Source organism: Manis javanica, chromosome 10, assembly GCF_040802235.1.
Source record: "Manis javanica isolate MJ-LG chromosome 10, MJ_LKY, whole genome shotgun sequence".
Classification (NCBI taxonomy): domain Eukaryota; kingdom Metazoa; phylum Chordata; class Mammalia; order Pholidota; family Manidae; genus Manis; species Manis javanica.
In genome coordinates this window covers 21,604,614-21,675,067 of record NC_133165.1, presented here as the reverse complement: position 1 = coordinate 21,675,067, position 70,454 = coordinate 21,604,614, and the positions used below count along the sequence as shown (strand labels likewise).

The following is a 70,454-nucleotide window of genomic DNA, read 5'->3' as shown; positions in this document are numbered from 1 at the left end:
CAACCAAAACTATCTCCAGACAGTGCCAAGTGTCCCCTGGGGGTTGGAATTACCCCCCGTGGAGATGCACTGTCCTATCTGATCATCACTTCCATTCCTAAAGCCACCAGCCTCACAGGCAGAGTCTGTACACGAATCCCCTCTGCAGGGAAGATTAAGGAGGAAATGCCACATAGAGGGAACTTTAGGGGCCTCTGCAGTGGGCATGGTTTCAGTAAAACAGGAAGTCAGGTATACCTACTGCAGTTCAACAAGGAGGCCAACTCCTGCTTTTGGGATGATTAGCCATCACTGTCCCCTTTGAAGATGTTAATGATCAGAGCACCTACCAGTTATTGATCATTTAATAAGCTGAGCACTCTTTGAATATGTTTATCCCATTTTCCTTATCAAGTTGTAGTTTCCATGATGTATCTTCAGTATCTTTCACATATTATAATCCTTACAATCCTATCAGATGGGTAGTAGTGTTTGCCCCATTTTACAGACGAGAACACTGAGGCATGGGTAGGTTAAATAACTTGCCCAAGTTCCCACGGCTTCTCTATGGAGGGATGTGCATAAGATCACAGCCGGTCTCCCTGGCAGAGCCGAAGAGCAGCAGCAAGCACAGCAACACCACAGCCGCCAGGGTTGCTGCAGATACTTGATGCAAGTATCACAAACTGAGCACCCAAGGGTTTCCTTTTTCTGAAAGCTGGAACCCTTTGAAGAGGAGTGATGAAAGCAAAGGACCTTCTCCCAGGAAATCCACATATGAGCACAAATACAATTTTGCACAGAATCGCAAGAGGCTTCTGAAGCTGTGAGTCAATGAATGAGCCTCTAAAAAAGCTCAGGCACAATTCACCTAGGCTCTGTGCTAAGCCCTTCAGATACACCATGAGAATCCTGCAGGCAGGTAATATTTCACCTCATTTCATGGACTGGGAAGCTGAGTTCAGAAAAGGTAAGTCACTTGCCCAAGGTCACAGACCGAACCCCAGTGTTCTTTCCACCCCAAAAGGCTGCCTCTCAACTCAATCCATGCATGGTCATCCACACCAGGGCACTCAAAAAATAAAGGATGCATAAAGTACAGACAGGATTTATACTTCTAATCTCCTAGCAGCGCTGATGAGAGAAACTTGGTGGTGACACTATAAGGGCTGCTGGCCACTAGTAAACCTGAAAGTGACATTTGCTTTTCACAAAGGAAGTCGATTCACCTTTACAAACTCCGTAAGACAGCATCTTTTCCTGGCAGCCCACAGGAGTCTGGGCGCTCACACAAATGCCATCCTGCCTCTTTCCAACCAGCCATGCTTCCTACATAGGCCAACACCTGGCCTAAGGTAGAAAAAGTTGTGGGCCAAATATCACGGTCAGGATGCTTATGGCTGCTAGCTCACCTAGCCAAAGGTCATTCAGGGTCAACTCCACAGCCCACACATTTGCAAAGAGCCAGTCAGCAAGGGGGAAACGAAGACACCTGCCTTTGACAGAACTCTGATGAGATCAACCAGGCAAGACACTAGAAACACCCAGACTTCCCCAACTTGGCTCTTTTCATTAATGTATTTTAACTGAAGGACAGTTGATACACAGTATTATATGTGTAGAGCATAGTGGTTCGACATTTACATATATTGCAAAATGCTCACCAGACAACTTAGCTCTTCAATGGTTGCCAAACAATGTGAGTATCATGACTCCTTTCTCGAAGCACAACAAACCCTTGAGGACAGCCTCCTTGCTTTACAGTGGGGGAAACCAAGGCACACAGAGGTCAGAGGACCCCCTCCATCAGAGCTGGAATCATGTCCTGCCGATGGGTTTCAGCCTAGGCAAGTTCACTATGGATTCAGTGTGACCAAAGAAATGACAGTAGAACGTTCTTGGGGTGAAAGGGTTTATACCCAACTTTATTTCCACGGCGGCAGGTCAATCACTAAAATCTCGCCCACTCAGAGCAAGTCTGCCTGCAGCAAGCCCGTCTCTGCCTCTGGGCCTCTCTGCCCGCACAGCCATCCTCTGGGCCTCTTGGCCCACACAGTCTCCTGCACAGCCATTCTCTGGGCCTCTGTCCTTGGCACTGTCACCACTGCAGCCTCTGCTCTCCTACAGCCATGCGACCATGTCACCCAGACCACTGAGCAGAGCTCTTTATATAGGGCCAATAGCAACATACTGCCCATGTGTGCAGTGAGCTAGCCAACCAGGGCCGGGTGAGAATCCTGGCTACAGGAACTTTCATTTTATCCACAAATCAGAACCAATTTTCCTAATGGCCCATCCAGTGCCCCATCTACCACCCCCAGCTGCCCCCTCCCTGATGGGTGGGGAGAGTGAGGGTCCACGCACTCGCAGTGCCACTCCTGGCACCAGGCTTACCCTGTGGGCCAAGCCAGACAGGCAATGCTCATTAACAGCTGTGCGCCAGCCCTTGGGAACCCGCTTTTAGGTCAGCCCTACAGAACACTTTTTTAATTTCTTGCATTTGTCAGAACTAGAAAAACTGTTAGTTCACTCATTCATTCCTTCATTCCTTCAACTAGGGTTTCTTAAGAAACGATTCTGTGGCAGGCGGGAGTTTAGGCACCGGGATGCGGCAGTGAGCAGGCAGGAAGAGTGCCTGTCCTCAAGGCGCTTACAGCCCAGGGCAGGTACAGAAGATAAACGCAGTCTATACCGGCCATGGGGGCTTCACAGCCCTGAAGTCCACGGACGTGAGAGGTCCGGGTGGGTGACATGACGAGACTGAGGGGCAGGCCGTTTCAATGGGCCATCGGAAGAAAGTCCTCCAAAGGTGGGCATTTCAACAGACCTGAGTGCTTCCATCTGATGGTGGGGCATCCCAGACACTGGGGGTCTCCAAGGACCATGAGGAGGGGGAGTGGGAGGACGGCCTGACCCAGCACGTCAGAGCCCTTGGGCCTTCCACAGCCTCTCTGGAAGTTCTGTCAACTCTAAAGGCCAAGAGTCCCATTTTGCAAGGATGGTGGGAGGATTAAATGACAATATAGATAAAGCCGATTCACAGTAGCAAAATAAAGGAGGAGATACCCACATTATTCATCTTCTCCAGGCACACCTTGAAGGAAAATCCAGAATTGCCCTAGAAATAGGTACAAACTTTCAGGATGGATGTTATACTGAAGACTGGCAGTGGTCACCTGGAAAGAACCAGCACTAGGGTGGAGAGCTTGAGCCCCTGGAGCTACTGAATGGGCTCAGAACGGAACCACAAAGAGGGTCTCCAGAAATGACATCAGAGAGAGGTGGCCTCGGAGCGATGCCACGGCCTGACACCCAAACACATGAGGACACTGGACCTCTGCGTGGATCCTCTCGCTGTCCTCGGCCTGGCCCTCAGCCTCCCTGGCATCGACCTGACCAGGAACCAAGCATGGCGATGCTAATACTCACCACCGTGGAAGCCCCTACACACCTGCTGTGACGCCTGGCTCGGTGCCGCGTCTTGTACCTTCACCTGCTGGTACCTTCAGCCCTCAGAACAGCCCTGAGGACCCAGCCCCACGGAGTCTGCGGATGTGGGGGGGGGGGGATGAAAAAGAACGAGAGAACCCCAGCGAGGAAGTAACAGAACCGGGGCCGGAGCCCAGGACGCTGGCTCCAGGCCGCCCCTGTGAGTCTGCCTCGCTCTGCTGGGGCCAGTGGCACTCAGCACATCACTGGATCACGGGGGCAGCGCACTGTGCTCAGGGCACCAGCTGGACACTGTCGGCAGCCTGAGGGTGTGGACGCCACATCAGCTCAGACATCCCCACCCTCAGGGGCACAGGGAGGCCTTGGAGAATCTCTGACATGAGGAACGGCCGTCAGGGCAGGGGGACTGAAAAGCCCGCCCTGTCTTTGCAAGACGATGCGGGTAAGTCACATCCCTCCTGCTTAAGCCCCTCCGCGGGCTTCCCACCACTCTTAGGATAAAATCCAAATGGACTGCCTGCTCCAGCATCCGCCTGCCTGGCTGTCCCCTCTCCCCTCCACCCAGCCACACTGCCATGGCCACCAAGCCACCCTGTCCCCTCATCCCGCAGGCCTCCACACAGGATGTCACCTGAGGCCTCCTGACAACCACCTTAGACTGGGCCCCCCAAACCCATGCTTCGCCCTGCCTGGCACTTGCTGAGACTCCCAGGGGCAAGTCCATGTGCCTGCTGATGCCCCTGCTGGGTCCTCTCCACTGGCCTGGCAACTCCTCAGGCAGGGTTCTGGCTTCTGGGTCACCAGTGTACAGGCCAGGGTCGGCACAGTGTCTCACGAGGTAAGCACGGGGCCCAAAGAGTTTTGAGTAGAAGAAAGGATCTGGCAAATAGTGAAAGAAAGAATGGGGGAGAAGAGAATAAAAAGAATGAAAGTGTACTTTTCTCTTCATCAAGAAAAGCACTCCCCCAAAATTTGCTGCAAGCGTAGATTGAATATTATGTGTTCTTATAAAGCACCCATCAATAAATAGTCTGGGAGGAAATTTTAGAGGTGCTGGGTGTGTTCAATATGGATTGTGGTGACAGCTTCATGGGGGTACTTAGCTCCAAACCCATCAAGTCACACACATTAAATAGGTGCAGCTTTTTGTATGTCAACCAAACCTCAATCGAGTGTTTATTTTTTTAAAAAAAATAACAGAAAAGAACTCCCCAGAGAACTGTAAATGCCACCCCTCTCTCTTCTGCTCTCATGGGTGACCAAACACCACACAGCCACAGTTCCTGCCATCTGAGAGCAGCATCCCTTACAAATGAGGGGGCTACAGAGGCTGACCATTGAAGTCCTTCCTAGGGTAGGACACGTGGGATAGCCTCCATGACTATCAAATAGCACAGGGCAGCACCCATGTCCTCCAAGCACACTGTGGGCCTCACAACGTGGTACCCCACAACATGGCATCACCCCCTGGCAACATGTAAACACTTTCCCTGATCAGTGACCGCAAACCCTGCCACCACTGCCCTGCTATGGCCCTTCTGTCCACACGTTCCTGGCTTACAAGCTTGACCTTCCTGGCTGAACTCAAAGGTGACACTGTTAAGTCTGCTGAGGAGGCTGAGCCAACGCCCTGCAGCCTAGGACGTCCACAGCAGACCCGCAGCTGGCACCTGCCCTTCCCAGTCACATGGCCTCAAGAGGCAAGCAAAGTAGAACCAGACAGGCCATGTTCACAGCAGCAAGGAGATGTGGGCCCTGCGTCACTGGTACCCACCAGCTCCTCCCCCAAAGTCACATTTCAGCAGCAGGGAGGCCAGAGTCAAGTTGCCAGATGAGCCTGTAAAAGGCAAACCCCCTTCTTCCCAACCACATCAACACCAGGAAAAAGAGGAGAGAGGCCAGAGGTGGACATGGGGCCACAGCCCCAGGAGTTCGGCTGCATGGCCTTGAGTACTGCACTCAATGATTTTCCCATCTGTGCAATGGGCCATTGGTGCCTGCACCTTGCAGGTCAATGTAAAGCAGGGACGACTCCAGGGAGGAATCAAGCACAGTGCCTGTTGCCTTACCATTTAATGAGTACTAATCACTGTCATAATTATTGCTGACCACCAGGAGCCCCTCCTATGCCATCCCCATGAACCACACTTGTCTACCGGTCTTCAACCTTAGTTACTTTGCTTGACATTAAAGCTTGGTGATCACATGGATGGGAAGAGTCCCCACCAAAGGCAGACATACTGGCTATTCCAAAAGGCCTCACAGCTCTGGGCCTGGGTCGGCCTCCACCACAAAGGCCCACATCACTCCTCTTGCACCCCAACCCCCATCTGTATCTTCTTGGACCCCACACTGGGACCCAAAGGACTATTTAATCCAAAACTTTGTGGAAACATTGTTGCCACAAATTCAGTTTCAAAGAATTCCAATAGTTAAATGAAATTAGAAAATGAAACTGTATTCATTATAAAACTTCCTGTTTGGAGTAAACCAGCTTAAAGAGCAAATGATGACAAGGTGGACAGTTATTCTGTGCCAATTTCAAATCAGTCTGAGAAGGACTTCTAGGTATGTTTAAAGGCACTAGAGGTTAATAACATGGATTTCTTATGTCTCGTTTCACATCAGAAATATATGACTTTATTTTAATACAATTCCAGTATATTAGGCAAATTCTTTTTCTATTTACCCACTTATTACTTTATGCAGGTATGAAAATGGTAATCTAGGGTGAAACTCCTAAAACCATCTATAATGAGAAACACATCCAAAGTTGTAATCATTGGGTGTTTTTAGTGGGGAGATGGCGGTGATGGAGAAAAGAACACACGTGGGCTAGTTCCTGGCCCATCCCCAGGTTAGGGGTAGTGGGGGACGGGAAGGCCGAGGGTCAGCACACGCCCACACTGGCTGGCGTGGCTGAGAGGTCAGCAGTTCCAGTGCTCATGGCCCCACCGATCCTCAGTGTCTCAGTCTGTTCAGGCTGCTCAACAAAATACCACAGACTGGGTAGCCTATACACAGCAGAAATGTCTTGCTCACAGTTCTGGAGGCTGGGAGTCTAAGATCAAGGTGCCAGTGTGTTCAGGGGAGAGCCCTCTTCAAGGGCAGGTGTCTCACTGTGTCCTCACGTGGTGGGAGGGGCAAGAGAGCTCTCAAGGGCCTCATTTATAAGGTCACTAATCAAATTTATAGCCTCAAGGCTAAGTACCTCCCAAAGCCCCACCTGCTAATGCCACCACATTGGCATTAGGATTTCAACATATGAATTTTGGGAGGGGACACACACACCCAGACCATAGCTGTCAGACCAAAAGTGCCCCAGAAAATAACTAAACAAGTTTGGTATGCTCATCCTGAAGACCTAGTATCCTCACTCAGGAACTGCTTGCTTTATTAAAAAGATAGTAATAAGTTTTAGGCTCTCAAACCTGGATGCCTACCATTATTAGCACAATGCTGCATGCCCTGCTAATGTAGAAGCATGAGGAACTGTGAAGGCTTTGGAGTCAGAAAACCCAGGTCCATCACCAGCCTCGCCACTTACTCTACCTAGGCACCATACAGGCACATAGTAGGTGCTCCATAAATATTTATTGAATGATATCCTCTTTGAGAGACCTTAGACACATTACCTAACCCCACTAAACCTCTATTTTCTTAAACCAAAACAGAGAATAATATTACCTGTACTTCAGAAGTTACTGGGGGATTAAATAGAAAAAATGTAAATTTAAAAGCTTAGGCATAATACTTGGCACATAGTAAGCTCTGCAAAGCAAATTGTTACTTTTCCTTGGTTATATTTTTACCCAATGTTATTGCCAAAACTGGAGTGATATGTAAACACACTGACTACAGAAAAAGGGTGGAGGTGAGATGGGGGGGTTCTCCCAGCAATAAATCCAGTGCTACCCTCCTCAGACCTGCTGTTTCTAAACACACCAGTTGAGTTCCAGAAGTTTCATTTCAGGGCTTGTCAGGAACTAGTGGTAAGAGCCCACAGAGAAGAGCTAGAAAAGGCAGAGGCCCCCACCCCACCTGGCCGGGTGAGCTCAGTGGGGACAGTAGACTCAGCCGCCCCCAGGATTGTAGGTGGCAGAACAGAGGGGCACACGAAGTGGAGAACTCTTTTCCACCAGCTCTCACGACCAAGGAAATGAAAGGGCAGACAAGAGAGTCCGGGGGACTCCCATGAAGATGAGGGTGCTGTCAGCGCCCCTTTGGGCCTCCTCCCCAAGCCACACAGCCTCAGGAGCAGCAAAGAGCCACCGCACTGGTCCCATCCCGCCTGTGCGCACTCCCTCTGCCCATCAGGCAGAACACCCGAGAGAGGGCAAAAGAGCCCAGAACAGAGGCTATGGGCAAGCACCTCACGGGCCGGGACGGGGGCACGTCAAACAGCATGAAGCGGGCCCACACCCTCCATGGAGGGCACAGCCACCCAGCCACAGGGCCATCTTCCAGCTCTTAACGTAGGAAAATGCATTCACTAACGCTGTGGCATGCAAAGAAGCTGTAGGGGGTCAGACTCCTGGCACACACCGACTCAGCACCGAAATATCTGCTCCCAACAAGCCTGTAGGGAATGGCCCAACCTCGGCCCCCAGATCCTCAATGAGGAATGTTACCACAAAGGACCTGTAAACAGTAATCGTGGCCAATATTCTTAGAATGCACTCTTGGCAGGCCCAGCACTTCATTTGTTGTTCACAAAGAATGAAAAAACTCACTGCAGGAACAGAAAACAAGATAACAAAAAACCTTTCTGGTGCCCCCCTCAACCTCTACAAAAAAAAAAAAAATCTAGTAAATTGTAATAACCCAAGCGATGGGAGAGTACACAGTCATTCCACAGGAGGCCTGGGGAGATGAAGAAAAGGACGACTACGAAATACGGTTACTGGAGCAGAACACAAATAGGCATGTTGATAATAGCTAATATGTATCGACTCTTCACTCTGATCTGAATACTTTGCCAAGCACGTCACAGTTCATCTTCACACCCACCATACAAGATGGGGTTCATCACATCCGCACGCTCAGAGAAGGAAACAGGCCCACAGAGGCTTGAGGCCACCAGCTGGAACGGCTTCCAAGCGTGCCCTCCAGGCTGGGTGAGCAGACTGCCCCCCAAAGCAACAGGCATGATGCAGTGACGGCCACAGACAGCTCTGCACACCCAAACACAAATTACAAACCTACCTGCAGAGACAGAAGCATGGGTGTTTGGGCTGCTGGAAACTGTCTTTACTACTTCACTAAATAAATCCATTTTTCATCACAGGCTTTGTGTTTTCTCCAGCACCAAAGGGCCTTGTGGAAAGAGAGGGCAGTAACATGGGTCTGGCTGCACCACCTTCTCTTGGGCACTAGATAAGGACAAGCACATATGCCCAAAAGGCCAGAACAAATCCCTTTGCCATGTCAGAGACTCTCCCAGAGGGGAAAGCTGCTTGCCAGAGGACTTGTCAGTTACCCCGAATACCAGGGATTTAGTGCATCACTCTAGCTCGACTGCAATGCCAGGGCGGCCACCTGTACCAAGTGTGAAATGAGCCAGGAAGCTGCCAGGGAGCCCTGGGGAGCACAGACTCAGGAGTCTCTTGCCAGACTCTTTCGGGGTTTCTGAGGGTCGAGCATCTCCCTTGGGGTGCTTCACGTGCTGAGACGCAATTCTCAATCAGAAGCTGGGTAGGCGTTGGGACACCATGTCTGAGATGCCCCATGTTATGAACTGAAGCGTGTGTGTCCCCCAAGTTCATGTTGAAGCCCTGACCCCCACCCAATGTGACTACATTTGAAGACAGGGCCTTTAAGGAGGTAATTGAGGTTAAAGGAAGTCCTAAGGGTGGGACACTAATCCAATAGGACTGGTGCCCATTTAAGAACAGGGATGTGTGACCAGAAAGACCGTCTGCAGCCCAGGAGGGAGGCCTCATCAGAAACCAGCCCTGTCAGCACCTTGACCTTGAACTTCCAGCCCCCACAATGGTGAGAACTAAGTGTCTGTTGCTTAAGTAACCCAGTCTGTGGTATTTTGTTACAGTGGCCCCAGCAAACAAATGCACCCTGGATACCCAGACAGACTTGCTCTTCTCATTTTTCTGTGATGATGCAGGAGATGGTACAGGATGAGGGGAGACACAAGTCAAAACTACCCTCCATTCAAAGCGTCTACGAATCCTGATCTCTCACCTAGAACACAAACAGGGTGGACCACAGTGCTGTCCCAAAGTCTCCCTGAAATTTACCGCCACCCCAGCCTGCACACAACCACCCCCCACAAACCACATTACTGCAAAGCAGCCAGGTTCACCACGTGCACATAGCGACCCATTTCCTCAGAGGTTCCAGGCGTAAACTCTGGATATACCCCTGCTTGCCAAAGACACCAAGTCATAAAACTGGATTTACATTTTCTGGGAAAGTGTATGAGTACAGCCAAGAAAACCAGTGCAAATCCCTGCCATGAGCATCACTCGAGGGTGTTCAGAGGGATGTCCTTAGTGAAAATGCCCAAGCAGAGCCAGCACCTTCCCCAGTGTCAGGAAACAGCGGAGGGACACAGCCAGGTCATGATCCCTGCAGACCCCCAGGGCAGCTGACAAAGCAAACCAGGTTTACCTGAGATGGGGACCCCATCCTGGGGTGCAGGAAATCCGCATGGAAGTACAATGCTGGCTACCCACCAGAGGGGGAAACGAAGATACCCAAACCGCACAAGGGTGCCCGTGGACGCAGGTGGGGCCTGCAAAGCATGGTATTCATGGCCACAGGCTCGGGGTCATTGTTTTTTATCCAATAAATGTAAATAAAGCAAAATTTGTACCAGTGTTCTTAAGGGGCAATACACCTAAGAGCAAATCTCATCACCCTGCATGAAGGTGTGGCCCACACAGAGAGAAGGCACGGCAGAGGCCGAGGGGCAAGGCATCCAGCAGGGACTCGGGACCTCGTTCCTCATCGCCTCTCCAATCCTGTTTCCCCCAGGAAACACTGGGAGTGTATCGCCAGAACACCCTCGACCTTCCCAAGGCTTCTCACTTCCCACTCTCTCTTCTCTAACAAGGAAGCAGGTCTCAGTCAGAAGCTGTGATGGGCAGCAACATCCAGGCCGACTGAATAACACTGTTTCCTTGTCATTGTCTTCATCTCACAGTCACCTGCTATTCATGTCCACTGAAAGTAGCTGTCCATCTACAGTAACCATATAAAGTTCCCTTTCTGAAGAAAGGAATTCAGATTTTTTTAAGTGCACCATTTTTTAAAATTGTAGTAATAGTACAGTGATAGATAACTGAAATTTGAAAACCAGCACCCTCAGGGTTCTCAGCCCATGAGTCCCCCAAAGCAGGTGACCTATAAATATCCGCACAGCTGAATTCACAGCTGGGAAGCACCGTACTGGGCCACACACTCCCACTGTACAAAGTGAGGCCCGTCCTTCCCACCATGCCAGCCTCACAGTGCCCACTCGTTTCCTCATTCATCCTTGAATCACAGGACACTGGTTGTCTCCCAAACTCTACTCTTCCTTCCTTAGCAATGAAAACCCCAATTTTTAGGGGGTTGGGGGGTACACTGCCTCCTTAGCAGTCAGGGGGAGGCCTCAGGACTGGTATTGGCCATATAAGTGGGATGCTGTGTGCACCCTCTAGGAAGGGTCCTTACAGCGTTGGGGACTGAGGGCAGTCCCCAAATTCACCTCTTCTATGCCATGGATCAATTCTTCAGCCTGGTGAAGCCCAGGGGCCACTTCTTGGAAAAATATTTTAAAACACAGAAAATAAAACATATGAGATTACAAAGGAAACTGATTATACTGAAACAGAGTCATCAAAATGTAAAAAACAAAAGTGACGTAGTAATATATGGGATTCTTTATCATCACATTAAAAAGCCACTCTATCTTCGAGTAGAAATGACTCTGAGATTCTTTTCATGTCATAGCTGTGACAGGCCCCCTGCTAACACCACTATGGTTTCTAGGGTTTGCTGTTACTTTTATAATTGAAGATAATGCTACAGTTCAGTCAGAGGCTAGAGAAAAAAGTTATAATTTCTTTCTCAATGCAAATTCAGATCCCTGAATCCTACCTACGGAAATGGAGGAAATCTCTCCTCTTTCCCCCTCCCCCTTCCTGATACCTGGGATGAGAATGGGATGGCTGGAGCTGAAATAGGCACTTTGGACAATGAGGCAAGGTAGGAGGAGTCCTGGTCTCTGATGATCACAGAGCCACGTACCAGCCCCAGCCTGTCTACCTCTGAACAGAGAGATGAATTTCTATCTTGTTAGGCCACAGTAGGTTTATTCTTGCTTATATAAAGCCACTCAAACCTGATCTTAACTGCCGTATCTCTAATACTGTTCCTGAGTGGTGAGGTTGCAAACAGCTTGAACCTGATCCTTAGCAACCTTCAGTCATCTCTAAGAAACAAACCCTGACTTAGAAAAATGGTTCCTCCACCGCTACTAAGGAAACCCACATAGAACAGTTCTTCTGTAGCCGACAGCCTTACAGGACACAAACCCCAAAACCTTGAACCACACAAGCTCCCCGTCTATCTCAAGGCCACTCCACCTCTGCAGTGCAGGCATGGGCCCAAGCACCACACGTTAACCACAGCTCAGGAAGCTTAAAACCAAGCACCACACTTCAAGGTGATGACCAGATGTGCACACATACGACTTCTCTCTGGCAAGTTCACAGTCATGTGGGAGCAAGTGCAAAGGCACCGGCATAATGTGCAGGCCCAAGAGTCAACCCAGTGTTGACAAATATGGCTCAGAAAGTACTTATTAATTGTCATCGACTCTGGCACTGAGGAAGAAGTTAACAGGCTGCTCAGAGGGCTTCCTTGGTCTGGAGGACTGGCTTCCACACTGGGGAAAGGCAGGCAGAAGGAAGTTACACTCAGCAACTTAAAATGCCACCTCACCATTCAAAAAGTTGCAGGTGCCAAGTTTACTCAGGTGCCTGCTACACGGAACAGAGGCCACCCTTTGAAGTTACAGTCAGTCCTCGCTATTTGCAGATCCCATATTTGCAAATTCACCTACTCAATAAGGTTTATTTGTAACCCAAGATCAAGACTCACGGCACTTCCCTGGTCATTCATGAACATATCCTGGGTGGCAAAAAACCTGAGTCACCGAAGCTCATGCTCCCACCTGACATCAAACAAGATGAGTTCTGCCTGCTCTAATGATCACACAGGGAACGTGTCCTTTGGGTGGGCTACTTAGTGCCATCCTGTGCTTTCTGTTAGTGATTCTGCTCTTGGACATGGCCCCCAGCATAGTGTCAGGTGCTGTCTGGTGCTCCTAAGCACAAGAAGACTGTGATATTCACTATGTGGAAAATGTGTATGTTAGGTAACCTTTACTCAAAGCCTAAGTTATAGTGCTGGGGGCCATGAGTTCAATGTCAGTGAATCAACAAAACGTGTTAAATAAGAAGTCTTTAAACAGGAATGGACAAAAACAAAGTTATGCGTTAATCAGTTGACCAAAAGTGTGACCAGATGTTCACAGGGACTAACCCTGTATTTCTCCTAAGGGTGATGATTCGGTCTTCACGGTGACTGCCGCAAACAATGAAGAATGACTGTATATTTACAAAGAAATTCCAACATGGAAAAATAATACTTCACATCTTTCATGAAAATAGTAGGGTCATAATATGGTTCATACACACACACACAACTAGGAAGAAAAGGGCCAGACCATCAATGAAACTGGGGGTTGAGAATAATATTTCTTCATTTACTGTTGCATTTTCCAAATGTTCTAAAGTAAACAGCAAAAAGGACTGCAAGGTAAACAGTGACTCCCATCCTGGGGCTCATTAAAAATGCAAATGTGACATATCCCTGGGACACCAAATTAAAACCATAAAGAGAAAGGAGGAGAAATGTATCAGAGTAACAGGGATTGTGGTGGCATCAGGGAGACCTGAGTGTCCGTCTCAGCCCTGCCACCTAATACACAATGACTTGGGGCAACTCGGTTTCCCTTTCAGAAACTTTTATTTGAAAAAAGAAACAACCCACAGAGTGCTTGCTGCTGTATGCCAGACTAAGCACTTCACAAATATACGGTATCTAAGCAGCTTACATAGTACACAATATTAAAATTGTTCAATATTATCACATATTAAAATCAAGCAAATAATTATAGAGGAGATACCCAGATATGGCCCAAAAGTGTAAAAAGTAAAGTGGTAGGCAAGTCAAGTGTGACCAACACTGCTTCTCAAGCTCTGAGATCCTTGGCAACTTTGTACATTATGTGATGTAAGACTACCCCAAACACGAACGGGAAGGAAAGCCTTGACTTTTAATCTCAGCAGGTGCCCCCCTATCCTTAAGAGAAAATAAAATGCAGAACAGTGAATAGAACAATTCAATTCCGAAGGCAACTTGGTTTCTGAATACTAACATATACAGAGAGTCTGTCTCTGGGAGAACGTGGTCCTCCGGGTCTGTCTGTTCTCCAGGCTTCCAAGGGGGGCATCTGTGCACAGAGGAATCACAGAGAAAAAGTCAAGTTTCTGTTTTCATCTCATTTTTCTCCATGAGACAAGGACACAGAACAGACATTGGCTTATCTGCTAAAGCAGCTGATTTACAGATCTTTCCACATCTGCACACTGGGTTTTAATCTGCTGCCTATTGCATTTTTTCAGCCATAGTCACAGATTTGGCATCAGTCACTGAGAGGAGGGCCCATAATCCGACTTAACCTTTTTTTTTTCTCGATCCACTTGAATTCATGCATGAAGTTCATATTGAGCACAAACCTCAGTCAGGAAATAGTAAATCAGCTGATAGACAAACTACTGCTGTAGTGGCTTGATATGGGCACAAGGGGGCAGGCATGTTCTAGCCGCTGACAGTCAGCTCACGTCCAAACTGAGGGACTGTGGCTTTCTAAAAGCCACTTGCCCTGCATTATGTGCCATTAAGTGAGAAAGGATTCATAAGTGAGAAAAGATTTGTGAGGCCATAAATAATCTCCAGAAACAACAGGCAAAAGGCACTGAAGACTTCCATAAATGTATTAGCTGCTGTTCACATCTCTTTCCAGGAAAAAGTGCAACTTCATGCCCCTTGGGCTGTACGGTGACATGAAGGCCAGTGTCCTCCGGAACACAGGCTCACTGGAGAAGCTTCTGACTCGCCGACACTACAGAATGAGGCCTGCACCGCGGACAGGGGACGCAGAGCCGGAGACTCGCCTCGTGGCCCTCAGCCCTCACAGCCTCCCCCTCACTCCTGTTTAACGCCTGGTTTCGTCCTGCTCAAGGCTCCCCAGCTCCTACAAGGCTGAACTGAGGGAACCCTAGGAGGAAAGGTTTCTCACCTTTTCTTCTGCCCGGCTGCCTCCATTAAGCTATTCCATCCACTCACTCCTGCCTCTTTTAAATAGTTCCAAAGGACTCTCCCGGGGGTGGCAGATGACAGGCCAAGCAAGCCCTCCTCCTGGAGCTCCTCTCCTGGCCTCCTAACGTAGTCTTCGCTTCCGCCCCACCCTCTTTTTCTCTGATTCCAGTACGAAGGTCCCCGAGGCACAGCCCCATGGCCTCTGCCCCCTTGGCAAACCCAGGGCTTGGCTCCAGTGCTCGCCTCTGTGCAGCTGATGCCACCCAAGCCCTCACCACAGCCGAGGGCCTCAGCCTCAATCCTACTCCCACATCTCTCTGGCAGAAAGCTCCCCTGGGGTACCCTCTGGGGCCTCCCAACTTACCATGACCTACAAAACCATTCCTGTCACCACTCCTGACTTGCGACCTCAGAAGAGTGCCCACACCACCCCGCTGGCCATCACAGAGCTACGTGGTATCCACGACCTCCCAGTTCCACCCAATTATCTCCCACCCTGGCTCACAAGCCATTTCCACGGCTACCCTAGTTGAAGGCTCAGTGCGTTCTTGGGGTCTAGTGCAGAGGTCCCCCCAGTTCCATCTCACCCTCTCTCATCTAACTCACACAAGGCTGCCTGATGCTGCTTCCTGAAGCGAAGACGGGATGCAACACACACAACGGAAACCCATGGCTGCATAAAGACCACCACTGTCAAGCACCACGGACACTACACCCACTTGGCCCAAGTAGGCTGCCCTTGATAATACACAACCATGGCCCAGGACAGCTGAAGCGGGCCTGAGGCACTGGGGCCACAGTGCAGTCGCAGAGACAGACTGCCTCACTCATCCTCAGGGCCCCCTCTGAGGTGGGTGCAACTGTTATCTTAACCTTACAGATGTGCAGTAGGGCCTCGTGGGTTCAAGTGACTTGTCCAAGACCACAGCGCCAATATGCGAGGGTTTGAACCCCTCTCTGCTCCATGGCAGAGCTGAGCCCTTATCATAGTTTCATTCAGCTGATCTGAGATATGTGCTTTTCTATCTACATGTCCCTGGAGTTCCCACCTCCACTCATTGGTGCACATTGTGTCTCCAACTGGACATCACTTTTCCAACTGCCAGATGTCCACTCCCTGCATGCCCCCAACCCTACCTATACCGCATCAATCCCCTCACCCACTCACCCACCCAGCAAAGGCTTCCTGAGCCACCACTGTGGGCCTGACACTGGCCAGGATCGGGGTCACACTGGAATCAAAACAGACATGGTCCTGTCTTCATGGACCTCCAAGACTAGCAGTGGGAAAAGGCATTAGCAAGTAATTATACAAATATACAATTACAAACTAAGGTCAGAGCAGTGGAAAACTGGAAATACACAAGGTTTATGACCAACAAGGCCTGGCCTGTCTGCAAGGAGCCAGAGAAGCCTCTGTGAGACAGCGACCCTAGGGCCACAACCTGAAGGATGGGCAGAGGGGGCAGATGCAGGAGAGGGGGCTGCAGACTCGGTTCCAGAAGCTGCATGCAGGCTAGTGTGGCCAGGGATACCAAGCAAAGGGAAATAAGAAGTGAGGCTGCGGGGTGGTCGGGAGCAGGGGTGGCCACAGTGAGGGTTCCGGGTTTTATCCCAAGTGGGGTGGAACAGTTTATGCAGGGTAATGATGCACTCTGATTCATGTTCTTATAAAACCACTCTGTTTGCTAAAAGAAGAAAGGACAGGGTAGCTGCAGGGTTGAAGCAGAGAGAACTATTGATGGATCTTCCCCTCCTTACATGCAAAACTCCAGGAGGGATACGCCTTTGGGTCCCCAGAGCTGGCATGGTGCTAGTGCATAACAGGATCGCCCAAGGATGGAGTAAAGAAAACTGTGCACACCAGTGGCCCGTGAGCCCCATCAGTGGGGCAGGAAAACAATGAACGCCCTGCAACCACCACCCAATCTAAGAGTCCAAACAGTAAAACTACCCTGGGGGAGCAATCAGCCACTTCAGAGGAGAGCAGGACTATAGCAGCAGCTCCTCCGCCTCAGCCAGCTGACAGACAGATGGGACCCTGGGAATCTGCAGAGACCCACCGCAGGATGAGGAGAAGCCCTGAATGGTAGACCCACCTGGAAGAGAAGGGGGTCAAGGTCACAGCTGGCCTTCAGAAACTGTGTGTTTACTAACCCAACACTAAGCGCAGGCCCTTCCACCGAGAGGCAATCAGGAACCGTCACATGTGCAGTAGGTAGAAATGGGTGCTTGTTCACCTCCTCCTGTTATTCTCAGCTGAGAGAAACTCTGGGGGATCGCCCTCCCTTGCAGCTTCAAAAGGATGCTAGTAAACATGTGTGGCTTCATTGTGAGTAAATGCAGGCCCAGAGGAACTGATGTATCCCTTCCTCCAACCCGCCTGTCAGGTCTCGTGTGATGCTGGAATGGGGTCTCCCTTGTGTGAGGCCCCCGAGCCCTAAAAATACAGCTCTGAAGTACAGACCACTAAACTGCAGAGCCCCCTCCTCTGAGATTCAGACACCCCTTCTCTGCTGCTTTCTCCCTGCCAAGACCTAGCTACCCAAGCCGTCCATCCTTCCCCACCATGTGCTCCCCTCCCACTTTATCCTCCTCTCTCGGTCTTTCTCTAAAAACCCCCACAGACAGTGGTAGTAGAGGCACCAACGTCTTCCAAGATGACGGGAGCGCCTCCTAAGGGACGAGTCCTCTGTGTGCAAAGTCATCAGTAGAGACACGCTATGGCTCCCAGGCCAGGATGGGGGAGAACAGGCTAGTGCTGCTCAAGGAGGAGGGTGTCAGCCAAAGGGACCCTGGTCAGAAACGGAGTAAAAGAAAAGGCATCTGGGAGGGGAGTGCAGGCAGGGCCCAGGGCAGGCAGGCCAGCCCAGCACCACCTGGCACACGTGCCTCCCCTGGAGATGGAGCACCAGGCCAGAAGGGAATCAACCCAACATGCATTCCAATCAGGTAACGGATTCCCCCCACTCGGATTCCAGTGTCTTCATGTGGCCCTAGAACACTGTGCCTTCCCATCTGATGTTCCCACCCAGGCGGGTTTGCCCCTCAGGCAGACACAGGCTTCCAAAACACCTGGCAGCTTTGTCACTGTAGCAAATTAAAAAGCTGGCAGACCAGCTCACACACACCATCTCTGGTGCACACAACCGAGATAAGCTGGGACTGAGAGTCCCATCAACAGTGACAAGATAGGGCCTCTGGGTCTGCGAGGCTGACAGCCAGATGGGACCCTGCGACTCTGCCGGGGGCGCCTTCCTGCTATGATTCTGGAGGCCTGCCAGAAGCCACTTTCCCTGGTGACAGTGGAGAGCCCAGCGAGGGAGAGAGAGTGCTGGGTTCTGTAAGGCTAACCGCAATGTGAACCACAAATAGCCATGTCCCAGGAGCAGGCAGCCAGCAGACCCCAGGGTCTACTAGTTTGGAAGAATCCAGTTAAGAAATGAAAGAACCACTTGAAACAGAACAGCCCAACAAAAAAGCCCCCTCGGTCAGGGGGTGACACAAGGTAATCAGCTGGAAGCCGTGAATAAACTCTGGGAACGTCAGGGGCCCTAAACACACCTCAGGACCACATGCTGTCTGCAGCCTGCCCCCTTCTCAGACATCCCACGGCTTGCACACCGGCACTGAAGGGGCGAGATAACCATCCCCGTCCTCGGCCGTCTGCACCAAGGACGCCACCTGAGTGGAAGGAGGGGCGTGCAGACCCAAGCAGGGCCCACCAGATGGCACCTCTGGGAGAGTCAGCTGAAACCCAGCACCTGCTCGCTGCTATGGAAGGCCGTGGCTGCGGCGATGGTCTGCACCTCAGCGGAGTACAGACAGCCTTGTGAGGGAGTGTGGGGGCTCAGAATGACCTGGCCAGGTGAGGAGCCCCTCCACTCCAAGTTCCCAGCTCCCAAGCCCACGGGTACCCACAAAATACCCTGTCATGTTGCACTGTGCCTCATCTCTTCCCACATTAACCTGGGGAACAGTGACCACAAATCTGGGAGGAAGGGGACACAGTGATAACCACCCCTGCCCCATGGGCTGTGGTCAGGGTGGGTGCGTGCATGTGGGCCACCTTACAGCCCTAGACCTACGTCGAGGGTTTGATGAGTGTTGGCTGTCACTCTCACCACCGACTGCACCTTCCAAAAGAGATGAGCCTATTAGATAACGCCACTCAGCCACCCCTCCCATCAGCCTGTTTCCACCAGGAATACTCACTGCTCTCAGAGGTCTCCCAGCCTAGCTCCCGCAACTGCCAGAGGGGGGCTGACCTGACCCCCACCGCAGACTGCTGCCTCTCCTTGTCCCCGCCCTGCCCCTGCGCTTGAGCTGCGTTGAGTGGGTTTCTGTTCCCCACACGGCAGCAAGAACAATAGTCCATCATCCGGTTCAGAATGTCAACATCTTCCTGAGCAGTTGGTGGGCCCCCATCACCGACAGCTTCCTAAAGCCGGCCCTGGGAAGATGAGCAGGGTGCCCACATACAGAGGTATCAGCACCAAGGCCTCACTCAGCCGGTGGTGCTGTGTGACAGTGTGCTGTGCAGTGTGACGTCCCAGTCCACAGTGACAGGCACCATACAGGCTATGCTCACACGCACCCCTGTGGGCGAGCCGGGCTCATCCACATCCTCACCACCACTCCCCACCCCAAACCTCGCTGCCCCTGTGACCTTCTCTAGCTAAAGAAAACAGTAAGGAACCACATAAAGCATACTCAATCCCATGGAATGGGAAAGAAATGCTTACCCAATCCAAAGGCAGGTTTCAAGCAAGCTAAGCCCTGATCCCCTAGACCTATGCTGCAGAGAGTGCCAAGACCTTCACAGCTACGGGTTCTGTGACCTCCCTTCTCCTAAGAAGGAAAAACAATGGTCATCATTTGCAGTCATCTTGTACATGAATGACCAAGATCAACAAATCACTGGAGAGAAAAAAAAATAGGATTGGGCCTCCTGGGTGACTCACTCACAAGAGCATCTAACAACACCCAGGTTCAGCAGGAAGAGAAGCCAGATCCTCTGTCACCTCTAATCTCAACCAGCCTCCCCCTCCCACTCCTACCTGCACAGGTAACCCAGACACTCCTGAGGCTCTTGGAGCCAAGGCTTATATGGGAGGAAATGAGTAAGCAGGAAACACCCACCTGCAGGGCCTAGGAGCCCACTGCGCTGACCGGAAAGAGGACATCAATGTCGCCATGGAGCACCTGCAGCAGAGCCCAGGTGTGCATCTCAGAGAGGCAGGTGGGCCCATCCAGTGGCCTAAGATGAAAGAAGACAGCTGTGTGACAGGGCGGACAGCCCCTGAGGGCTCAGATCACCATGAGCATCTGCCGGCCTCCCACAAGTTGCCTCCTGGGAACTAACCAGGCCGTGACCGGGCTGAAAACAGAAGGAGACATGGGCTGGGAATAAAAGTGTATCATCAGGATTAAAGATGGCGGCATGAGAGGTGAGACAGAGGCTTCTCCTAAAACCGCATATAATATGAAAACATAATTAATACAACTGATCCTGACAAAGAACAGGAAAGGACTGCGCCAGCATGCACACACCTGGAGAAAACAGCAGACATCACAGAACAGGGTAACGTACCAAGGCTGAGGCCCGGCGGGACCCGAGCCCCTCCCCAACCCCAGCTCACGGCCGGAAGAGAAATGGAGCACGGAGTGGGTGGAAGCCAGGGACTGCTGAATACCTAGCTCTGGAGACCTGATCTGGGAGCACAAACCTACATTTCAAGGTGCTTTCATGATACTCTCATAACTAGGGGATTGGAAAACTAAGACAGGCAGAATTCCTGGAGAGACTGAGATTCCAGCCACTGGTGGAAAGCAGGGATCCATATCCAGCCGCTCTGGGACAAAAGAAAGCTGGGCAGTCTGAGAGACTTCCTAACAAGGAAGCCCTAAGAAGAAGGCTGCTAAAGGGGCAAGGATTGCACAGAGCTTACTGCTCAGGAGAAAGGACAGGTAGACAAAATTGTCTGGGTGCACTCTGCCCAGAAGGCTGGGAGCTTTCACAATTTCCATGTACTCCAGCTCCCTGGCTGGCTACACAGCTCCAAGGACGCCCTCTGTGATAGGCAGCCTATTGTGCTTTCTCCCGGCCAGCCCCATCTGGGTGGCAAACCGGCAAACCCTACCCTGGCGTTAGGCCAGCTAGAGGGAAGCTCTATCTACAGCAACTACAAATGGAAAGCATAGAGGCTTATACCTGTGTGCTCAGCCCACTGGTTCTGGCAGTGGAGAGAGGCATAGTGGCCGGGAAGCAGAAAACAGCTCTTTCCTCCCCCAAGGCAACAACACCGCTCCTGCAACCCCCAACATTGCCCCAGAAGCTGAGCAGCTCAAGAGAGTAGAGCTTCTGGACATTAGAGGGCACCATATACAAATAAGAAATGCTAAAGGAACCTGTTCAGAGTAAAATTAATATAACCCCTGAGAAAGATAACATAGACCTCATAAATCTTCCTGAAAGGGAGTTCAAAATAAAAAACATTAACATGCTAATGGAGGTACGGAAAGATATTCAAGAACTCGGGAATTAATTCCGGTCAGATATCCAATCGTTGAAGAGCACAATGAAAGGTATTAAAAGCAGATAGGATATGGTGGAGGAGACAATAAATGAAAAAGAAACTAGAGAAGAGAATACAAAGAACCTGAGGCACAGAAAGAAAAAAGAATCTCTAAGAATGAAAGAACATTGAGAGAACTGTGTGAGCAAACCAAATGGAACAATATTCGCATTATAGGGGTACCAGAACAAGAAGAGAGAAAGGGATAGAAAGTGTCTTTGAGGAGGTAGTTGCTGAAAACTTCCCCAATCTGGGGAAGGAGATAGTCTCTCAGGACATTGGGATCTACAGATCTCCCAACACAAGGGACCCAAGGAAGACAACACCAAGACACATAGTAATTAAAATGGCAAACATCAAGGATAAGGACAATTAAAAGCAGCCGGAGAGAGAGAAATAAGATCACATACAAAGGAAAGCCCAACAGGCTAACATCAGACTTCTCAGCAGAAACCTTATAGGCCAGAAGGGAGTGGCATGATGCATTTAATGCAATGAAGCAGAAGGGCCTGGAACCAAGATTACTTTATCCAGCAAGATTATCATTTAAATTTGAAGGAGGGATTAAACAATTTCCAGATAAGCAAAAGCTGAGAGAATTTACCTCCAACAAACAATCTCTACAGTCTATTTTGGAGGGCCTGCTATAGCTGGAAATGTTCCTAAGGTTTAATAGCTGTCACCAGAGGTAATAAATGACAGTAAAGAAAGTAGAACACCTAATTACTAAGCAAATGCAAAATTAAATTAACTATCCCTAAAGTCAATCAAGGGATAGACAAAGATACCTAATATATAAAGAATGGACGAGGAAGAAAAAGGAGGAGGGGAAATAAAAAAAGAACCCTTAAATGTGTTTGTAATAACATACTAAGTGAGTTAAGTTAGACTCTTCGATAGTAAGGAAGTTAACCTTGAACCTCTGGTAACCACAAATCTAAAGCCTGCAATGTCAGTAAGTACATACCTATCAATAATCACCCAAAATGTAAATGGCTTGAATGCACCAATCAAAAGACATAGAGTCACTGACTGGACAAAAAAACAAGACCCTACTATATGCTGCCTACAAGAGACTCACTTTAAACCCAAAGACATACACAGACTAAAAGTGAAGGAATGGAAAAAGATATTTCATGCAACTAATAGAGAGAAAAAAGCAGGAGTTGCAGTACTTGTATCAGATAAAATAGACTTCAAAACAAAGAAAGTCACAAGAGACAAAGAAGGACATTACATAATGATGAAGGGGTCAATCCAACAAGAAGATATAACCATTATAAATATCTATGCTCCCAACACAGGAGCATCTACATATGTGAAACAAATACTAACTGAATTAAAAGGGGAAATAGAATGCAATGCATTCATTCTAGGAGACTTCAACACTCCACTCACTTTGAAGGACACATCAACCAGACAGAAGATAAGTAAGGGGACAGAGGCACTAAACACACATTAGAACAGACAGACCTCACAGAAATCTACAGAACTCAACACCCAAAAGGAGCTGAATACACATTCTTCTCAAGTGCACATGGAACATTTCCAAAAATAGATCATATGCTAGGACACAAAAAGAGCCTCAGTAAATTCAAAAAGATGGAAATTGTACCAACCAGTTTCTCAGACCACAAAGGTATGAAACTAGAAATAAATTACGCAAAGAAAATTTTAAAATCCCACAAACACATGAAGGCTTCACAACATGCTCCTAAATAATCAATGGATCAATGACCAAATAAAAACAGAGATCAAGCAATATATGGAGACAAATGATGACAATAATTCAACACCACAAAATCTGTGGGATGCAGCCAAGGCCGTGCTAAGAGGAAAGGATATTGCAATACAGACCTACCTCAAGAAAGAAGAACAATGCCATATAAGCAGTCTAAACTCACAATTAATGAAACTAGAAAAAGAAGAACAAACAAGGCCCAAAGTCAGTAGAAGAAGGGATATAATAAAGAATAGAAAAGAAATAAATAAAATCAAGAAGAATAAAACAATAGAAAGAATCAATGAAAGCAAGAGCTGGTTCTTTGAGAAAATAAACAAAATAGATAAATACATAGCCAGACTGATCAAGAAAAAAAGAGAGTCTACACACATAAACAGAATCAGAAATAAGAAAGGAAAAATCATTACAGATACCACAGAAATACAAAGAATTATTAGAGAATACTATGAAAAATTATATGCTACCAAACTGGATAACCTAGAAGAAATGGACAACTTTCTAGAAAAATACAACCTTCCAAGGCTAACTGAAGAAGAAACAGAAAATCTGAACAGACCAATTACCAGCAACAAAATTGAACTGGTAATCAAAAAGCTTCCTAAGAAGAAAACTCCAGAACCAGATGGCTTCACCGCTGAATTTTATCAAACATTTAGTGAAGACCCAATACCCATTCTTCTTAAAGTTTTCCAGAAAACAGAAGAGGAGGGAATACTTCCAAACTCATTCTATGAGGGCAGCATCACTCTAATACCAAAACCAGGCAAAGACACCACAAAAAAAGAAAATTACAGACCAATATCATTGATGAACATAGATGCAAAAATACCCAACAAAATATTAGAAAACTGAATTCAAAAATACATCAAAAAGATCATCCATCAGGATCAAGTAGAATTTATTCCAGGGATGCAACGATGGTACAACATTCAAAAATCCATCAACATCATCCATCACATCAACAAAAATGAGGACAAAAACCACATGATCATCTCCATAGATGCTGAAAAAGGATTCAACAAAATTCAACATCCATTCATGATAAAAACTCTCAACAAAATGGGTATAGAGGGCAAGTACCTCAAAATAATAAAGGCCACATATGACAAACCCACAGTCAACATTATACTTAACAGCAAGAAGCTGAAAGCTTTTCCTTTAAGATCAGGAACAAGACAAGGATGCCCACTTTCCCCACTTCTATTCAGCATAGCACTGGAGGTCCTAGCTATGGCAACCAGACAACACAAAGAAATTAAAGGCATCCAGATTGGCAAGGAAGATGTTAAACTGTACCTGTTTGCAGATGACATGATTCTGTACATAAAAATCCCTAAAGAATCCACTCCAAAAACTACTAGATCTAATATCTGAATTCAGCAAAGTTGCAGGATACAGAATTAATACACAGAAATCTGTGGCATTACTATACACAACAATGAACTAGCAGAGTGAGAAATCAGGAAAACAATTCCATTCACAACTGCACCAAAAAGAATAAAATACCTAGGAATAAACCTAACCAAGTAAGTGAAAGACCTATACTCTGAAAACTACAAGACAATCATGAGAAATATTAAAGAGGGTGCCAATAAATGGAAACACATCCCATGCTCATGGATAGGAAGAATTAACATTGTCAAAATGGACATCCTGCCTAAAGCAATCTATAGATTCAATGCAATTCCTATCAAAATACCAACAGCATTTTTTGACAAATTAGAGAAAATCACATTCTAAAATTCATATGGAACCACAAAACACCTCGAAGAGCCAAAGCAATCCTGAGAAGGAAGAATAAAGCAGGGGGAATTATGCTCTCCAGCTACAAGCTCTACTACAAAGCCATGGTAATCAAGACAATTTGGTACTGGCACAAGAACAGACCAATAGACCAATGGAACAGACTAGAGAGCCCTGATATAAACCCAACCATATATGGTCAATTAATACATGATAAAAGAGCCATGGACATACAATGGGGAAATGACATCCTCTTCAACAGCTGGTGTTGGCAAAACTGGACAGCTACATGCAAGAGAATGAAACTGGATTATTGTTTAACCCCATACACAAAAGTAAACTCAAAATGTATTAAAGACTTGAACGTAAGTCATGAAACCATAAAACTCTTAGAAGACAACATAGGCAAACATCTCCTGAATATATGCATGAGCAACTTCTTCCTGAACACATCTCCTCGAGAAAGGGAAACAAAAGCAAAAATGAACTCATGGGACTATATCAAACTAGAAAGGTTTTGTACAGCCAAGAGCATCATCAACAGAACAAAAAGGCATCCTACAGTATGGGAGAATATATTTGTAAATGACATATCTGACAAGAGGTTAACCCCCAAAATATATAAAGAACTTACATGCCTCAACACCCAAAAAACAAATAACACAATTAACAAATGGGCAGAGGAAATGAAGAGACAGTTTCCAAGGAAGAAATTCAGGTGGCCAACAGACACATGAAAAGATGCTCCACATCACTAATCATCAGGGAAATGCAAATTAAAACCACAATGAGCTATCACCTCACACCAGTAAGGACGGCCAGCATCAAAAAGACTAAGAAAAACAAATGCTGGTGAGGATGCTGAGAAAGGGGAACCCTCCTACACTGCTGTTGGGAATGTAAACTAGTTCATCCATTGTGGAAAGCAATATGGAGGTTCCTCAAAAGACTCAAAATAGAAATACCATTTGACCCAGGAATCCCAATGTTTATTGCAGCATTTTTTACAATAGCCAAGATACGGAAGCAACCTAAGTGTCCATCAGTAGATGAATGGATAAAGAAGATGTGATACATATACACAATGGAATACTATTTAGCCATAAGAAAGAAACAAATCCTACCATTTGCAACAACACGATGGAGCTGGAGGGCACTATGCTCAGTGAAATAAGCCAGGCGAGAAACACAAATGCCAAATGATTTCCCTCATTTGTGGAGTGTAACAATGAAGCAAAACTGAAGGAACAAAATGACAGCAGACTCAGAGACTCCGAGAATGAACTAGTGGTTACCAAAGGGGAGGAGTGTGGGAGGGTGGGTGGGGAGGGAGGGAGAAGGGGATTGAGGGGTATTATGTTTAGTACACATGGTGTGGGGGGTCAGGGGGAAAACAGTGTAGCACAGAGAAGGCACATAGTGGATCTGTGACATCTTGCTGCACTGATGGACAGTGACTGCATTGGGATATGGGTGGGAACTTGATAATTCGGGTAAGTGTAGTAACCACATTGTTTTTTCATGTGAAACCTTGATAGGCGTGTATATCAATCATACCTTAATAAAAAAAATTTTTTTTAAAGAAGTGTATTGTCCATATCCAAGACCTCTTGCATTCATCCTTTCTACCAGTGTTTATAAGCACCTGCTCTGTGCCAGTTAGCGTGCTCACATCTATTTTGTGCTGGCAAAAGAGCCAGCAAGCCTTGTTCATCCCGCCCTTGGGTTGCTGACAGGCTGGTGGGGGACACTGACATGAATCAAATAATCCTGTGAGTAGGTATAAAATGGCAGCTCAGGCTCATGGAGCTGGTCAGGAAGGTGGCAGAAGGTTCCCTGAAGAAGGGAGGTCAGAGTCTGGGAGCTGAAGGAAGCAGGAGATCTACCTGAGTGAAGAGAAGGGGTGAGAGGGATGGAGGGGGGTGCACAACACATGCTAAGTGCTGGAGAAGGAGGAAGCACAGTGCATTCCAGGTCCTGAAGTGATGGCAGCCATGTGACCTCGGGCTTCACCTCACTGGTTCTCAAACCCTCCTGAGTAAGAGGACAGAATCAGACTAGATCATACCTGGGTCCCTTCCAAGAAAGGGGGTCAGTTGAAATATTAACCAGATTCATATGATCTGTTATAGTGTCAAAGCACAAAACCAACCCATACAGTCTTTGCAATGCCAGGTGAATTAGGGCAGGGATTTGCCCAGCACAGCATTTGCCTCTGAGACATTAGGAAACATTAATAAATACCAGGATGGATTTGTGTCATGCTTTAAAGTTAATAAAATCACTCTGTAACTCAGTTGTAAGACCAAAGCAGATCTTAATCATACCTACTTAATAGAGAAGGAAGGCAGGCAAAGAGGGAGGGGAGGAGAAACAGGGAGGGAAGAAGCAGGGAAAAGAGGACAAAAATCCAAAGAGATTGTGTGATTTGTCCAAGCTCATCACCTTGGACAGAACCAAGGGTTGCAGGAGTCCAGCCCAGGTCTTCCAGACCCACTGCCCAGCATGTGACGTGAAGTACATGGTTTTTCTTTTGTTAAGAGCAGGGGTCAACAAAATGTTTCTGCAAAGGTCCAGACAGTCAATATTTCGGGCCTTGTGGCTATAAGTATTCTTCATTGTTGTTGTTGTTTTTTAACAACCCTTTAAAAAACATATAACAGCCACGCTCAGCTTCCAGGTGGATTTGGCCTGCAGGCGAATGCACCTCTCACTCCAAGGCCTGTCAAATACAGTCTCCTTTCCATCTCTCCAGCTTTTGGTTATACATTTGACACTAAGCAAGAAACAAGGGGAAATAATCCTAACAGAATTTTTGCAAAGCTTATCATCTAATCCTGCAGGTAGCACACACAATGAGACCCTCAGACAGTAAACTGGATGCCTTCCCACCTGTGCGCCCGGTGGCAGAACAAAACTTGCACCAGGTTCTGAGGTGATCTTGGCTGTGTCTCTATAAAATCTACAAAGAACTGCCCTCCCAGGGCTCTGATAAAGCAGCTGGTGACCAAGGGGACTCCTGGACACCCAGAGGCAGTCGCTCCTCAGGAAGCAGGAAAACTACCCACCATTTCCTGGCCATTGCCCAGGCTCCAAGCTAGTGGACTTTACTGCTTATTTCTAAGAAGAAATCTTGCCACTTTCCAGCAACATGTGCAGAGTGCAAGGTGAAGCCACACCCCACCTGCTGAGGTTTGGACTCCATGTAAAAGTGGCCAAGAGCCACTACCTCAAAATGAGTTAAATTGAAGTGATTCCTAAGGCATGGACCAATCCAGAATGTGGTGCCACAGTTGGCTTAAAAACATAATGGGTATTGCTTATTTTTGGGTAAGACTTATTTTAAAACCTATGAAAAACCAACAAGAAGAGAAAAAATACATTTCCAAAGCCACATCACCCAAAACACAATTAATGGGTTAGATACTACTTCCTTAGTGTCATTTTCCTTTCTTCCCAAATAAACTTTTCTTTACAAGGTCGTAATGAAACTAAATACAGGATTTTACATTTTGCTTTTATCATTCAACATTAATGAGTGAGTTTGTATTCATACTACCCAGATATTCAAATGTCATTGAAGATGTATAAGATCCTATGCATTAGGATATTAAGTTAAACGTTTACACCACCAAACATTCTGCTGTGAACTGTTGCTCTGTGGCTGCTCGTGTAGGTAGATCCCCATGTTCTGCCTCTCTAAACAAAGACTGTGTATGTGGATGCAGAACCTTTCTCCTGAGATGTCCACAGGGTAGATTCCCAGCAGTGGAATTGCTAAATCAAGTGCAATGAACGTTTTTAAGGCTCCTGACACTATGTCCACCTCTTCCCCCAGAGGGCCGTCGACATGATTCTCTCTGAAGACACTCTGTGCACCCGCCCTGCCTCATTGCTCTTTCCACAGCTGATGCCCACTGTGCACCTGGAAGACACCGAGACTGAGACCCACTGAGCACAAGCCTTGCCCCCAGGGTTCTCCTTCTATACAGCTCTCATTTTAAATCTTGGCAAATATGACAGGCAAAATATAGTGTCTGATCTCATGTTGCATTTGCTGAATTGCTAGTGAGGTACAACGTTTTTCCATATGTTTGTAATTCTTTCTGAATTACGTTCTCACCCCACTTCCCTATTGGTGTCACAGGGCATATAGGAAGTGACAGAAAAACCCCTTTCCCTGATAAAGGTATTATCCTTTCAAGAGAAAAACAAAAAGCAAAACCAACGCCTGTAAATACCAAGGCAGAGGGACAAGATTTTTCCTCAGTTATTGAAGGAAAGGTTTGCTGACCAGCAAACAATGGTGCAAATGCAACTTTTGGCCAACAGTGCATCTTAAAGACAATCAGAAAGGTGACTTTGTCAGAGGCTATGGCAATCCACAATGTGCTCCTAGTGGCCTGGCCACTCTCCCCACAGATCTGGCTGTGCTGTTAATCTGGCCCTTCTAGGCTCCTAGACCTCTCCTGTGAACGTTAGCTTGAAATCAAAGGGAAGTATTACTCAGTAGGCCATCTCATCCTTCCTCTGTTTTTCCCCAAGATGCTCAGTGGAATGTTCAATCAAAATCCCCTCTTTATGACAGGGAGAAGCTGTCTATAATCCAGGGGAGGCCCAGTGGTCTTGGAGGGCCCAGGCCCCTGTAAAGGTCCCTCTACCCTGTTTTGTGTTTCACCCATCACAATGACAACAGTACCTTTGCTCACAAGCTGGCCTCCCCTTCAGGCTCCCTTCAGTGGCACCAGTCAATAAGGAAGAGAAATGACTGCATCCAAGACAAAAAAAAAAAACAAAAAAAACCCACAGAGTAAATCAACTCAGAGATTCACTCACCTATAGAGACACAGAATGCAAAGCGCATTTCCTAAAAGACCCAGATTAAGAACAAAATGTAACAGTGATGGTTAATTTTATGTGTCAAGTTGGCAAGGCCACAGTACCCAGGCATTTGATTAAAAGTTATTCTAGATATTTCTGTGAAGGCATTTTTTAGATGGGATTAACATTTTAAATCAGTAGATTGTGAGTAAAGCAGATCACCCTCCATAATTTGGGTGGGCCTCACCCCAGCAGTTGAAGGTCTCAATAGAAAAAGCCTGAGATCCCTCAAAGGAGAAGAAACCCTGCCATCGGACTGCTCTTGGACTCAAACTGCAACTCCTCCCTAGGCTCCAGCCTGCCAGCCTAACCTGCAGACTTTGATTTGTCAAGCTTCAACAATCACCTGAGACAATTCCTTAAAATAAGTGTCTCTAGATAGAGAGAGGGAGGCAGGTACATACATGTATACAGCAGTTCCCTGCTTTTACAGAGGGATCATTCCAAGATTCCCACTGGATGCCTAAAACTGCAGGGAATGGAACACTACCCAAGCCATATTTTTTTCCTAGACATATATGGCTATGACAAAGTTTAATTTATAAATCAGGCATGGTAAAAAATCACTAATTTTAGTAATAAAATAGCAAAATTATAACAATGTAGTGTAAAAAAATTTGACTGTGGGAGGCGGAGCCAGGATGGCGGCGTGAGTAGAGCAGTGGAAATCTCCCAAAAACACATAGAGCTATGAAAATATAACAAAGAAAAATCTTCCTAAAATAGAGACCACAGGACACAGGACAACATCCAGACCACATCCACACCTGCAAGAACCCAGCGACTTGCGAAGGGGGAGAGGAAGGCCACAAACCAACAAGAAGGGAAGCTCTTCCAGCGGTCACTCATACGAGGTCTGCAAACTATCTCTATAACCATGAAAAGGCAAAACTACAGGCAGACAAAGATCACAGAGACAACACCTGAGAAGGAGACAGACCTAACCAGTCCTCCTGAAAAAGAATTCAAAATAAAAATCATGAACATGCTGACAGAGATGCAGAGAAAAATGCAAGAGCAATGGGATGAGATGCAGAGAAAAATGCAAGAGCAGTGGGATGAAGTCTGGAAGGAGATGACAGATGTCAGGAAGGAGATCACAGAAGTGAAACAATCCCTGGAAGGATTTATAAGCAGAATGGATAAGATGCAAGAGGCCATTGAAGGAATAGAAGCCAGAGAACAGGAACATATAGAAGCTGACATAGAGAGAGATAAAAGGATCTCCAGGAATGAAACAACACTAAGAGAACTATGTGACCAAGCCAAAAGGAATAATATTCGTATTATAGGGATACCAGAAGAAGAAGAAAGAGGAAAAGGGATAGAAAGTCTCTTTGAAGAAATAATTGCTGAAAATTTCCCCAAACTGGGGAAGGAAATAATCGAACAGACCATGGAATTACACAGAACCCCCAACAGAAAGGATCCAAGGAGGACAACACCAAGACACATAGTAATTAAAATGGCAAGGATCAAGGACAAGGAAAGAGTTTTAAAGGCAGCTAGAGAGAAAAAGGTCACCTATAAAGGAAAACCCATCAGGCTAACATCAGACTTCTCGACAGAAACCCTACAGGCCAGAAGAGAATGGCATGATATACTTAATGCAATGAAACAGAAAGGCCTTGAACCAAGGATACTGTATCCAGCACGACTATCATTTAAATATGATGGCGGGATTAAACAATTCCCAGAGAAGCAAAAGCTGAGGGAATTTGCTTCCCACAAACCACCTCTACAGGGCATCCTACAGGGACTGCTCTAGATGGGAGCACCCCTAAAAAGAGCACAGAACAAAACACACAACATATGAAGAATGGAGGAGGAGGAATAAGAAGGGAGAGAAGAAAAGAATCTCCAGACAGTGTATATAACAGCTCAATAAGCAAGCTAAGTTAGGCAGTAAGATACTAAAGAAGCTAACCTTGAACCTTTGGTAACCACGAATCTAAAGCCTGCAATGGCAATAAGTACATATCTCTCAATAGTCACCCTAAATGTAAATGGACTTAATGCACCAATCAAAAGACATAGAGTAATAGAATGGATAAAAAAGCAAGACCCATCTATATGCTGCTTACAAGAAACTCACCTTAAACCCAAAGATAAGCATAGACTAAAAGTCAAGGGATGGAAAAACATATTTCAGGCAAACAACAGTGAGAAGAAAGCAGGGGTTGCAGTACTAATATCAGACAAAATAGACTTCAAAACAAAGAAAGTAACAAGAGATAAAGAAGGATACTACATAATGATAAAGGGCTCAGTCCAACAAGAGGATATAACCATTCTAAATATATATGCACCCAATACAGGAGCACGAGCATATGTGAAGCAAATACTAACAGAACTAAAGAGGGAAATAGACTGCAATGCATTCATTGTAGGAGACTTCAACACACCACTCACCCCAATGGATAGATCCACCGGGCAGAAAATAAGTAAGGACACACAGGCACTGAACAACACACTAGAACAGATGGACCTAATAGACATCTATAGAACTCTACATCCAAAAGCAACAGGATATACATTCTTCTCAAGTGCACATGGAACATTCTCCAGAATAGACCACATACTAGCTCACAAAAAGAGCCTCAGTAAATTCCAAAATATTGAAATTCTACCAACCAATTTTTCAGACCACAAAGGTATAAAAGTAGAAATAAATTCTACAAAGAAAACAAAAAGGCTCACAAACACATGGAGGCTTAACAACATGCTACTAAATAATCAATGGATCAATGAACAAATCAAAATAGAGATCAAGGAATATATAGAAACAAATGACAACAACAACACTAAGCCCCAACTTCTGTGGGACGCAGCGAAAGCAGTCTTAAGAGGAAAGTATATAGCAATCCAGGCACACTTGAAGAAGGAAGAACAATCCCAAATGAATAGTCTAACATCACAATTATCAAAACTGGAAAAAGAAGAACAAATGAGGCCTAAAGTCAGCAGAAGGAGGGACATAATAAAGATCAGAGAAGAAATAAACAAAATTGAAAAGAATAAAACAATAGCAAAAATCAACGAAACCAAGAGCTGGTTCTTCGAGAAAATAAACAAAACAGATAAGCCTCTAGCCCAACTTATTAAGAGAAAAAGAAAATCAACACAAATCAACATAATCAGAAATGAGAATGGAAAAATCACGACAGACTCCACAGAAATACAAAGAATTATTAAAGACTACTATGAAAACCTATATGCCAAAAAGCTGGAAAACCTAGAAGAAATGGACAACTTCCTAGAAAAATACAACCTCCCAAGACTGACCAAGGAAGAAACACAAAAGTTAAACAAACCAATTATGAGCAAAGAAATTGAAACGGTAATCAAAAAACTACCCAAGAACAAAACCCCAGGGCCGGACGGATTTACCTCGGAATTTTATCAGACACACAGAGAAGACATAATATCCATTCTCCTTAAAGTGTTCCACAAAATAGAAGAAGAGGGAATACTCCCAAACTCATTCTATGAAGCCAACATCACCCTAATACCAAAACCAGGCAAAGACCCCACCAAAAAAGAAAATTACAGACCAATATCCCTGATGAATGTAGATGCAAAAATACTCAATAAAATATTAGCAAACAGAATTCAACAGTATATCAAAAGGATCATACACCATGACCAAGTGGGGTTCATCCCAGGGATGCAAGGATGGTACAACATTCGAAAATCCATCAACATCATCCACCACATCAACAAAAAGAAAGACAAAAACCACATGATCATCTCCATAGATGCTGAAAAAGCATTTGACAAAATTCAACATCCATTCCTGATAAAAACTCTCAGCAAAATGGGAATAGAGGGCAAGTACCTCAACATAATAAAGGCCATATATGATAAACCCACAGCCAGCATTATACTGAACAGCGAGAAGCTGAAAGCATTTCCTCTGAGATCGGGAACCAGACAGGGATGCCCACTCTCCCCACTGTTATTTAACATAGTACTGGAGGTCCTAGCCACGGCAATCAGACAAAACAAAGAAATACAAGGAATCCAGATTGGTAAAGAAGAAGTTAAACTGTCACTATTTGCAGATGATATGATACTGTACATAAAAAACCCTAAAGACTCCACTCCAAAACTACTAGAACTGATATCGGAATACAGCAAAGTTGCAGGATACAAAATTAACACACAGAAATCTGTAGCTTTCCCATACACTAACAATGAATCAATAGAAAGAGAAATCAGGAAAACAATTCCATTCACCATTGCATCAAAAAGAATAAAATACCTAGGAATAAACCTAACCAAAGAAGTGAAAGACTTATACTCTGAAAACTACAAGTCACTCTTAAGAGAAATTAAAGGGGACACTAATAAATGGAAACTCATCCCATGCTCATGGCTAGGAAGAATTAATATCGTCAAAATGGCCATCCTGCCCAAAGCAATATACAGATTTGATGCAATCCCTCTCAAATTACCAGCAACATTCTTCAATGAATTGGAACAAATAATTCAAAAATTCATATGGAAACACCAAAGACCCCGAATAGCCAAAGCAATCCTGAAAAAGAATAAAGTAGGGGGGATCTCACTCCCCAACTTCAAGCTCTACTACAAAGCCATAGTAATCAAGACAATTTGGTACTGGCACAAGAACAGAGCCACAGACCAGTGGAACAGATTAGAGACTCCAGAAATTAACCCAAACAAATATGGTCAATTAATATTTGATAAAGGAGCCATGGACATACAATGGCAAAATGACAGTCTCTTCAACAGATGGTGCTGGCAAAACTGGACAGCTACATGTAGGAGAATGAAACTGGACCATTGTCTAAACCCATATACAAAGGTAAACTAGAAATGGATCAAAGACCTGAATGTAAGTCATGAAACCATTAAACTCTTGGGAAAAAACATAGGCAAAAACCTCTTAGACATAAACATGAGTGACCTCTTCTTGAACATATCTCCCCGGGCAAGGAAAACAACAGCAAAAATGAGCAAGTGGGACTACATTAAGCTGAAAAGCTTCTGTACAGCGAAAGACACCATCAATAGAACAAAAAGGAACCCTACAGTATCAGAGAATATATTTGAAAATGACACATCCGATAAAGGCTTGACGTCCAGAATATATAAAGAGCTCACATGCCTCAACAAACAAAAAACTAATAACCCAATTAAAAAATGGGCAGAGGAACAGAACAGACAGTTCTCTAAAAAAGAAATACAGATGGCCAACAGAAACATGAAAAGATGCTCCACATAGCTAATTATCAGAGAAATGCAAATTAAAACTACAATGAGGTATCACCTCACACCAGTAAGGATAGCTGCCATCCAAAAGACAAACAACAACAAATGTTGGTGAGGCTGTGGAGAAAGGGGAACCCTCCTACACTGCTGGTGGGAATGTAAATTAGTTCAACCATTGTGGAAAGCAGTATGGAGGTTCATCAAAATGCTCAAAACAGACCTACCATTTGACCCAGGAATTCCACTCCTAGGAATTTACCCTAAGAATGCAGCAATCAAGTTTGAGAAAGACAGATGCACCCCTATGTTTATCGCAGCACTACTTACAATAGCCAAGAATTGGAAGCAACCTAAATGTCCATTGGTAGATGAATGGATAAAGAAGATGTGGTACATATACACAATGGAATACTACTCAGCCATAAGAAGTGGAAAAATCCAACCATTTGCAGCAACATGGATGGAGCTGGAGAGTATTATGCTCAGTGAAATAAGCCAAGTGGAGAAAGAGAAATACCAAATGATTTCACTCATCTGAGGAGTATAGGAACAAAGGAAAAACTGAAGGAACAAAACAGCAGTGGAATTACAGAACCCAAAAATGGACTAACAGGTACCAAAGGGAAAGGAACTGGGGAGGATGGGTGGGCAGGGATGGATAAGGGAGGGGGGGAAAGAAGGGGGGTATTAAGATTAGCATGCATGGGGGGGAGGGAAAAAGGGGAGGGTGGGCTGCACAACACAGAGAGGACAAGTAGTGACTCTACAACATTTTGCTAAGCTGATGGACAGTAACCATAATGTGGTTGTTAGGGGGGACCTGATATAGGGGAGAGCATAGTAAACATAGTATTCTTCATGTAAGTGTAGATTAAAAATTAAAAAAAAAAAAAAGAAAGAAAGAAAAGGGGGATTACTCCTTAACAGGATAAAACTATTGGTAAATCAAAGATCAACGCATGCTTTAAATATCCTTAATGTTGATCACTTAAAGGGTGTCAGATGATCAGCTATGGAGGTACTCTTTTCTGATAATATTCCTTTCTCTTAATTAAAAAAAAAAAAAAAAAAAGCAGTTACTGTGTGCTGACCTCCAATGAGTTCTGCACAGTGGTATAGAGGGCATGTCAAAGTGTGGGCAAAGGGTCTGTTTGTTTCTATGCAGAAGATCAAGGCCTAGCTTGGATACCCAGAAAATGAACTAAGATACGATATGAGGAGGAGCTTCCGGCATCAGCACTCTCTGGAGGACTTGTGCCAGGGGATGATCATCAAAAAGCCTCCACAGGGATCTGGACGATGCTGCACGTGTGGCTGCATCCAGCCCACCGTCTCCTGGACTTGCCATAGGAATGAGGAGGGAGATTTCTAGGCTGGCATGTGCATACAGTGAGACAACGAATTTGACCAGATCTGTACTGTTGGAACTCAACCAGGAGTTGGGAGGGGTGCAAGTTGTAGCACTCCAAAATCTTATGACTATAGACTATCTACAGTTAAAAGAACATATGGGATGTGAACAGATCCCAGAAATGGGCTGCTTTAATTTGATTTTTCTCAGACTGTTCAAGTACAATTGGACAATATCCATCATATCATAGATAAATTTTCACAAATGCCTAGGGTGCCTAAATGGTTTTCTTGGCTTCACTGGAGATGGATGGTAATTATAGATTTGCTTTGTTTATGTCACCATATTCCTATTATGTTAATATGTGTGTGCAAATTAGTTAGTAGTTTAAAACCTATACATACTTAAGGTACTCTACAAGAAGATATGTCAAAGAAATAATCAATCCTCCCATGTTTCCTTCCATATGCTACAACTATAGCTTTTCTTCTTCATTCCTAATTACAACCCTTAAATAGAATTCGTGCCTCATATCAAATTTACCGAGTACCATAATTCCTCCAGGTGGTAAAGATACCTCGAGACAAGTGCTGGGCATAGAAGCCACAGGGCATAAATCTGCAAAGAAGTAAAAAGCTAACCTTTTCAAACAATATGGCTTCTCTCTCACTTACCAACTTTACATTTCCCTGTATGGCCCCAGAAGATGACTGGTTAGCCAGAGACGGGTAAGATTCCTCAAGGGAGGAACAACCTAAGACAGGCACAGTCGCAGGGGGGCCATCAGGTGAGAATTTGGGGATCAACAGAGGTGAGGCTCAGAACCTCACCCCCCCCTGCTTTGAGAGAAATCTTCTGCATCCGTGGATGTCTTGCTGCCCTTGTCTAGCCTGGATTAATACTTAGTCCATAGGCACACACCTGATCATCTGATCATCTACATTTGCCCTCTTACAGCACTAAACTATGTTTTCTACCTTTATCTTGCATCTACCTACCACTTCAGCATTTTATTAAAAATAAAAATAATAATAATAATAGAGGGAGAAATGTGGAATCAACATATAAATCAAGTACAAAAATCAAACAAATATTCATATTTGACCTGATTGTTTATAGGTCATAATGTGTGATCAAAACCGAAAGTTTCTGTGATGAATGCCCTTGTACTGTTCACCATGTAAGAATTTATTTACTATGTAAGAATTCATTCACCATGTAAGAACTTGTTCTTTATGCTTCAGAAGATTGGAGACTGACGAGAATTAGGCTTGAGATGGATTAATGAATGTACATTGAGCATTGACCCCCCTATACTGAATTTTATTGTTGTTAACAACCATTTGATCAATAAATATGAGAGATGCCCTCTCAAAAAAAAAAAAATTGACTGTGGTCTCTCCTTTTCTCAAAACATCTTATTGTACTGTACTCACCCTTCTGATGATAATGTGAGATAATAAGATGCCTATGTGATGAAATGAGGTGACATAGGCACTGTGACGTAGTGTCAGGCTACTACTGACCTGATAAAATGTCAAGAAGAGGATCACCTGCTTCGGGACTGTCATTGGCTGTGGGAAACTGAAACCATGTATAAGGGGACGTACTGCACCTGTGTAGACATACACACATATCCTGCTGGATCCGTTTCCCTGAGAACCTGACTAACACAGCAGGTGACAAGACCTGGATCCCAGGTATAGAGCATTCATACCCCAGGAGCTCAAGCACTGCTTTGGGACACTGCCCTAACAAACACTTCAGGAGTAGGAAAAAAACTTGTGCATGAAAAGACTCATTTCCAAATGGCTGATAAAAAAGCAAAAATCAAAACAAAAAAGCCAACAATTTAAACACTCAACAACGGGGGAACCTTTAGAAAGTCATGACATACTGATCTGACTGAATGTCAACCAATCGATATTCACAATTATGTAAAATCACGGAAAATATTTGACAGTATAAGCTTTGGAGCACAACATAACCTACCCTTAATCCCAGCTTCTGGAATTGCTCTAACCAATCTGAGCTCTCTACAGAATCCTGTCCTTTCATCCATCAAGTGGAAGTGACTCCCACTAACGTCCCAGGGCAGCTCTAATAATTACGATAAAGTTAGCAAGTAGCTTGCCATGCCTGGCATATCACGGATGATCAATAATGCAGGTATCCATGTGAATGAGGACATTAAGTAAAAATGAAAAACAAAAGCAGGCATAGTCTCATGAGAAGGAAAAAAAATCATACTAAAATATGAAGATGAAAAGCTGAGGGCTGGAGACATTCTGGCCCCCTTGACCATACCAGGGGGTCTCAGCATCTTCACTTCACACTCTGGAAGTCAGCCATGATTAGGGTGGCACTGTTCACTGTAAAGCCCACCTGAAGAGGTAACTAGCTTATCTGGCATAAAGATAAAACCAAGCACAGGAAATCTCACAAGAGCAGCGTAACAGCAGCTGAACTGTGTCACCTTCCTCAACATGCCAGGCCCAGTGCCAAAGGCCCCACACACAGGAAGTAGCCCATCAACTTGACAACTCCACAAAGCAGGTGCTGTTTCCCTCCCAGGTCTCCAATGAGGCCGGAAGCTCAGCGGGTGGAGTAACTTAGCCCACTCTGGCCAGCCTAAGCCATGCAGCAGGTAAATGAGAACCCAGCTTGCCTTGATTCCAAGATCCAAGCTCTTAACTATGCTTTCCTGCTTTGTGCCTTCCTGTGCATCCAGCCCCTCCTGCAGGTATAAACCTACTGCATGCCCAGTGCTAAAGCAGCAGGCACAGTGAATGAGCGCTGTTCACACCCTTATAGATAAACAGAGAAGTCACCAGCCCACAACTATTCTCTAGTATAACCCAGCCTTTCTCCTGAGCTCCCCTGGGTAGTGGAAAGTTAGAGATGTGAGGAAAACCCAAACAACGGAAACAAACGATGTATGTATAAAGCAAGAATTTCAAGGCATGCTTCTTGGCACCAACTTTGGGGTAAGTACCTTCAAATACACTACCCTTCCCCAGATCTCAGGAGAAGAGCAAGTGCACACTCCTTCCTCCTAAATGGAGATCTGAAAAATGAATGGTGCCCTAAACACAAAAAAACTTGCGGCCTTATTTCACCCAATAGTGCAGAAAGAGAAAACAATGCGTTAATGAATGTACCACCCCCTCTGCTAAAGTGCCAGTGCAACGTACTTCTCAGGGGACTCTGAGTGGCCCGTACACATCGTCCTCGTTTTCATCCATGTCCTCGTCATCGATGCTTTTCACATCGAGCTTCTGGTACCCAAACTCCACATTCAGAGACAGAGAATCAATTTTCCATGAGTTGCTGCTCTGACTTCCGTTGGAATTTGGCCCAAAGGGGCTTTCAAAGGCTGACATGATATTGACCGAGGAGAGGTCAGAGTTTTCCTCCAAGCTCTCCCCTGCCCCAGGAATCTTTTTGAAAACCTTCCCAGAGTTCTGCTCATCTTCCTCGTCATCAAATGAGATGATGTTGGTCACCTTCTTTTTCTTATTCCGCTCCTTTTTATATCTGGCATCTGGCAAAAGAAAGGATAAGACATAAGAAAATGTAGGCAAGATAAAGACAGGATCAAACCATTTTTGCCTCTAGACTGTGGAAAGTCCTCTATTATTCTACTGAAAAAATAAATTTAAGGTAAATTCATATTTTTTTGTAATCTTTGAGATGGAACAAAATGGATGTTCTGATTCAAACAAATACGATTTAAATAAAATACATTAAAATTGTTCCTTCTAAGCAATACTTCTAAGAACTTTGATTCAAAGGATGCTACCATTACAGAAATGATTTTCATTGTTCACTTTGGAAAATACTCTCATGGCTGGCAGATGTGACCAAGAAAACCAGTTTGGGGGTGGAAATCAATTCTTCAATGGCTACAATTCCTCCTACTTCTACCCAAGCCCCTGACAATGGGACCTTTCTGTTCCTCCCTCACAGATGCTGTCTATTTCTCTACCCCCTTGAATGTGAGCTGGCTTAGTGTTCTACTTTTACCAACAGAACGAGGCAGACATAATGCAGCGTGACAGTTCTACAGCCTAGGCATCGAGATGTGTTGCGCCCTCTTGGAATGCTGCCCTGCAACTACCATGGAAGGAAGCTAGCCTAGTTTATTGAGGATGAGAGGCCATATACAGCCACCCCAGCCAACAGTGAACACTAATTCCAGACACTTGAGTGGGGCCATCACAGACCTTCCAGCTTGGCCACCAGCTCAATGCAGCCCCAGAAGTGAGCCAAGTGAAACCAACAGAAGAACCATCCTGCCAACTCATTAAAAAATATTGAATTGTGGTTGTTTTAAGCCACTATCTTCTGGAGCTCTTTGTTACACAGCAAAGGCTAACTAAAACTGAAATCAAGATTGCTGTGGTAACCAGAACTTAGATGAGCCAGTTTGTTCACCCATGTTAATCATCAAATATGGGTGTGAGATACTGTGAGCTGATTCAAAAGACTCCATTCCATCTATACCAAGGTGTGATGGGGTGATGCTCCCCAAGTATCACACCCTGAGGCAATGTCCCCAAACAAAGCAGAGTCCCAAGAATAGATGGAAAGAACACATCTTTGGGTATACAAGTTTCAGGGTCTCTGCTATGCAAAGTCCACAACAGTCCTCAGTCTTAGGTCATTTTCATGGGGTCTCTGCTGGAGAAGAAGGCAAGATAGATAAAGCCAGTATGTACCAAACACTCCATGAGATTCTGCATTTTCACTATCAATAATTCCAGAGAGATGACCATGATTACTGCCTCGTTCAAGGGACTTGAGAATACTAGGACTAAGAACTTAACCTCAAATTTCCAATTTTGCTGCAACAACATTCTGGGTGTCCCCGAAGGCTCATGGGTATTATAAACTTCTCTCAAAATTAATCTTAGTGGAATCAACTTTCTCTTGCCTCCTGGTGGCCTAGAGTCAAAGCTGCTCAACTGCTCCCTTCCCTGTAGCCTCCATTGAAATGTCATCCCTTAACAGCATGCATTTCCCATAGCTCCCTACGCTTGGCTTCCATCCCATTTGCCAGAAGGATAACAAATTATTTGTATAATTTGTCATTAAATGTCTACCCCCACCCATCCCAAAGGAGACTGTAGGCTAAACGCTAGTAATCGTCTTACTCAGCATGCAATAAATGAACAACAAAAGAATGGATGGGGATAAATGAAGAGCAGCCTCACCTGGCTTCATGTGACTACCACACCCCGACCTTTACTTTGTTCATTTGAGCTGTTTGCTCTCCTACCTTATCATCACCACATTTCAAGAAGGCTCTCAGGTCCCTTCCAAACAAATTAAAGGCAAGACGAATAAACACAAACATGACCTGGACAGACAGGTGTATCGGATTTCATTCCCCTCAGCACTTTCAGATGCGAGTCGTGCCCACCTCGCCCCAGTCTCTCATCATTTCACCCAACCCCCTCTGCTCTGCCTCACACACCCCTTCTCCCTTACCGGCAGTGACATGCTTGGACACGACAAGCAGAGGGTCAGTCTCCTGCTCAGGTCTGATGAGGCTAGAGACTGCAGAGGAGGCCGTGATCTCCCTAAAAAGGTTGCTCCCTCCTTGCGTGGATTCCTTCAGCAAGGAGGTCACATTCTGCGTTGACTCTTTTAGGAGGTCTGAGACAGTAGGAGCAAACTTACTCTGACCATTTAAGTCCTTGTTGTCAATGTTATTTGCAAAGCGTATAGAGTTCAAACCTGCCAGGAAAAGGGGAAAGTCTGGAGTGTCTGCTGTTGAAAACCCAGTTGTGACCCCAACACGATAAACAAGCTGCAGTTGGTACAGTACACGCTGATCTTAAATTTTAATAAAGACCTCCTGCAAAACTGGGGTCAGAAGACACCAGCCACCACAGATGTTGAATCTTTCCAAATTCTCTCCCTTTCTGTCAGGAAGACAAGTGCAAATAAGTCAACCAAGGGGAGGATAAGTCATAAGTTTGGGGGTCAGACTGCCTTGGGTGAATCCCAGCACGGCCACTTACTGGCTATGAGACCTTGGTCAAGCCATTTATAACCTCCCTGAGCTTTTGTTTCCCTACCTGTGAAATGGAGACAACAATATCTCTTTCACAGGGTAACTATTAAGGATCATCACCCACAAAAACACTCGGGTCAGAGGCAATCAAAAACTGTGTGCCAATATCATTATTACTATCATTATTATTACTTTACATAAAAACTTTTACTGGTATCCCATAGCCCACAGAAGGAATCATGGTCACCCCCCGACTTTTCCTCTTCAATGGACAAAACTAACATAACTTTCTATGTTTGGTACTTGGCAAAAATTATAAGGAGAACAAAAAAAGAGGAGGCAACAAAGGATTTGGAAAAAAGAAGCAGGTTACCCACTTGTATCGGGTTCATCCTTTGATAAGCAATTTAACAATTCTCCAGCTGACATCAGTCCAGGGCTTCCACATTGGCAAATTACGTACATGACTCCATAGCACACAGTGTCATTACAGGGACTGCTATGCTATCGGATCCCCACCTTCCCTGCACACAGGAGGAAAGTAAAGGCAACAAAAGTGATGGGTCTGCACCAGCCAGTAAGGGGTAGAACCAGGCTTCAAAGGCAGGTCTCCCACCTCCAATTCCCCAGATCTTTATATTACACTTGCAAAGCCACAGCCCAAACTCCCTCAATCCCATGCTTTCCCTGCCAGACTATCAAATTCTAGAGAAATGGACTCAATGCTCAGTACGCTAAAGGAAGGACAGTGGCAAGTGACTCCTGAAGTTGGTCAGGGATGGGGAAAACCACAGCATCCCTTGGAGTTATAAATTCACTCCCAGGCAGCCTCTGCTCACCAAGCCTCACAGGGCCCATCACCCCTGGCCTTGGCCAGGCTTACCAGCTGCCATGGTAGGAAGCATGCTAGACCTTTGTTCATCCATCACAAAAGACCAATCTTCACAAAAAGTGCTGAGAATTGAAAGAGAAAGGGAAAAAGTTCTGAATAGTGGTTCTCTGCATCCATTACCCAGACAATTCCATTAGGTGGCTCCCTGGAAAATCCATGCCTGGTCACCCCAGAGTGGATATATGAGGTGGCTGCTGGACTGAAGCTTCCTGTATAAACAAGGGTTGAACACATATCCTACGACTTCCTCACTGGTCCCCTGAGATCTCTAGGGTCCCCTGAGCTTCAGAGTGCTGAAATAGGCATGAGATGTAAACATGATAGTTCTGAAGCAGCAAAGGAGGAGGGGACAAACAGAGGGGTGACTTGAACTCAAACAGTGTCTCCATGAGATGGAAAGACCCCTGACTGGGCTAACACAAGGAGAGACAATTTCAGAACGAAATTAGAGTTCCATGGCTCCATCAGCCAGGGCACCAGTATGTAACATCTGCTTAGGCTGCAGACCCAAAAGTCCAAGTCATCCCTCAGAAGGCCTGTGAAGCTAAAAAGAGCCCCAAAAATCCTAATGGCAGTGTGTATGTGTGAGGTGGGTGATGGTGCTCAGAGAGGCCTGCAGGGTCTGTCCAAGGTCATCTGGCAATAAATGGTACAGCCAGGGCTCAAAAGCAGGTCTCCCAGTGCAATTCCCCAGCTCTCTTTCCAACCCACTGCTAAGTAATATCAAGCAAATATCCTCAACCCCCGACTCCCTTCCCTGCCAGACCCAAGAACTCTAAGTTAATGGAGTGAAAGCTCAGTTTCACTAAAGCACAGTCAGTCATGAGTGACCTACAACTCAGCAGCAACTGGACACATTAGCTGCTCTAGTGACTTAATACAACTAACAAAAAGAGAACAGAGATGCATCACTTTCAATAGTCACTCAGCAGAATATCAGTGGAAGCCCAAACTACACTTTGCAACCATACCTCTGATTTCCAAAACTGTGATTCTTTAAAAATCTGAGCCAGTTTTCATGCATGTCAATTAATCTGGTTTTCCCACACTGAGTTGGGTAAGTGGCTAGTGATTCAGGTAAGATCAAGTGTGATCCTAACAGCTGAATCCACTTCAATTGTTCATAGTTAAAGGCTGCCTTGAGAGTGAGTGTGCAACTTAGAACTACTTGCAAACGATCTGCTGGGAAGAGTTTCACGAAAATTTATTGTTAAGAAATGTGAGTATGTTCTCCATAACTAAAGCTGGTTAATGCTTACACACAGACGTTCACAGCCTCCCGCCTCAGACCCCAAGCAGCACACAAGTACAGCCAGTGCCAGTCATCCTGGCGCCCATCCGTCCCATTTCAGACGCACAATCTGGGCATGCAACTGGACAAGGAGCCACAGGCAACATCCGCGGAAGAACTTCAAGGGTATTTGTAAGAGATTTAGCGTACCTTTCCAGAATGCCTAATGAGTGACTGGTATCATTACTGGATGACCACAAGCAGCAGAAGAAACACAAGAGGAGACTTGAGCAGGAAACACACAGCAAGATATGACATCACAGGAATGCACCATGGCACTAATGAAGCACCAGATTACTTAATTATATGAAACTTCAAAGTTGAGGATCTGGGCACTGCTGATGTGGAAGTTAGTCAAGGGACCAGGACAGGATCGATTTCTGTCCCTCTGGTGACACAAAATGACATGTCTTGTCCACCATTCTCAGAAGGAAAATAACAGAGACAGGGACAAAGACAGAGATATCATAAGCATCATGAATACAGGAAAAAGGAGAATAGTCAGGCATTTCTGACGGGAATGTGGCCGGCCGCACTATGGCTGATGCATATTCAGTGCTTCAGCCACATCACTGGGGACAGCCATACTCCCCAAAGCTGAGCGTGCCTTTTGCCATGTGACTTGCTGCCAATGAAATGTGAGTGAAAGTGAAGTAACCCTGCAGGCAAAAGCTTAAAAAGTCAGTGCTTTGTTCAACCACATCCCCTATTCCTGCCTTGGCAATTGTGAAAGCATTTACAGAAACTGAGCCTGCAGTCAGCCTGGGTCCTGAGATGAGAAACCCCTATGCAGCCATGACAGACTTGCAGCAGGGAGAGGAAATACATGTGGCTATCTCAGCCACTGGGAGTTTCGTGATGTTTGTTATGGCAGCATGGCCTGCCCTATACTAAGTGACAGAGTGAACTTTTTGTTTATGAGCAAGAAAAAAAGAAAACATAATAGAATTCATTCTTCTTAAATGACAAATGACTTCTCTCCCCAACATATAACTTCTATATTTTTTTCAGTCAGTTTGGGATGGAGTAACTTCAAAAATCCAAAAGTTGTAAAGAACCCAGCACACATGGAAAGACCAAATATGAAACTGAGTCCTAAATACCCCACATCTAAAGAGAAAGAAGCTCTGAATCTGAAAGAAGCCCAAACTAAAAGCTCACTGCGTCCTAAGACAGCCAGCTTCTGCACACCTGTGGCTTTACCAGTAACAGCATCAAGCGCGCTCGCTACACACGGGAGCCATGCTGAACCCTTTACAGGCAGTTCTAGTTACTCTCCCACCAAATGCCTCATAGCACAGCTGAACGACTGGGGCTCTTGAAGGGGAACCTACTTGCCCCACAGGGAGGGACTAGGATGCAAACCTAGGCAGGATGACTGCAGGTTGCATGACTCTAACCCTTTGGCTACACGCCCTCCCAGCCCCGCATCGGGTACCTGAGCCTGCCGCGATCGGCCAGGAGCATGTGCAGGTAGCGCTCCACCGAGTGTTCGTTGAGGGCGCAGTGCAGCCAGGCCCAGCCACGGCCCACGTGGGAGGTGATGTGGTGCAGGGAGCAGAAGCGCTGCAACTCGTGCTTGTTGAGGACCTCCTTCACGTAGAACCAGAACACCGGCTCTGCACAGAGAGTGGACAGGCCGTGGCTCACCACCAGGGATGGGCAATGCACTGGGGTAATGGTCTCTGGGCAGTTTTGAGGATTTTTTTTTTTTTTTAGTTTTGAGGATTTTAAGAGTTACTTCCTTAATACAGAAAAGGAAGACACCAGAGAGTATGCCAAACATAACAATGACCCCCAATCTACCATCTAGTGATGACCACTGTCCCTAGAAAATGAAAATACATTGTCAAGTATTCCTTCCACTCTTTTCTCCTGTACTTTTCTGTTTTATACAAAACTGACATCTGCAATAGGCTGAATCATGGCCCCCAAATATAATCACATCCTAATCCCTGGAACCTGTGAATGTTAACTTACATAGCAAAAGAGACTTTGTGGAGGTGATTAAATTAAGGGTCTTGAGAAGGGGGGGTTATCCTGGGTAGTCTCTGTGGACCCACTGTAATCTCCAGTCTTTGAAAGAGGGAGGCAGAGGGGGATCTGAGGTATAAGAGGACAAGGCAACATGGCCGAGGAAGCCAAGAGTGGGATGATGGGGCCACAGCCAAGGAATCCCAGAAGCCACCAGAAGTCAGAAGAGGCAAGAAGAGATTCTGCTCTAGGGCTTCCAGAAAGAAGCAGCCCTGCCATCATTGTTGTAAGTTTAGCCTAGCGTGACTGACTGCGGACTTCAGCCCTCCCTAACTGTAAGAAAATTAGTTCATGTGGCTTTAGGCCTCGAAGCGTGTGGTTTGTTAGAGCAGTCATCAGAATTTCATATGCCATCACAGCGAGTGTGTGTGTGTGTGATGTACATATATATATATACTCATACATATATATAGTTTTGTATCCTGGTTTATTTCTTATCTAGATCATAAACATTTTTCCTGTAATATTCAAAGACCTTTGAAAACATGATTTTTGATGGTTTTCCAGTTAAATATAATTTATTTCTCTACTGCTGGGAACATGATATATTGCCAGTTTTCACTATATACTGCTTTGAACATCTGTATATAACTAATTGTTCTCATTCCTAGCTCCCCAGGAGAGACTGCCATAGATTGGAGAATAGGAACAGACTTAAGGCTTTAGGGAAAGCTAAGTAAGTTTGTCTTTATCCACAAAACAGTCATTGTATCTTCTCACATCCCACCTGTTGATTCACACACATTTCTTAGTCATAATTCTTGTGCATATCTAATTTTGTGATCAATTTTCTTTACTTAACATTGGCTCATCAACACTTTTTCATGCTATTTTTCATGTTATTTTTCATAATAATAACACCAAAAGCAACAGCCACTATATTTATTGAGCATTTACTACATACCAACCATTGCACTGAACACTTTGTACCTGACCCCAGTTCTCACAACCCCCAAGGCTGTCTCCATCTCAGAGGCAAAGTCCGAGGCCTAGACAAGTGAGGTGACTTGTGCAGTGATGCACAGTCAGCAAGTGGCCCAGCAGAAGAGGAGGCTGGAGACAGCTGACTGCAAACCGCTCCCTCACGCTGCCTTCTCACACACAAGGGAAGGAAGGCTCTGCTTCCTTTGAAAGTATCGTGTTCACAACTGCTTACTACCCCCAGAGAGAATATGCTGAGTCTCTGCTGCCAGATGGGGATTCTAATCCAGGAGCTAAACAGGCTCATAGGCCCCTCTGAAAATACGACAAGATCTTTGGTCTCCCTTCCAGAAGGGGGCAAATACACACATCTCCTCAGACCAAACACCAGCTCCACAAAAGCTCATGCTGGTATTTCAGTTCGGTTACATCAGCAGAGACTGCATTCTTCCTAGGAGCCATGAGCTGGGCAAGGGTGTGGGCTGCCAAGGAGGGACAAGAAGGACCCGTGCCTAACAAGCATCCCATCTAGCAGACAGGATAACAGGTGGGGGAGGTCAGGCAAGGAATGACCCTGGGCAGGCCACTCAACCATGCTAAGCTTCAATTCCTCCTCCTTAAAATAAGCCCCCAAGTAAAGAAACACCTGGGTTTGGGGGTCCATGGAGAACAGGAGGTAAAGTACTGAGCACAAGGCCCAGCCCATGATGACCAACCACCACATGTTTAATAATTACTTTCTTATACGAGAGCATTTGTGTCATTTCCTCATTTCCCATTTCTGTTAACAGCATCTAAATGTATACGCATATGAGCATACACACCTGTGGGTCAACTCAACCTCTAGGATCATTTCAAATAAACACCTCAAGAGGGACTGGAAACACCACCAACAGGGCAGTTCACACAGGACTGCCATCTCTGTCAGTCCCCAAATGACACACTAATCCCCTCCCCAAACCCATAAGGTCAGCACACACCATACAAGAGTGTTACTGCCTTGGTTCCACTGGAAGCCTCTCTCAGAAACCAGGGCGGGGGACCTGGGTTATTCAGTTAACTTGTTCTGAAACACATCAACCAGTGTGTAAATCCATCTGTAACTCCGTCACAACTCAAATCAAATGACTCCCACCTGCATCCTGCCTTTCCTGAGGACTGCAGTTACCTCCCTCTGATCTTGAATACACATGAAACATGAACGGTGTGTTTTCACCTTTCAATTTTGCAAATTGCTTACTGCTACAGAATCCTTCTAAAGCTTGCCAGAGCGATGCTGCTGATGATAAGGATTATCCCAGTAGGGCTCCACTTCCACTGCCAGAATTAATGTGGCCTATTTAAAGTGCAGCTCACCTGCCACTTAACACTTGCAGTGTCCATACTTTAATTTGGAAATATATACCAGTCTCTCACTGCTTTGAAACAAGAGGCTAATTCCAAAAGTGGGCAAGGGCTTCTTCTTCTCTGGACTCCTGAAAGCCATCTGCCAACAAGAACAAGAGCCAGGAAGGGAGTGTTGAAGCGAGCTATCTGGGGGCACTTGTTAATAGAGGGTGACCGATAGACAGCACAGGGCCTTTGGTAAGGTTCCTAACAGGCTCAACTTTAATCGATGTCAATAATGCAAGAATTCATACTTTGGAAGCCAAAAAGGACAAAAACTCTGGCTCAAAGATCAGTTCAGGCATTGTGTGACCTTGGGCAACTAATTTTGCCCTTCATTTTCCTCATCTGTAAAATGCTGCCTGGTATAAAGGGAAAAACAGGAAAATAGAGCTTACATGGAAAGTGCTTAGTGCCAAGGACCCCAGTAGGCAAGCAGCATCCTGCCGGTCTTCAGGAACCAAAGAGGAACCATGCTCCTTGGGAAATTGCCTTCAGCACTATCAATCTCTCCTTCCCACGGGGGTGGGCAGGCAGGCAACTCAGGCTGGGCAATGACCTGGCCACAGCAGGGTGTGCGCCATGCCTGGCCTCCCTCATACCCACCCTCATCCTGGCCCTTGTTTGATATTTTGTGCATCATGATTTTTCTGTATTAGTTTTGATTTTTTTAATACTGCATGAAAATATTATTCATCTTGATAGCTGAGTTTTTGGTGCTCCCATCAATTTTGAGGCTAAAGTGAGTATCTCACTGGCCTCATCTTAGTCCCAGCCCAGGACTACTTGGTCTTCTGTGCAACCTCTACCTGAACCACTAGGACACAGGCCTTGTCTCCTTCAAGAATGGAAGTCAGCAAGCAATGAACAGAGGGCCACTTTTGGCCCACCACCTGTTTTGTTAGTAAAGTTTTTTTGGAACACAGTCACAGCCATCTGTTTACATACTGTCTTTGGCTGCTTCTCTGTTAAGAAGGTAGAGCTGGGAAGTTACTACGGAGATCCTACCCCACAAAGCCTAAAATCCTATCTGATCCTTAAGGAAAAAGTTTTCTGACCACTATTTTAGAAATAGGAGCTCTAATAATCATAATCATATAGAGTGAGCCTACCTGGGAAAGATGCCAACCCAGACAGAAGGGGGACTGAGAGAGATGTGGAGGATGCTGAGCCCCTCGATCCAACTCAACCCCTAGTTTTCTTACTTGAGTCAACATGTGCCCCTTTTTGCTGAAGTCTAAATGGCTTGCTGTCACTTGCAACCAGAAGAACCCTAATGCAGTAAGATAGGGTGTGTTTTTCAATCATTCACAAGCATTTATAGAGGACCGATAACATGCCAGGCACTGGGCAATGCCTGCATGCACTGAAGAGGCAGATGCATCCCTGAAGAATAAACGAAAAAAGCTCTGCTCAACAAGAAACAGAAAACCCAAATACAAGGAGCTACACTCCTAAAAAACAAAGAAGGTTTATTCTTCTCATCTACTTAGTCTGGAAGTAGAAAGCTGTTTCAAATGCTCTGTCATGGGCAGAACCCCAATCCCCTGACCTGCACCTCACTGTCTCAGAGAACCATCACCCACTCTGGCATCACATTCACAGTTGGAGCAGAAAGAAAGAGGACAAGATAAAGCCAGCATTATCACCCCTTTTCTCCACAAGGCTAAGTAATCCTGAAAAACCACAGGGAGCAGAGAAAGAATGTCAAGACTAGTTGAACCACTCATGATCCAGTACCTCGAGAAGAGCATCCCACAACCCCAAGCAAAATCAGGATTCTACTAAGCCAAAGAAGAAAAGGGGAGTGCCTTGAAGTCGGAAATGAACAGAATCAGCCCGACATGGTACCAGCCATTCCAGGAGCAGACAGAAAACCAGATGCTTCCATATTCCAGCCTGAGACCTGGGTGGGCACAGTCACTCCCAAATCCCAGCTGCATTCCAATCTGGACAAGCCTGACTATAGGGCATGAACGGCTTAGCAAAGCAGTTTCCAACAGGCGCTGTAGCTGGGAACTGTGCCATCCCCCAACCAGCAACAAGACTGCCTCCTGGACAGGAACACAGAACTCGGGTGTAAATATGAACCATACACCACGAAGACTTGTACAAAGTATGTACACTTTTTTTCTCTCTCTTTTAAATTGTGGTAAAACACACATAATAAAATTTACCACTTTAGAACAAAACAGCAGCAGAAGCACAGAACCCAAGAATGGACTAACAGTTACCAAAGGGAAAGGGACTGGGGAGGATGGGTGGGGAGGGATAAGGGTGGGAAAAAAAGAAAGGGGGCATTACGATTAGCATGTATAGTGTGGGGGGCGGGCACGGGGAGGGCTGTGCAACAGAGAAGACAAGTAGTGATTTTACAGCATCTTACTATGTTGATGGACAGTAACTGTGAATGGGGATGTGCGGGGGACTTGGTGAAGGGGGGAGCCTAGTAAACATAATGTCCTTCATGTATATCAAAATAAAAAAAATAAAATAAATTTACCACTTTAACCATATTTAAGTGTACACAGTACAATGTACACGAAGTACATTCCCAATGTTGGGCAACTGTCACCACATCCACCTCCAGAGCTTTTCCATCATCCATAGTCATTAACAAAAATGCCCCCATTCTCCCCTCCCCAAGCCCCTAGTAACCTCTAGTCTACTTTCTCCAGGATCTATTCTGGGCACTTCATGAAGGGAATCACACAGTAGGTGACCTTTTGTATCTGGCTACTTTCACTTAGTATAACGTTTTTAAGGTTCATCCATGTTAGAGGCATCCAGACCCTAACATGCTGGGACAGTTCTGTGCTCCTTACTAAAAAGCCTCTGGCCCCAGCCCACAGCCACTCCAGCTGTCCAGAACCCTCCCCAGAACCCTGCAGATGTCCCCAGAATCTAGTGACTCACAGCTTAACAGCCTGCCCAAGGGGCTGGCACTCTGGCTGCTGGCTCCCTCCCTAAGGCAAGCAGTGGCCTACCAGCTGTTAAATGTTTATATCACCAGCCCCGACAGAACCCAGCATTTTCTTTGCACTTTCCACAAACATACCTTCCAAGATCTCTCTCACCAGAACTAGCTGATTTGCAAGTTCATGAATACAACAGAGAACTACAAAGGCAGAACTGAAACCCTACAGAGATGGGTGAGGAAGTGAACTTCCCCTCACAAACAAAAGGATGGGCCCAGGGTTCTCCTGTCACATGCAGCTTCCTCCAAAATTAATTTTCTACAGAAATGAAGTTGTACCCAAAGTGACTCAATGAACCAAATATAAATTCTGCTTTGAGTTAAATGCAATCAACCATTTTCAAATAGCCCCACCGAGGATCATGGAGGTTGGTTTCTCTAATTTCAGTTGGAGGTGTATATATTAAGAACACCTGCTTTCAACTGACTGTGAAGCTGTACAGACAGCAGACGGTGGGGTTTGGCTTCCTGGGAAAACCAGCAGCACCTCCTGAAGTCTGGGTCCTCGAGTCATCATTTTTAATTTAGACTTTTGGTGGCAAGGCATCTTTCAATACAGTGAAGCTACAGGGACATGTGAGAATGGACGCAGTCCTTGGCCATAGAGAGAGAGACAGTCAAGGAAACAAAACAGGTAGTGAGTGTGACATGTCTGTTTGCTGAAAGACAGACTCAGAACTACAGGGGGGACACTGATGAGAGGGCACAGTCCAGCTGACCTGGGTGGGGTGCTCTTGAATTACTTTTTGAGAGAAATCTGCAACTGCAAGAAAGAATCGATCAAAACCACTTCACACCCATTTGAATGGTTATTATCCAAAATAATAATAATATTAACACATGTTGGCAAGGATGTGGAGAAATTGGAGCTCTTCTGCACTGCTGGTAGGAATGCAAAATGAAACAGCCGGTGTGGAAACCAGCTTCTCAGTCTGGTATTTTGCTGTAGACGCCCAGAGAGACTAAGACAGCCAGTAGCTTTATTAGTCTTCCTTCTCTCTCCAGCAAATGCAAAATGACTCATTTTTCCACACTACAACCTATATTGACTATTAGGGCTTCCAATGGCTACAAAATGCACCAATTCCAAGCCAAACCTAGGCACAGCTCTCAGCCACTTTCAATTCACTTTTAATTAATTTTAAAATTAATGTTTGCTTCTGCAACATATTTCTACGTTTAGATATGTAACCGCACTAGAGGAAGTAAGTATTTAATAATATGGATAATGGCTGAACCACTGTGTTGTGCATTTGAAACCAACATAAGATTGTATATTAGCGATATTTCAATAAAAAAAAATTAACCTTTGCACTTTTCCTCAAGAATGAATCACTTCCTCTGTAGCATGCTCAAGTAATGCTGGTAATAAGACACCTCAGGAATCAGGAAATACAGTCCTGTGATCATCAACAGAACAAAAAGGCATCCTACAGTATGGGAGAATATATTTGTAAATGACATCTGACAAGGGGTTAACATCCAAAATATATAAAGAACTCACACACCTCAACACCCAAAAAGCAAATAACCCAATTAAAAAATGGGCAGAGGATATGAAGAGACAGTTCTCCAAAGAAGAAATTCAGATGGCCAACAGACACATGAAAAGATGCTCCACATCACTAATCATCAGGGAAATGCAAATTAAAACCACAGTGAGATATCACCTCACACCAGTAAGGATGGCCAGCATCAAAAAGACTACTAAAAACAACAAATGCTGGCGAGGATGTGGAGAAAGGGGAACCCTCCTTCACTGTGGTGGAATGTAAGCTAGTTCAACCATTGTGGAAAGCAATATGGAGGCTCCTCAAAAAACTCAAAATAGAAATTCCATTTGACCTGGGAATCCCTCTCCTTGGAATTTACCAAAAGAATATAACTTCTCAGATTCAAAAAGCCTTATGCACCCCTATGTTTATTGCAGCACTTTTTACAATAACCAAGATATGGAAGCAACTTAAGTGTCCATCACTAGATGAACGGATAAAGAAGATGTAGTACATATACACAATGGAACACTATTCAACCATAAGAAAGAAACAAATCCTACCATTTGCAACAACATGGATGGAGCTGGAGGATATTATGGTCCGTGAAATAAGCCAAGCAGAGAAAGACAAGTGCCAAATGATTTCCCTCATTTGTGGAGTATAACAATGAAGCAAAACTGAAGGAACAAAATGGCAGCAGACTCAAAGACTCGACTCCAAGAATGAACTAGTGGTTACCAAAGGGGAGGAGTGTGGGAGGGCAGGTGGGGAGAGAGGGAGAAGGGGATTCAGGAGTATTATGTTTAGTACACATGGTGTTGGGGATCATGGGCAAAACAGTGCAGCACAGAGAAGGCACATAGTGGATCTGTGGCAACTTGCTGCACTGATGGACAGTGACTGCATTGGGGTAACGGTGGGGACTTGATAATATGGGTAAATGTAGTAACCACATTGTTTTTTCATGTGAAACCTTCATAAGAGTGTGTATCCATAATACCTTAATAAAAAATAAAATAAATAAATAAAAAAGAAATACAGTCCTGTGCACATTGAATAATGCCCTTCCTTCCAAACAAAATGTATTCACTGAACAGACTTTTATTGGAGAACTTAGCTATTTCCAGTTACTATGCTAGGGGCTGGACATCAAGAGGAAGCAAATCAGACACAGTGCCCTGCATTCCCAAAGCTTTCCATCTAGTGGAGCATATAGACAACAGACAACTGAATATGGTGGGACACTATGATTAAGTGGGATCCCCTATCCTTTGTTCTCTAAGACAGGGGATGGCAATCTTTTTCATTAAGAGCCAAAGAATAAATAAAATGAAGTAAATAATCATTTTTTACTTTATGGACCAGATCTTCTCAGTCACAATTCTGCCTAAAAGCAGCACAGACAGTAAGTAGATGAATGCTTGTGGCTGTGTTCCAATAAAATTTCATTAGAAAAATGGTAGCAGGACATAGTTTGATGACCTCTGCTCTGAGTGATCATAACTTACTTGATATTTGCTGCATAATTTACTCATTAATTCAAATTGGGAGATCAAGATCTTTCAGGGAACCATCTTTCTGGAAATAATATGCCATTATGAATAGGAGTAGGAGATTCTGCATCACAACCATGTAGACCTGAGTAGAAATCCCAGCTCTGCCACATATTAGCCCTGGAACATTGAGGAAGTTATTGCCTTTTTTTAGCCTTCTCTTCATCTGTAAAATGAGGGAACTCTCATTCACTACTCATTTCAGGAATCAAAAACAGAATAACGAACACAAAGGGCCTAACAAATCCCCTGGGTCACAGGAGCTGCTGTTTGAATCACTAACAAACGCTAAGAAAATCAGGCCTGTGGTCAGCCAATTAATCAAAGAGGGCATAAAATACCCAGGTCTCCATGGTGGAAAGCAGTATGGAGGTCCTTCAAAATGCTTAAAATAGAAATACCATTCAACCCAGGAATTTCACTTCTAGGAACTTACCCTAAGAGTGCAGCAGCCCAGTTTGAAAAAGATAGATGCACCCCTATGTTTATTGCAGCACTATTCACAATAGCCAAGAAATGGAAGCAACCTAAGTGTCCATCCGTAGATGAATGTATAAAGAAGATGTGGTACATATACACAATGGAATATTATTCAGCCATAAGAAGACAAATCCTACCATTTGCAACAACATGGATGGAGCTGGAGGGTATTATGCTCAGTGAAATAAGCCAGACGGAGAGAGACATCAGCTCAAATGACTTCACAAAGCATTCCCAGCAACTGCCTGTGTATCTCCTACCTTTGCCAGAACATCTGCATCTCCTCCCAGTCAAAATTATAAGCTTATGCAATTATGTTGGCCTTTCCTGGGTCATGAAGGTCAAGAGCAATTTTTAGGACTTTTACTACAGATGCATTTTCCTGCTTCAAACAAATTCTGCATGGGCATCAATTTAATACCTATATAACTTTCCATTCTACTGATGCACTCCATTTTCTAACCATTTCCCAATCGTTGGGCATATACATTTCTGAGTATTCATCATTACGAATTACCCTGAAAATAACTTAAGGCAGAAAGATATTTCAAGTAATTTCCTCAGACTAATATTACTAGACAGAGAATTAGGGGAAGCTGGAAATGCTGCCAACAATAGTCACTTCATGGGTGGTCTGCACATCACCCAGATTTACTCACTGCACCACTTAGCTAAGGAGGCAGTTATAGAAGCTGTTCTTCTCTGGCTACCTTTTTGGTCTTAACACTAAATGGTTTTAGAAGTAACATATTACCTGCTGTTGGAATCCAAGGCAATCTCCTTTCTCCCTCCAAAGCGCATCTGGCACTGCATGGAAAAAGAAGCCACTGAGATCAGCTGCTGGGATGGGACACTCAAATGTCACAAGGCCCTCAGGGTCACAGAGGACAAAGGGCCAGAAACTCTTGGTGCTGAGTGAAGGCTCCCCATGCCCTGGGTGTCAGCCCAGGATGTAAGACAGTGAACACCCCAGTCTTCCAGCTGCCACTTAAAGGAAGCCTTTATTTCCCACTTGCATGGAAGGGAGCCTTGTGGGAAAATTCTAAGAGGAAAACAAAACCACACAGCCTTCTACAGATTATCTAGGAATAATCTGCAGGAAGCGTCCTCTACCTGTCAGCAGCTGACTGTCTAGAACACTGCTCCTAATAGGCAATAATTAAATCTTTGAAATCTGTGATGATGGGTCCCTCTTGACAAGGCCCCAAAGTTGTTATGACTGGCTATAAAATTATGACAGCATCAATCAAACTTCAAACAAGTCATCTGGTAGTGGGGCACAATTTGCCCAGGATGGGTACAAACAAAAGCAAACTATTCTTTTTTAAAATTGTGACAAAATAAAGATAACATAAAATTTACCATTTTTACCATTTTTAGTTACACAATCCAATTCACAATGTTGTGCAACCACTGCCCCTATCCACTACTCCCTGATAAAGGTATAGAATCTCCACTGGGAGTAGCAGGCTTGCAAGATTCCAGAACTTATTATTATTTTCTTATATGCAAATTATATCTCAAAGCTGATTTTTTTTTAAGGCATATATACAACACTTTCACAATCCTAATTCAACCAAAGTAATAACAATAGTAGCTCTGGACTATTTACTTTTATTTATTTATGTTTAACTGCTACACTTAAAGTGGTTCAACTTGCCTATTCAGCTTCTTCTTAGATTTTCCATCTCTGGAGAAAAGAAACTACTAATGTGATCTCCATATACACTGTGAACCAGGTACCAGCCAGGCCCTTTTCATACTTTAGCAAATGCAATTCCCTTAACAGCCCTATGGAGATCACTGACCTGGTTTCAGGGAAGAGAGATGCTCAGAGAGGCTAACTGGGCTGCCCCAGCACACACAGTGGTGAAGAGATGAAGGTGGCATTCAACCCCAGCTATATCTAAGCCTGTGTCCTTCTGGCACACCAGGACAACTCAAGGCTTAGGCAGATGCTAAATTCTCTGGGCTCGCTTCAATACTTAACACACACCTCTGTTCAAGTATTTCTCTCCTTATATTGGTGGGTACATGCATACAGTTGTGAGTTGCCCCTTCCAAAAATGTGAGCAACCAAGAATTTCCAAGGTTGCATGGCAGTTCTGCTGCTTATTAACTATAACACTTTGAGCAAGTCATTGGACCTTCCTGAGCTTCAGCTTCTTCATCTGTAAGATGCAAATAACTGCAGAAACTATCTCAGAGGGTGGCTGGAAGGATTAACTGTACAGCCCTTAGCAGAGCCTAGGATATGACGAATGTGCAATAAACAATGCATGTTTGTATAAGCACAACATTACAGGTCTATTTATTTATATGTGCCAGAGGGATTACACAATTAATGATTCTCATGAGTTCAGATGGCGAGTGCACAAAATGTTTTCTTGAGATTTTTAGTTGTGGAAATGAATAAATAATTCTTAGGAGAGAACCATCTTCTCATTGGTATCCCATCAGTAGCCTGATCTTCATATCAATGTGTTTTGGGTGGGTAATTTTTATATAGTAAACAGAGTGTTTATATATAAAACAGAGTGTTTTATATAGAATACAAAGTTCTATGGGTCAAATGCTTCGGGAACACTGCCCCAAGTGGGGCATAATTGTGAATCTTAAATAAATAGCTACCAGGTTCTAAAAAGAAGCGATGCATGTCTGGTACATTCAGGCAAGAAAACTGATGCCAGCCTTGTGTCAAAGCTCACTTCCATGCCCACGAAAAGCCAGGCTTCACAAAAAGCTTCAGCCAATCAGAGCAGACCCCACGCTGGAGGAGCCATATGATCCTGGCCATGGCCTCACTCCTCCTCGTCCCTCTTCTCACGCTCAAGGGGCCTTAACTCTAACCACAACCTCAGCACCTGTAAGAGTTGCGCTAAAACACAACTGCTTGGAAATAAAACTTTAAAGCCCTCTTCAGTGCCCTTCTCAAAGGAATGTCACTGCAGACAGGATCCTCCAAAGGACTTTAGAAAGTCAGGACACAGAGGTTCCTCTGTCCCTACTTCCAATTGCCTTCCCTGCCATATCATTTCCTGGGGAAAGCTATTAGCCTCACTGCTCCCAGATCCAAAGTGGGAGTGAGTGTGTGTATACAGAAGCACAGAAGTGACTTCTAAATTAACTATGTGCCACTATCGCTGGACCTCAAAGCCAAATGTGCACTTCATCTTCTTACCTGATTCACTGCATCCAGCAGTCGCTCCAGCAGAAATTGTCTTTTCACGTCATTGTTCTGTGATCCTAAAATGCAACAAGACTTGATTAGCTCTGTTTGACATTAGCTTCCTGTAAAGACTTTCTGCCACATAGTATATTGCTCTCCCCAAAAAGCAACAGCCTCCCTCGGAAAAAAAGCCAGTGACAAGACCAGGTTATCAATAATGTACGTCATTACGATGAATCTGAGCCTGTTACCGCTACACAGGAAAGCAGCTGACTCTTCCCCAGACTCGAATGTGCCTGAAATGGTCTAACTCAGAGTTTCGCAACCTTGGTGCTACTGACATTCCAGCCAGATAATTTTCTGAGGTAGAGGCCCCTGTGAAGTGCAGGAAGTGGAGCAGCCTCCCTGGCCTCTAACCACTATTTGCCATCAGCACACGTGCACATCCTCTAGTTGTGGGAATAGAAATGTCTCCAGATACTGCCAAATGTCCTCTAGGAGACACAACTGCCCCCAGAAGAGAACCAATAGGCTGACTTAAAACGCAGGCTTCCTAGTACGGCCGGCAGCCTGGCTGACGTCAGCATCATCTCCAGCATGTTTGCCCACGCCACCTTCCCCAACACAAGCTGAAAGCCCCAATTACTCCTCTTCTCAGCCTCTCTGCTCAGACTGACCTTAAGGAGTTCTGGCTAATGAGAAGTAAGCAGAAGTACTTAATGAAACTGGGAGGGTTCCAGGAAAATTATACCAGCCTGATAAAAGAACAGATGTTACCGTGTTCATTCCTCTTCCATCCTTCATGCCTTAATCATAAACACACTGGGTGGAGTGGAGGCAGCATCTTGTTCCAGCAAGCAACAGGCCTGGAGGTCCCGGCCAAGAGAATCAAAGACACCAGCCCTGCTGTCATTTCGCTGCTGAGCCAAAGCTAGAAATCTCCTACCTTTCACACAACAAAAAAGTCCCATTTGTTCAAACCACTGTATATTGGGCTGTTATTTACAGCCAAAAGCATTTCCAACTGATAACATGTGTTTTAGGGTTCCTGGACCCAATATTAACATGAGGGGCAGGCAGGCAAGAGGGAGGTGTTCCCATACACACACCTCACTACCAAGCAATTCTCAGACACCAGCCAGGGTGGGTGTCTGAGACTTCAACTCAACTCTGACACTATCTACCCGGAGACAGTATCAGGTTCCACAGGCTGAAGGCTCAGTCCCACAAAGCCTGCAAGCCATGCCCCACTTCAGACACCAGTCCCAAGCCCCAGGCTGCTACCAATGCAGGTTCCAACGACCTCCTCCTTGGGTTTGAGTAATTTGCTAGAGTGGCTCACAGATGATATGGAAACACTCACATTTACCAGTTTACTGAAGGATGTGATAAAGGAGACAAACCAACAGCCAGAAAAAGAGAATACACAGGGTGAGGTTGCAAACAAAGGAGCTTCATCCTCATGGAGCTTGCGGCCCAGCTCAGAAGGGTTCTGGTTCCCCAAGCGGGGAAGCTCTCAGGAAAAGAACCAAAAGCTGTCCTCCTGTGTTTTTATGAAGGCTTCATTACATAAGCGTGACTGACTAAGTCATTGGCCACTGGCTGACTCTCCTCGCCCTGCAGGTCCCGGGGTGGGCCTGAGAGTTCCAACCCTCTAATCTCATGGTTGGTCCTCCTGGCAACCAGCCCCCCACCTCTGGTGCTTTCCCAAAGCCCTTAGGTGGGGTGACAAGTTACCTTCATTAATAACCAGAAACCCACTTCACCTTTATAGCTCTGAACCATTTTCAAGAACTGTGGATGAAGACCAAATATAGCTGAGAAATATATTCTGGCCATCTGAATGATCATGGGTCATTAATCATACCACAGAACGGCATACACCAAACTTCCATTTAAGAGGGCCTAGGGCAAGGTCACTTCAAAACACCAAGCAAACCACTGTCTGAGCCCATCTGAGGCTCCACAAGAGGCCCAGGACTCCAATCAACAGCGACATATTATGATGCACCAGACAGAGAATACAATTTGAAGAGATTCAAATTCAGAGTTACAAGAGCACATGCTCCTTACCACAAGCCTTGTTTTGCCACCAAGCCACTGCTCTCTCGGGCAATTCAACATGGGCTTCACCTGGAAGTACCACCAGGGCATCAGCTCAGAGATGGTCAGTGACTCACTCATTCAAGTCATGCCAAGGCCACTGGGTTGGTAACAACTGTGACTGTGCATTGAGCACTGCCTGCATGCCAGACACTAAGCTGAGTAAGGCACACACACTGCAATCTGCGATTTCCACACACACCGTATAAGCCAGGTATTAGGATCCCCAAACTGCACATGGAAACTGAAGCTCAGACCTCTTTGTAAATGCAAGCAATAGTGTGCATTGACCCATTCAGTATTTACTTCACTTCTACCATGTGTCATGCAACATTCAAAGTGCTGGGGACATAGTAGTTAAATGATATAAAAGAGCCATCTTCTCATGGAAAGAAGATTCTATTAGGAAGAAACAAACAGTACCTAAGTAAACTAATAAATGAGATGATATTAAAGTCCTGTCTCTAAATAAAAGCCTCTGCCATGCTCTCCTACCTTGACTGTTCGCGAAGTTATTTCTTCAGCTCCGTGAACAAGAACCCTGACATCATTTTTGGGGGTTCGTCCAGGATAACTTCGGAGGTGAGTATCGGCATCCAAGCCTGCCTTTTCTCTCACTGTCCTCATAGAAGGAAGCCGTCTGTGGCACCCAGCATCGGGCGCTCGTCAACCACTTAAATGGGACTAGCCTGGCTGCCGATCTCAAAGTCTCAAGTGACAGGTTCCCCTGCGTCTCCCTCAGTGGATCCCCCGTCTCCCTTGGGAGCCAGGAATGTCACCTGAGTGGAGGCCAGGATTCCCCTTCAGAGGCCTCTCCCTGGATGCGAGGGACTGGATGCACTACAGCGGCTTCTCAAAGGCCCACATGTCTAGAATCAAACCCTGACTGCCTGACTGGGTATCTATGAGGAGTGTCTCTCTCTGTCTCTGTCTCTGTCTCCGACTTCCAGCCTGCTTCTTCAGGCCATCCTGGCCTCTGGGTGAGGCAGAGGTGCTCTTTACTTTCTTTACATGCTCTGTGTGTGCTTCTAACTTCATCAATTTCACAGAACCCAATTCTCACCACTGCAGCGTAGGAGATCTATGCTTCACTCTTATTCTTGACTAAATGCTGTACTTTTTAGCTCATAAAAATGTGTCTGGGCACCTGTTAGCCACTTCAAGGATGATTAGCATCAGCTACCATTCTTAAGTATCAAGTGAAAAGTTTCCCGGTGTCTGCCGCTCCTTGATCTCCCACCTCTGGGCAGGAAAGGAAGAAAAATAGTCAAAAGTCCTATGAACTACTACTAATATAAAACTAGTTTTCTAAATCCTTTTATTTGAAATCTATTCTACTTATTGGGTTCATCATTATCCTCAAAAATTGGGAGGTTTTTTCCAAAATATATAAAGAGCTCACACACCACAACAAACAAAAAGCAAATAAGCCAATTAAAAAATGGGCAGAGGAGCTGAATAGACCCTTCTCCAAAGAAGAAATTCCGATGGTCAACAGACACATGAAAAGATGCTTCACATCACTAATCATCAGAGAAATGCAAATTAAAACCACAATGAGCTATCACCTCACACCAGTAAGGATCACCACCATCCAAAAGACAGACAACAACAAATGTTGGCAAGGTTGTGGAGATAGGGGAACCCTCCTACACTGCTGGTGGGAGTGTAAATTAGTTCAGCCATGTGGAAAGCAATATGGAGGTTCCTCAAAAAACTCAAAATAGAAATACCAGTTGACCCAGGAATTCCACTCCTAGGAAGTTACCCTAAGAATGCAGCAGCCCAGTTTGAAAAAGGCATATGCACCCCTATGTTTATCGCCACACTATTTACAATAGCCAAGAAATGGAAGCAACCTAAGTGTCCATCAGTAGATGAATGGATAAAGAAGATGTGGTACATATATACAATGGAATATTCAGCCATAAGAGGAAAACAAATCCTACCATTTGCAACAACATGGATGGAGCTAGAGGGTATTATGCTCTGTGAAATAAGCCAGGCGGAGAAAGACAAGTATCAAATGATTTCACTCATCTGTGGAGTATAAGAACAAAGAAAAAACTGAAGGAACAAAACAACAGCAGACTCACAGAACCTAAGAATGGACAAACAGTTACCAAAGGGAAAGGGACTGGGGAGGATGGGTGTGAAGGGAGGGACAAGGGGGAAAAGGAGCATTATGATTAGCACACATAATGTAGGGGGGAGCATGGGGGTGGGGGCTGTACAATACAGAGAAGACAAGAAGTGATTCTATAGCCTCTTACTACGCTGATGGACAGTGACTGTAATGGGGTATGTGAGGGGGGACTTGGTGATGGGGGGGGAGTCTAGTAAGCATACTGTTCCTCATGTAATTGTAGATTAATGATACCAAAATAAAATTTTTTTTAAAAATTGGGAGGTTTTTTAAACTGGACTCCCTTAGATGAAAATTTATCTTCTGCAATACAGCCTGGATTTAAATAACTGGTGCTAGAATTGTAATTGCATTTCATTTCCAGCCCCCTGGACACACACAGTCCCTATCAGTACAGAGCCTTCATCAGCCCTGTTCATCTGCGGCCATCTAAACCTTAACCCAGTTATATAAACTGCTCACCCTTAGAGTGTATTCTTGAAAACTGAGATGCTTTTAATAAAAGAAGCTAAAAAGAAAGAAGGCAATTGGATATTAGTAACTCAAATCTTTGTATCAGTTTGTCAGTGTATATGTTTTTATGAAAAGTATTGCTAACTGTAGTCATTACATCTCAATCTGTATGTTTGTGTGTCTCGGTGTGTAAATGAAAGATTTTTCTACCTCCAGATGGTGTTAATAAAAATTGATTTAAAGACAAGTGCTTCTGATAATTGGGCATTCTAAAACTTCCAGAAAATTCGAATAAAAAAATATTAAGTATTAATGCTAATTTAAGTTGAACTGAAATAGACGTTTTTTCTCTTAACAGTTTAGTCTACCTGATCCCTCCAGAATTTAAAAACTCTCAGTGAATATTTTTATATTTTATAGCAGCATGTTTATTTGCATAAGCTCAGTAAGAATCTGCTTTCCTTGTAACAAGACCAATTAAAAACACTGGTTATATTACCAAGGCTTTGACGGGAATGTCATACCTGAGAGACACGTGTGTAAACTCAGATATGAACAGACAGCTTTAAAGAACTAAGATTGACTTTATAGAGCCAACAAAGCCCATTAGAAGAACTGGCCTGGTTGGTACCTTGCTTACAAGGTTCCCAGCAGTCTTACCAGGTGAGTAAAGAAGTCACTTTCTGGGAAGCGCAAGAACCTCAAAATGTCTTGGAGACCTCAAGAAGAGAGGAATTCACCCAAATCTACAGGTACTGCAAGCAAAATCTGATAGCCAGTGTGGCTTGGCTTTCTGACCTTGAGAGGCCTTTAAAAGTCCAATCTGAAATTCCTCACAAAAAGTTCCAGCAAAGCACATTTAAAAGAGTCTATGTAATCAATTGCTCTTCTTACTGCACTTACACAAATAATCAAGCCAAGTATTAATTATTTTCTTAAACTGGTTACTTCTAATAAAAATGAGGGTGATTTTAGAGAAAAGAGTTCTTTCAATAATGCAGCCTTATCTATATTGAATCCTAATATCAGTCATTGAGACATAGACTAGATCCAGAATTCTAGTTTCCCCAAGATATCTGACTCTGATTATCAATTAGAGTTTTACCATTTCTAATCCTCATATTCAGCCATACATTCTTTAATCTCCTTGTCAAGTCTGTTCTTCCAGAATGGAAAATCCAACTCCAGATATTGCTACTGAACCTAAAACACAATTTCTTCTATCTTGCCTAGAAGCCATAAAACTATAAATGGTGATGGAAATAGAACCCAGGATGGAAGTGCCCATTTGCCAAGGCCCTCTTGACCGACCACTGATGGAGACCTAGCTGCACTCCTAACTGCACCCCTTCTCTGCATGAAGCAGCCAGAGAGGTCATCGCCCCCCTTCCCCTAGCAGCAGCTAGGGTCTCCATCTGTAGGGGGGGGGGAATGAGACAGGGACCATGGGCTTAGACAGAGTAGGGTGAGGGCCTCTGGAAAAAAACAAAGCAAGACAATCCATTGTGATATTTGCTTTGGCCTACTGAGGAGGGGGGCCAGCTTATTTTTCTAACTTTACCCAAGTGCTGCTTTTCTTCTTCCGGCCCTAAACAAATGATTTGTTGCAACTTGGCAATGTAGCAAGCAAGCCCATAACTACTGCAAGCCCAAAACAACATAGTAAAAACAGGAAGGATTCCATCTTAAAACCCAATTAGTTAAAAAGTAAGACAATAACTCAGCCCACCTTGGGAGCAAAGCAGGCAATCTTGAGTGATATGCTCCCAGACCAGGAAGCTGCTATCCTGGGAGGAAATCAGAGCAGTAAAATTCTTGTAAATAACCACGAAGACAGATAAGAAACTTAGTGTTTCTTCAAAAGTATTTGCGACCACTTAGCAGGTGTACATTCCTAGCCCTTTGTCTCTCAACTGCCTATAAAACCCCTAGACAAGGCACCACCACCCCCCGGCTCTCTTGTCACTCCTGGCTTGAGCCAGGAGCTCTGTCTTTTCGCTTTCTCTCGAAATAAAAGCCTCTGCCTTCTCTCTCATAAAACAAACAACCAAATGAGATGAGACGGGGAGGAGGCAAGAAATCCCCATTAGCCAGGACAGTAGGACAGTTGTGGAAGGACTCTCTGCACAGATACATCTGAGCTGAGCCCTTTCTAAGGAGAAGGAGCAACCATGGAAAGATTTGGTAGACCAGCATTCCAGGCAGAGCAGCCAGCCAGGAGAGGCCTGGAAGCAAGAACAAGCTTGGCTTCTGGTCCTGTAGGACCAGAAGAAAGTCTGCTGTAATAAGCAAAAAACAAAAAAAGAGGAAGTAAAGAGCAGACAAGCAGGCAGGGGCCAGTCACAAAGAGCCTCGTGGACCATGACAACAGGTTTAGGTTTTGTTCTAATTTGAATACTAATCAGCAAAACTAGGATCCTGACTCCAGACTACACCCCTCAAAAGCCTGCCAAGACCACTACATAGGGTGCCTGCCTCACTCCAGGTCTGGAGAGAAATGGTCAGTAGACAGTCTACAGACACACAGTAATACAACTGACTTCCCAAATGTTGCCCTTGTCATTTTTTCCTGGAAGAGATCCTGAGAATGGATAGCCTCACATCATTCCCACCAGACAAGAGGCCATCTTGAAACATCATTAAGGATGATGGGAGACACCATCTGCCCAAGGCCCTCAAACATCTATCTTGATGCCTGTGCCTATCAATAAATCCTGTTCTTTGCTCAGCAAAAGGTCTAATTTCTACTCTTCTCTAACACAAAAACAGAGAAATCAGGCTTTCTTTCTTCCTTTTTCCAAGTACTGCACCCAACAACTCCACCTGACTTTGGCCAATGCCAAATGGAAACTTGATAAGGTTTTCCCTCCTGAAATGCCTTTGCTATTTTCTGATCATAAATGTAATTCATGTGACTGAATTACCATATGACCTACCAATTCCACTTTTGAGCATATATGCAAAAGAATTGAAAGCAGTGTTTCAAAGAGATATTTATACACCCATGTTCATAGCAGCATTATTCACGGTAACTAAAATGTGGAAGCAACCCAGTGTCCATCAAGACATGATTATATAAGCAAAAGAGGTATAGCCATGCAATGGAATATTACTCAGCCTTAAAAAAGAAGGCATTCTGATCCATGATGAACCTTGAGGACATTACGCTAAGGGAAATAAACTAGGCACAAAAAGACAAATACCATTATCATTCCACCCTACATGAGGGTCTTAGAATAGTCAAACTCATAGAAACAAAAAGTATAATCATGGCTGCCAGGGGCCGGATGTAGGAGAGAATGGGGACTTAGTGTTTAATAGGGACAGAGTTTCAATTTTACAAGACAGTAAGACTTATGGAGATGGATGGGGGTGCTGGCTGTACAACAATTTGAATGTACTTAATAGCACTGAATGTGTATTTAAAAATGGTTAAGATGGGAAATTTTACATTATGGATATTTTACCACAATAAGAAAAAGTAATTCATGTGAAAAAACACAATAACAAATCAGGAAAAAAACATACAAAGAAAATTAAAATCTCCATCTTCTCAGTACTGACAAATTTTAGAGCAATAATTCTCAAGCCTTCATGTGCACACAAATCTCCTGGGGTCTTGCTAAAAGGCAGGTTCTGATCCAGATGGCCTGGGTGGGGCTTGGATTCTGTATTTCTCACCGGCACCCAAGAGATACTCACACTACTGGTTCCTGACCTACACTTGATTGGCAAGGATTTAGCACCGACTTTTCCTAACATACACAGTGATTCTAGATCTTTCCTATGGTATCTTGCTCCACTGCTTTTTCTAGATGAGATGTCGGCAGCCTTCTCTGCCTTACCTTACAAAGCCTCTCCTCATGGTGGGACGAAAAGCATGTCTTCTACAGAGGAACAGGCTGAGGTTGTTCAGGCCTCAGCCTCCATGCACCCTCCCTGGCTGCAATCACTCTGCAAGCTGGAAGTGCACCCAACTGAGAGACAATCCTGACCTCCGAAGGAACACCTGAGGCCATCCCAGCCCTTAAAGGGGATTAAGAGGACGGGGTCTCATAGGGTGGAGGAAGCACGGGTGGCCTTGGGAGCATTTATCAACTACAGGAGACAGCCAGGAAGCTCAGGGCTGTGAGGAGCTCTAGTGGGAAGTCACAAGGCATCATGAGTTCTCATTCCCGCTGGGCTGCTTGCTGGCCATGTGACTGGGACAGTCACTTCCCTTCTCCGGGCACTGCTTGCTACATGAGATCATGCCCTCTTGGCTCTGCAGTCTGCAAACATGGGGCCTCTGTGGAGGCAGACAGGCAGAGCAATCAAGGCTCCGGGTCTTTCTTGCCTTCTCCCAGTGACAAAGAGGAGAATACAGCACCCCTGCCAGAGCCAAGAAGAATCCTCTAGTCTCAAGCACTGCAGCCACCTAGGAGGAGCAGGGAGCCGATGCCTCCCCCCACCCGAGCCTCAACTGTGGGCTAAGCCAGTAAGTGACTGCCATTAACCCTTGGCAAAGAAGGAGAGGTGGCTCCACTCACGAGACTACTCAGGCTCAGAGAGGAAAAGACCTCCACCCAAGGCTATTTCCATGGGAAGTGAGGTGCTTGAGGTGGGATTAAAGTTCAAGTCCACTGGCTCTTGGCTCAGCCCAGCACTCTCAACCCTGGTAACAAACCTGCAGTCCCAGCCCAGAAGTGACTTCTCTGTGAAGCCCCAGCCTTCCCACATCCTTCCTTCTCCTCACAGGGCAGTCCTCGACCCACACTACTGACCAGCTGCACCAGTGGTGCTACTGAAGTACAGTTGATATACAACATTATATTGGCTTCAGGTGTAAGAACAGGCTTCTTTTTATTTCTTGTTAGATCACCACCAAAAATGAAAATAGAAAATAGAAAGGCACCCGGGGGATACCCACAGAGGTCTACAAACCTGTCAAAGAAATGCAAGGCTGATTTCCCTACTCTAACTCAGAAATCACCTGACTTGCAAAAATTAATCACCTGGCTCCAGTGTTGTCTTTAATGTTTCAAAACCTCAGGATCCTATGTTAATTTTTACCACAACCCTCTAGCCTTCGGTGACCTCCTGGGGGGACATCAGGGATTGAGAACAGGGTTCGAATCTTACACCTCCAGCAAGTTACTTAACATCTGTGCACCAACTAGTCTATTAAAAGAGTGAATGTATGCCGTGCACCCAGAATAGTACCTAGTCCATACTAAGCACTTTACACGTGTTACTACTTTATACAGATTACCCTTGCTGGCAACTCCATATCCCAGAGGTGTGAGACTTCCAGCTCCAAGGAATTTCAACTGGCTAGCTTCTCTCCAAAGCTTGGGCAAAGCAATCCACTGAAGACCTCTGTGTTCACTGCCCTGGGTGGATAAAAGTGATGGCATCTGGGGAGGGGAAAATGGGCAAGATGCACCAGGTGCTCAACATATATTACTTCTCTAATCTTGGCAACAACCCTGGAGGTCAAGGTAAACAGAGATCAGGTCAGTTGATGAAGTCCGCACACACACTTAAAGAGTGGTATTTCCCTGCCTCGGTACACAGTGGCAGAAGTGAAGTCAGGCCGGGTTTTTCTCTGGTCTAAGGCTAATCCTTGCAAGGCACTGTGCAGTTCTAAGGGAGAAAAGAAAAGGAAAGCCAAGTTTCTTGGGTGCCACTGCACGCCAGGAATTCTGCCCAAGGTCACACAGCAAGCAGGCACGGACTGAGGCTGAGACTTTGAGCTGCCTGACTCGGAAGCATTGTTTCCTCCACACCACGCTGCCACTCACTGGGGCCCAGGGGACACTTACTGAAAAAGCGGGAACTTGAGCTGTGCTTTAAAACTGGAAAGGACTAGAATAGGATCCACATAGACAGAATGTAACTGCTTAATGAATATAGGATTTCCTTTTGGGATAATGAAATGTTTGGAGAACTCGATAGAGATGATGGTTGCATGACATTATGAATACACTAAGTGCCACTGAATTGTACACTTTAAAATGGCTAATTCTTGTATATTTGTTAAATTTATAATTTAACTATTGTACACTGTTTTAACTGTGTTAAAAACACAAATCGTTTTCTGTTCTGTGAATTTCACCTCAATAAACAAATATTTTAAAGGGGAAGGTCTGCAGCAGGTAGCTATTGGCCCAGAGCACATTCCAAGCCAACGGCACAACTACACTAGGATTCCTCTAAGGGTGGGCAAGCCTGCTCCTGATGCACCCAGGCCCCACCCGAGTCACAGGAGAAAAGCTAGCCCATGCTCCTTCTCTTTCATATTTCCGATTCACTGAGGGGCGGGTCTGACTCACGCTAGGTGGTCCTGAACCTCTGCAAGGGTCAGGCTCCTAACAGGCCAACAGGCACACTCAAATAAGGAGAGTTCCGACTTTCCTGATAAGGGCTCTACCACGGAGTGGGTGTAGATAAGCCATTCCCAACCGGGGTGACTTTGCCTCCCAGAGGACATTTGGCAACGTCTGGAGACATTTTGGTACTACTGGGAGGGTACTATTGGCATCTAGTGGGTAGAGATCAGGGGTGCTGATAAACACCCTACAGTGTACAGGGTAGGCCCCCAACAAAGAAGTATCTAGCCCTAAAGGTCAACAGTGCCTCAGTTGAGAAATTCTGCTCCAGAGTAAGTATGACTATCCCATTTCACAGATGATGAGACTGAGGCTTCAAGATGCTAATGCAAACCTCCACCTGTGCTCTGAATCCCATCTCCTCTCACCTGCTCAAGGACATACTCCAGTGACTGTCCCTCTCCTTCCCACATCATCAATTTTGTCTTCTCATGTAGCAATTCCTACAGCATATAAAGATGTTGTAATATCTCCCCCATATTTAATAAAAACCATGCCTTTGCCCACGTGCCTTCCTGCTGCAGCCCCACTTCTCTGCTCTGAGCTCTCTTCTTCCATCACAAGAGCAGCCAGGCCCTCCCTGAGAGCTACCACCATGACTGCTGCTCCGGGCTCTGGCCCCAGGCCCTTTTGTTGCTGTCTCCTTCACCCTGCACTGAATTAACTACAAAGTGGCCGTAACATCTGGAAGCACAGGTGCACACACAGTAAATGCTTTACTGATACTATATAACAAACAGATGATACATTCAATGATATTATTGGATCCCTTCAATGCACACTGCAATTCACCCTGCATTCCTAT

General features: G+C 45.2%; 1 pseudogene; it reads right to left on the bottom strand.

The window, feature by feature from the left end:
• Window positions 1-13,445: 13,445 nt before the first annotated feature.
• On the bottom strand, window positions 13,446-56,212 carry LOC140843994 (sorting nexin-29-like; annotated as a pseudogene).
• Window positions 56,213-70,454: the final 14,242 nt, after the last annotated feature.